The following is a 72,089-nucleotide window of genomic DNA, read 5'->3' as shown; positions in this document are numbered from 1 at the left end:
ATAGATATAGATAGATATAGATAGATATAGATAGATAGATAGATAGATAGATAGATAGATATAGATAGATATAGATATAGTCAGAGTACTTTTTTGGTTTTTTGCTCATATTTAAAAGTTTGAGGTCTGCTTTTAGGGCAAAGGGAAGTTTTTTCAAGCTTCCTCTACAAGTGATAGTGGCTGTTCTTACTTATTGCTGTTAATTTCTGGTGCTGGGAAGGCGTGGCCAAGTCCCACATAATTCTAGGGTTCAGAGGCTAACTATTTGCCTCTTGTATTTGTATTGGATGTCTCACAGCTAATCTGCTGATTCATTGGCTTGCAACCAGGACAGAGTAGCCAACACTGTTGTAGATTCCTATTGGTAGATTTTCCTAGCATGCAGAACCCACACACTCTGCTTCTCTGCACTGTCTGTGGTTGTGCACCTCTCCCTGCCCTGTGCCTGATTGAAACACACATTTTTCTTCCAAAATATCTTTTTTTTTTTTTACTGTAGTACTTTATTTTTCCCTTTTTTAAATTAATTTTATAATTATAATTTTTGACAGTACATAAGCATGGGTATTTTTTTTATAACTTTATCCCTTGTATTCATTTTTCCAAAGTTTCCCCTCCCTCCCTCTACTCCCTCCCCTAGATGACAGACAATCCCATACATGTTAAATGTGTTACAGTATATCCTAGATACAGCATATATGTGTAAAACCAAATTTCTTGTTACATAATAAGAATTGGATTCTGAAGGTATAAGTAACCTGGGTAGAAAGACAATAGTGCAAACATTTTGCACGCAATTCCCAGTGTTCTTTCTCTGGGTGTAACTTTTTCTGTCCATCATTGATCAACTGGAACTGAATTAGAACTTCTTTATGTTGAAGATATTCACTTCAATTAGAATATATCTTCATACAGTATTGTTGTTGAAGTGTATAGTGATCTCCTGGTTCTGCTCATTTCATTCAGCATCAGTTCATATAAGTCTCTCCAAGCCTCTCTGTATTCATCCTGCTGGTCATTTCTTACAGAGCAATATTATTCCATAACTTTCATATACCATAATTTACCTAACCATTCTCCAATTGATGGGCATCTATTTATTTTCCAGTTTCTAGCTGCTACAAAAAGAGCTGCCACAAACATTTTGGCACATACAGGTCCCTTTCCCTTCCAAAATATCTTCTGCTCGATATTTGTTACACTCCAAATATTTGTGGGTTCTGTTACTCAAAAAACAGTTAAGTGGTTTGCTTTGATGTTGATCTGAGGGACATCAGGGAAAGATCATAATGAGATGTGTCTTCTCTCTGCCATTTTGCTCTTCTCACCTTAAATTTATATGTTTACAAATATAAGAATTTATATTTTGGCTTACATATCTTTTTAGAGCAATACTAGGAAGTTTTTACAGACAATGACAATAGTAGGTGGGAGTAGTAATGAATTTAGCGGAAATTTTGTTCCAGTTAACAAGGCAGCTAGCTAAACATGTACTAATGACAGAACTATGAACTACTCTAACTATTGTAGAGGACAATATGAAGCTATGTCTAAAAACCTATAAAATTCTAGCTATTGTGAGACCTATAAATAATATCAGTATTTCTTTATTTCAAAAAGATAAAAGAAAAATGGCAAAGATCTACTACATATTGATGTGTATCAATAACTATAATTATATATATATATATACTATATATATATATGTATATATATATATATATATAGTATATATATATATATATATATATGTATATATATATATAGTAGCTCTTATTTTGATGGCAAATTTTTGGAAAATTAAAATATATTAAATACTTTGAATGACTATACATATTAAGATATGTGATTAGAATAGAATACTTAGTTGCTGTAAGAAATTATGAGAAGCATGATTTCACAGGGGAAAAAACACACACACACACACAAAACAGTTCAAATGAGACAAAAAGAAGTGAATAGAAGCAGAAGAAATAATGTGTTTGGAAACAGCAATATTGAAATGATGACAACTGTGAATATCAAATAATTCAAGTACTCACAAAGAGAAGGGAAAAAACAATATTTACCTGTAAAGAAACCCTAAGTTTGAATCATATTTTTATCATTTTTTTCTTTTCCTGGAAAAAAAGATTGATATTGGAATGTGTTTTGCATGAATTTATATATATATATATATGTATATATATATATATATGGAGCATTATATTTCTTGCCAGCTCAATAAAGTTGTGTGAGAGAGAAACTTTAAAGAAGAAAAGAAACCAAAAAAGAATAAGTAAGCACTAATTGTGAAAAAGGCATTGTGTTAGATGCTAGAAATGGGAAGAATGGTAAAAATAATTCCTATTTTATGCAAAACTGATTTCCATATTAGTCATGATATTAAAAAAAAGGAAAGAAAAGTTAAAAAAAAAGTTTAAAAATGCACTCATACATAAGTTCTCTCTCAAAGTTGATTGTGCTTTTCATTGTGACTAGTATAAAATTGTGTTGGATCATTTTACTGATTAGAGTAACTAAAGTAAAAAAAAAAACTAAATTAAACAATAATAAAAACAAAGCAAAACACACAGATTAACTATGTTTTTTTAACAGCTTATTAATATTAAAATATTGCTCTTATTGTATACAGTATTATCATTCTCCACACTTTACTGTGTCTCAACTCATCTACATCTTTCTAGTTGTTGTTGGTGTTGGTTTTCCTGGAACCAAACCCCTCATTATTTCTTACATCATAAAAGTGTTTCATCACAAACTTATTTAGTTATTTTGAAATGATTGAATACCTTGAATTTCCAATTTTTGCCCCTACCAAAAGATCTGTTATCGATACTTTTTTGCACATATAAAGCCTTTTCCCTGTCCTTTAATCTACTTGGAATATGTCCTAGTAGAGCCAGACTATGTGTAATTATATAATTTTGGGGGAATAATTACAAATTGTTCTTTAGAAAATTGGGACAGTTCACAAATTCAGAAACAGTACATTAGTGTCCAATATTTTTTACATGCTTTCCAGCACTTGTGCACTTGTCATTTTCTTTTACTGTTATGTTAAGCAACCTGAAAAGTTGAAGGTGGTACTTTATAGTAATTTTACTTTGCATTGCTCTAATCAATAATGATTTGGAGAATTTTTCTATAATTATGGATAATTTTAATTCCTTCTCCTGAAAAATTATCTATTCATAAATTTTAACCATTTTAATATGAATTTGGTTCAGTTACTTATATATTTAAGCAAAAAGAAATTTCAGAGAAGCTTGCTACAATTTTTTTCTCAGTTTCCTGCTTTCCTTTTAATTTTGGTTGCATTGGTTTTGCTTGTGCAATATATACATATATATATATATATATATATATATATATATATATATATATATATATATGATCATAATTATATCTTGTATTTACCATGGTCCCTATTTATCACTTCTTTGGTCACAAATGATTCTCTTGTTCATAGATCTGAAAGGTAAATGTTTTTATACTTCCCTAATTTGCTTATAACATAGGCATATAAGTATAAATTATGTACACATTTTGAGTTTAACTTGTCATGCAGTCTGGGATGTTGTTCTTTATCTAGTTTCTGCTTTAACTTCTTTCCATTTTTCCCCAGCAATTTTTGTTAGAAAGAACATAGAGAAGATAACATGAAAACAAATATCAAATATAATATAGGTGATATTGAGTGCATAAAAGCTTAAAATAAAGAAAAAAAAAACATAAAGGGAAACTGGTAAAGGCTCCTTATGAAAAGTGTGGCTTGTCTTTGATACTTCTAGAAAGCCAGAGAAGGAAGGAAATAAAGATGGGGCAAGAAAGAATTCCACACATAGATGACAGCAAAGACAATTTATGTAGTTTGGAAATTACAAGTCTTATGGGAAGAAAAGTAAGGAGTACATTATCACTGGTTTGTAGAGATTGAATTAAGAGGAAAGTGTAAGGACATCCTAAAGGGAGAAAGGCAAAAAAAAATAATAATAATAAAAAGCCAAACAGAAAACTTTATATTTTACGTAATTTGTGTTTCTATCATTATTAGTTATTTAAATAATTTTATTTTTTACTTTGGATAGCTTCCATTGCTTAATTTTAGAACTGCTTATTTATATTATTTGACTACCTATTTATGGATCACTCAATATATATATATATATATATATATATATATATATATATATATATATATATATATATATATAAAACATAAATATATAACATATTTGTATGCAAATATGCTATATATTTTCTATAGAGTTTACTTTCAAAAATATTTTTTAAAATTAAGGATTAAACATAAGAAAAAAGTCACAAATGCTTATTACTTTTTTCCAACTATTACTATTCACCTAGAGTATCCTAAAAATTCAACTTTTAAAGTTTGAAATTATATTTCTATTAAAATAGTAAATTTAAAGAAATCTAAGAAATATTTATAATTTATAGAAGTTCAAAAATCCAGTAGAAATAGAAAATGAAAAGGCATTCATGATAATTACAAAATATACCAAATTTCTAAGAGTCAGCCAATCAAAATATATTTAGAATTTATATGAATACTAATATTTTTTTCAGAAATAACAAAAGGAATATTCATTGTTCCTGGCTAGTTTATGACAATATAATATAACTGGTTAAAATATTTAGTACTATAGCAATTAAACTACCAAAATTTTATTTTAATGATACAGGCAAAATAATAATGAATTTCATTTAAACAAACTTGATTAAGAATTTCAAGGAATAAAATAGGTATGAGTTAGTAATAGAGAAGTTTAACTAGTACTGTCACTAGAGTACCAGAATTACAATCATAGTATAAAATGAGAATCTCATGCTAGAAAGTAGCATGGTATTCATCAAAATAATTTGGCAATACAAAATGTTTTTATATACATATACATACATAAATATAAGCATAAATGATGTTTACAAACATATACATAAAAGCACACATACAATCCATACATGCACACACATACATACATATATATATATATATGTGTGTGTGTGTGTGTGTATGTATATATATATTCTTTACCTTTCTTCATTATGCTTAGATTATGTAACTTTGAATATATTTATATATAAAATATTTATACACTTCATATATAGGTCATTTATTCATTTATACTTTATTGTAGTAGAAGAGGTAAAATTAGTCTAGCCCTAATTTTTGTCAGACAATATGTAGAGTTTTTTATTAAATAGTACATCCTTTCCCCTGTAGTTGGAATCCTTACGCCAGAGAGAACTGCATAGTTCATAATCCTGGAAATGTTCTTTATTTGTTCAGTTAATATACCCATAGAGAAAAAGAAGAGACTTAGACCTTTCTCTTCACAAACATACATGTGTCACAATATGTACTCATAATATGCAGATCTCAAGAAAGCAAGTCAGTACTATTTTGATTACAGGTAATGTGGGAGATAATACTGAATCAAGTAGGAGTGGTATTTTAATTCTTTGTCATCAGAGATATGAAGCTTTAGCCTTTATTATTTTTCATCAGATAAATCTAATTGTTATTCAATGTGTTAGGATTCAAATCCTGATAATCTCCTGTGTGAGAGTAAATATGGGCCAATTGCATGATAGCTGGCAAATCTTCAGTTCAAACTGGAACCCAATCCGTAAAAAAAAAAAAAAAAAAAAAAAAAAAAAAAAAAAAAAAAAAAAATTAAAGCTTCGGCTGTAAAGCACAGGTTACATAAAGGAACTTTATTTTAATTTAGCAGCTTTATTAGTTATTGTATTGTAATCTCTTCACCACCCCCATTCCCAACTTTTGCTATTTTCAACCTGTGAAACCCCATTCTTGGATAAGTCCTACTCTGATATTTTAAAGTAATGATCCAAGCCTGCTGAGAAATATTGAAAAACTTCTATTTCATATAATTTCACACACTATTAAAATTATTTTTTTAATAAGCATTTCTTTAAGGGTCTTCCATGTGCCTCTCAAGGTTAGGTGAGGGTTAAACCAAGGCAAAAATGCAAACTGTTTGCCCTCCAGATTACATTCTATTCTTTCGTCATTATTATTCTTTCCTATTTCCAACAATGATTACTTCTATTTCTTCTCTTACCATGATATATACTATTATCACCATATTACCACTTACTTACAATAAAGGACTTAGATTCGTATTTTACAGATTGAGGTTATTTGATGTGAACTCACACTCACTTCAGCTCTCTTACATATTTCTCAAATATTCTCAGTATTCTTATTCTCATTATCTTATTTTCCTCTTGACATAAATATACACACACATATATATATGTACATATATATGTATATATAAGTATATATATGTATATATACTTCTCAATAATAATAATAATCTACTTTTCAATAAGTTTTCTATCTGCCCCCATGGTACCTTCTCTTATTATTTCCTAGGTTGCCAAAGCACTTATCCTTCTTCTTTAATGTACCTTCAATTTTTCTCCCCTAATCTGCTAGGCCAAATTTCATAAACAAAATATATTTATATTTTCTCTTTTAACATGAGCTTCATTTCTTAATTCAACTGTCATATCTTCCCACCTTAAACATGCTTTTTAATTTGAAGAAAAAATAATTTGAACTTTCTATCTTATTCATCTACTATTCTTTTCTCTGTTTCCTCCTTTAAAGTATTCTTAGCTTTACACTTCTTAGCTTTCTTACTGCTATCTTTCTCTTCAGTTTACTTTTTATAAAATTTTATTTTCTTGCCTCAAAGTTGTCCTAGGAAGTCTTTCATAACAACTTTTGTTGTGTCATGGAATTTGTCAGTGTGGCAAAACCTTTTTCACTTTTTTTTTTCAGATTAATATTTTTAAATAATTGAAGGAAATATTACATTTTAATTAGAGATCAGTGATCATAAAGATGTATTTTTCATCTTTCAGATTCATAGACTCCTAAATATTTTTGTATTTATCCATAGATCTATCTTCATTCTTCAGGTCTTTACAGTTTTGACATTATTGAAAATTATTTGAATAGCTCACCATTCTTGACTTATGAAATACACTTTCCTTGTTCTTATTGCTTTTTAATTACTCTGAATATAACTCCTCATTCTTTTTTTTTCAGATTCTTTAAAGAGAATTGATCCTCATTGATCTAGTCTTTCCTTCTTTATGCACTTTACTCCTTCTCAAAAATTCAGGAACTCACATGGATTCAAACTGTTAATTTTATGAAGATTTCAACTACATTTATATTTTCAGCAACAGCATGTATTTGGAATCCACATCCTTATTTCAACTATCCACAAAACATTTCTAAGTGAATGTTCTACCAGTATTTCAAGGATTTCTAGCATTAAGTTTATTTTTAACCATGCGCCTTCTTTTGACATTAGTCTGTAAACTATGAGTAATTTTTGACATTTCTCTTTTCTTCTGCAAAAAAGAGGTATTTAGTCTATTTCCTCAATATATCTCAATTCTTTTTCTTTCATTGCAATATTAAACAAAGACTTAATTACCCCTTATTTAGGCAACTTAAATTGGTTCCAAACATTCCATCATGTTTACATTATGACCTAGTAAACATGACATAATAAGATTTTCTTCATAAGTCTATAGGTTTAGATCTGAAAGAAGTTTTTACACTTAACTATTTGCCTCTTTAAGTTTTAGATAGAAAAAAATAAGTTTCAGAAATATTAAAAGATTTGTTCAAGTTTGAATAAACTATAATTGGAAAAAATATGCTTCAAACTCAAGGTCTTCTGATACAATCAAATTATCATTTCCCTGAAACATAACACACTCATCTCCATAGAACATTTATGTATTTTCTTATTTCATATTTCATAAAGTCCATGCTCCTATAGCTAAGATTATTCAAGATCTTCCATAATCTAGTTCTGCATCATGTCTCATATTGTTTATTTCTTTTCTCCAAGACCTTTAGGCTCTAGACTAAGTAGACAGCTTTTCCACAAAATAAACTCTGTGCTTTCATTCCTCTGGACTTTTGATTACATGACTGGGGAAGAGGAAAGGGAATACACATTTATATCATACCTAATATATGTCAGGTGCTTTTTTTTTTTTTTCCCATTACAAATGTTATCTTATCTGACCCTCACAAGAACCTTGAGAAATAGGAAGTAGGATAATTTTCATTCTACAGTTGAGGAAATGGCACCAAACAGAGCTTAAATAACTTCTTAAGTGATTCAGGTCACCCAGACAGTAAAAATTTGAATCAGTTCTTCCTGATTCACCACCCCATATTCTATCTTCTCCACTCCCTAGAAATATCTAGCATAGTATTTTGTTTATTTCTCTCTTGTTGAACCAAAGCTACTGTCCTATCTACATCTTACATATTTCAGCACTTAACTTTGTGTTATGTAAATGATGGTTTCTAATATGGGCATTCTATTTCACACATACACACTAATATAAATAGTTATGATGTCATATTATTAGATGATGCAAAATGCTTTTTCTTTCAGTGCTATTCTTTTTAAAGTATATTTAAGGCTTTCTAGATGCCCTTACCCTCTATATAGATGCCCTCTATTTAAGAATAGATATAACCTATACCATTAAACAAAGCAACTCCCCTATAACCCAGTTGTGTTCACTTGTTTGTCCAGCTACTCTATCCAAGGGTAAAAGAACATCCAATTCCAAGAGAAGGAAGCTTTTCTTAAATGTTTGCCGAGAGTGAAGTGTCACCTTTTTGACCAGAAAGTATCAGAGCTAGTGCCCCCAGAGGCTTAAAGAATATTCATGTCCTATATTCCTCACAATTCTTTTATTTTATTGTGCCTTAACACTGACACCTAGTGGATTTTTAAAGAAAGGAATGAAATAAAGAAATAAATGTTAAACATTTGATTTATAGTTTATTTGTGTGTACATCCAACTCAGATACTAAAAAAAATATTTGTGGTTGTATAAAGTAAAATGTTTTACTGGAATATCATATTTTTCTTCTGAATATGACTTTTTATATGAAATACAATAACTTACTGTAAGTGGGATAAGGTTAAGACCTATTATTTCATTGATATGGTAACTGTACTATTCCAAAATCCTCACCAGAGAAAGTATGTGCCTTCTCTGCAATTTTTTTTTGCTTAGGCACTGAAAGTTTGAGTGATTTGTCCAGAATAGCATATCTCTGAGTTTAGATTAGAATTCAGCTCTTTCTGGTTATAAGACCACCTTACAATCCTTTGCAGTAAGCTTTTTTAACAGAAGAAAATAAATAAAATTAATTGTGACTTCTATGTAAAATAAGTTTTTATTTCCCCTGTCATTAGGGAAATGATGATACTTGAAAGAAATTGTAAGAAGAAACATCATTATGAAAAATAATGAAAGAATGTCGTAGTCATCTAAAGTGTAAGTAACAAAACTGGATTCCAGTGGCCTAGCACAATCTTAGCATTACAAATCTTACACTTTCTAATATTCATATTCCTTTATTAGAATGAATTTAATGATTACAGTAATATGTAGCATCATATTCTCTCATGTTAAAATTAAAAGAACCCATTGTATTACCTCTAGTAAAAAGAAATAATAACAGAAGTCTGCAGGAGCTAATTTTGTGCTCAGTGAAATTATAGGGATGCTATGTAATTATGGTTTGCAAAGAACTCTATATGATTATAATTTGAGGACTTCAGAAAGATTGGTTTGCTTTTGTTACATTTGGGGACACAATCTTTGTCATATGAAATATGATTCTCTTCTTTTTTTTCAAATGAACACCACAATTATATGGTTAGAAATACTATTAGTACAATATTGATTAAAAGAGAACGTCCCTTAAATATCCTTTATTAGCTATGCATTTCTTCATTATCTTAGGCAGAATGGCTTAAAAAAAGCAATTGTCTTAACATTTATCTTGAACAGCATCTTTATTTGAATATAATTAAAATTGCTTTTTCCTATTTAGATCCACAAGAGACCAATATTTTCAAAATGTATATTACTCATTTCTAAGACACTTCCTTTTTAATATTATGTATTTAGAGTCAATGGTATTGTGTAGAAAAGAAACCAAACATATCCATGAGAACTATAAATTTCAATTCATTATTAAAATAATTGTAATTTCCTGGGTATGACACCTTAAATTGGTGGTTGGGGGGAAATCAATATATTAGAATTTGTTTTCATAGTTTTCATTTGGATTTCATATCATCGGAACAAAAGCATAGAGAAGATTTAAAAAAAACACAATATGAAAGCAGTGCACTGATATTTGATAATTAGCAATCTTTATGTCATAAAGCCAAAAAGACTACATTAGAAATATATGTTAAATGAATAGAAAGAGTTATTCCTACCTTATCCAAAACAAAGTAAAAAAAACAAAACAAAACAAAGCATTATCTTAAAAGTAAAATGATTGTAAAAAATAAATAAAAGAAAAAGCAAAATGATTGTACGTGTATAAATATAATCTTTATTTTTGGGGGGAGTTAGGGGGAGTTTAAGCAGATCATAGATCATAGCTGATTGATTTTGTTATTATTGTTTTCAATTGACTTGCTATTTTGATGCAGTATAAGCATACTCACAGAATTCATGATTTTTTAAAAGAAAAAACTAAAGATTTTTAGAGATGATCAAATTCAACTTTTCTCATTTAGCTCAGGTCATGTTAACTTTCCAATATGTACTTAATCATTTTTATTAAGTTGTTACATTAATAGATAAACTAATTGAGGTGTTGCATACTTAACCAGTGATAAAATTGGCAATAAATCCCATAACTACTAATATTCTTGCTTTCCTTCTATTCCATCACAATATTATGTATATGTACAATAAATGAAACTTCCCCTTGCTTGTAGCTTCAAAGACAGTCTTAACTAGCCTTCCTACACACATTTTGTCTGAGTGCTCAGTCATTTGCCTTCCTTGATTTAATTTCTTCAAAGACTTCTTGAGAAATAATTCAATGACATTGACCTCTTAATTTTACTTTATCAGTAAAAGCTCAGAGACTTACAAAATAGCAACAGAAACAAACAAAATTTTCATCTAATAAAATTATTTGATCTTTCATAAATTAAAATATATTTTCAGCCCAGCCAAAAAGTTCTGGTATCTAGTTTTCTAGATATCTAAACATAGCAAGGAAAGAGTTAAACCTGGAATAATGGAGACATAGAGTAAATTTGTCCCTGATATACTAATGAACTCAGATATTGGGGAAGTCACCTATACTATGTGCACCTCAACTTCTTCAAATATAAAATAAAAGTAATCATAGCATATACCTTCTATGGATGCTATGAAGATGTGATGAGATATTTGTTAAGTGTTTTGGCAACCTTGAGGAATCATAACTGCTAACCATCATAACTATTTGTGTAAAATTAAAAAAAAATAATGTATAATAGAATGGTTAGAGAACTAGGATTAAGAAGGCTGTTTTGGTCTTTTAGTATCAAAAAAAAATTATGTGAATTTAGTGAAATTGCTTACCCTCTGTCTTGGTATCTAAATTAATGAAATTCAAATGATGAAGACTTACTTTTAATATAGAGTTATGAAGATTGAAAAAGGCAAAAATCATGACAGTACTTAAAATGTTGGAAAAAAAGGGAAGTAGTAAAGGGAAGGGGAGGGGAAGGAGAGATAAAAAGAGGGAAACTACATCCAAGGAAGAGACATTGAAAATCTACCACATCTGAGGGAATTTAGAGAGGGGGAGAAACATTGTGGGAATCTTACTCTCATCAGAGTAGGCTCAAAGAGTAAATAATTGACATATTTGTTTTTCAGAGAATTCTCTCTCACCTCATTAAAAGGGGGGAGAGGAAAAGGGAAAAGGAAAAGGGTAGTAAGGGAAGGGTACAAGAAAGGGTAAGGGAATTAAAAGGATGGGGGAGGGATACTAAAAAGGGAGGGCTGTGCATCACAAGTGGGGTCTGTAAATTAAATATTGGGTAAGGGGTTTAGGGGTTCAAGGGATAAAAAAAGCATAATCAGGAGATAATATGATGACAGGAAATACAGAATGAGTAATTTTAACTTTAAATGTGAATTGAATGAACTCTCCCATTAAGAGGAGGCAGATAGCAGACTGGATCAAAAGTCAGAACCCTACAATATGTTGTTTACAGGAAACACACTTAAAGCAGGGAGATACATACAGAGTAAAGGTAAAAAGTTGGAGTAAAATCTATTACACTTCAGGTAAAGCCAAAAAAGCAGGGGTTGCCATCCTTATCTCAGATCAAGCAAAAGCAGAAATTGATCTAATTAAAAGATATAAATAAGGAAACTATATCCTCCTAAAAGGTAGCATAGACAATGAAGCCATATCAATACTAAACATATATGCACCAAGTGGTATAGCATCTAACTTCCTAAAGGAAAAGTTTAGAGAGTTGCAAGAAGAAATAGACAGCAAAACTATAATAGTGAGAGATCTCAACCTTGCACTCACACAATTAGATAAATCAAACCACAAAACAAATAAGAAAGAAATTAAAGAGGTAAATAGAACATTAGAAAAACTATGTATGATAGACCTTTGGAGAAAACTGAATGGTGATAGAAAGGAGTATACATTCTTCACAGCAGTTCATGAAACCTATACAAAAATTGATCATATATCAGAACATAAAGATCTCAAAATTAGATGCAGGAAGGCAGAAATAGTAAATGCCTTCTTCTCAGATAACAATGCAATAAAAAAACTACATTCTATAAGAAGTTAGGGGTAAGTAGACCAAAAAGTAATTAGCAACTGAATGATCTCATCTTAAAGAATAACTGGGTAAAACAGCAAATTATAGAAACAATTAAACAATTATAATTTCACCCAAGATAATGACAATGATGAGACATCATACAAAAATTTTTGGGATGCAGCTAAAGCAGTAGTAAGGGGAAATTATATATAGTTAGAAGCTTATATGAACAAAATAGAGAAAGAGAAGATTAATGAAATGGGCCTGCAACTTAAAAAGCTAGAAAAAGATCAAATTAAAAACCCCAAATCAAAAACCAAACTTGAAATACTAAAATTAAAAGGAGAAATCAATAATATTGAAAGTAAAAAAAAAAAAAAACTATTGAATTAATAAATAAAACCAAGAGTTGGTTTTATGAAAAAGAGGATAGAATAGATAAACCTTTGGTAAGTCTGATCAGAAACAGGAAAGAGGAAAATCAAATTGTTAGTCTTAGAAATGAAAAGGGGGATCGTTCCACCAATGAAAAGGTAATTAGAGAAATTATAAGGAATTACTCTGCCCAACTTTATGCCAATAAATTTGATAACTTAAGTGAAATGGATGACTACCTCCAATAATATAGGCTTCCAAGATTAACAGAGCAGGAGATAAGTTGCTTAAATAGTCCTATTTCAGAAACGGAAATAGAACAAGCTATTAATCAACTCCCCAGGAAAAAATTCCCAGGACCAGATGGATTTACATGTGAATTCTAACAAACATTTAAAGAACAATTAGCCCCAATGTTATATAAACTATTTGAAAAAATAGGGGATGAAGGAGTCCCACCAAACTCCTTTTATGACACAGACATGGTACTGATACCTAAACGAGGTAGATGGAAAACTGAGAAAGAAAACTATAGACCAATTTCCTTAATGAATATTGATGCTAAAATCTTAAATAAGATATTAGCAAAAAGACTTCAGAAAATCATCCCCAAGATAATACACTATGATCAAGTACGATATATATACCAGGAATGCAGGGCTGGTTTAATATTAGGAAAACTATTATTAATAATTAATAACAAACATATGATCATCTCAATAGATGCAGAAAATCATTTGATAAAATCCAACATCCATTCCTACTAAAAACGCTTGAGAGTATAGGAATAAATGAACTATTCCTTAAAATAGTCAGGAGCATATATTTAAGACGATTAGTAAGCATGATATGTAATGGAGATAAACTGGAACCTTTCCTAGTAATATCAGGAGTGAAACAAGATTGCCCACTATTACCATTACTATTAAATATTGTATTAGAAATGCTAGCCTCGGCAATAAGAGTCGAGAAAGAAATTAAAGGAATAAGAGTAGGTAATGAGGAAATCAAACTGTCACTCTTTGAAGATGATATGATGGTATACTTAGAGAACCTGAGAGATTTTTTTAAAAAGTTCTTAGAAATAATTCAGAACTATAGCAAAGTTGCTGGATACAAAATAAATCCACAGCATTTTTATACATCACCAACAAAATGCAAAAGCAAGAGATACAAAGAGAAATTTCATTCAAAACAAATGTCAAGAGCATAAAATATTTGGGAATCCATCTACCAAAGAAAAGTCAGGAATTATATGAGAAAAATTACAAAAAACTTGCCACAAAAATAAAGTCAGATTTAAATAATTCGAAAGACATTCTGCTCTCTTGGATAGGCCGAGCAAATATAATAAAGATGACAATACTCCCCAAACTAATCTATCTATTTAATCTATACTAATCAGACTCCTAAGAAACTATTTTACTGACCTAAAAAAATAACAACAAAATTCATATGGAAGAATAAAAGGTCCAGAATTTCAAGGGAATTAATGGGGAAAAAAGTCAGATGAAGGTGGTCTAGATGTGCCTTATCTAAAGTTATATAATATAGCAGCAGTCACCAAAACCATTTGGTATTGGCTAAGAAATAGGCCAGTCGATCAGTGGAACAGATTAGGTACAAAGGACAAAAAAGGGTACAACTATAGCAATCTAGTGTTTGTCAAACCCAAAGATACCAACACTTGGGATAAAAATTCATTATTTGAAAAAAAACTGTTGGGAAAACTGGAAATTAGTATGACAGAAATTAGATATGGATCCACACTTAACACCATATACCAAGATAAGATCAAAATGGGTCCATGATTTAGGCATGAAGAATGAGACCATAAATAGATTAGAGGAACAGAGGATAGTCTACCTCTCAGACCTGTGGAGGAAGGAATTTATGACCAGAGGAGAACTAGAAATGATTATCAATCACAAAATAGAAGATTTTGATTACAGCAACCTAAAAAAGTTTTTGTACAAACAATACTAATGCAAACAAGATTAGAAAGGAAGTAACAAATTGGGAGAATATTTTTATAGTTAAGCGTTTTGATAAAGGCTTCATTTCCAAAATATATAGAGAACTGATCCTAATTCATAAGAAATCAAACCATTCTCCAATTGATAAATGGTCAAGGGATATGAACAGACAATTCTCAGATGATGAAATTGAAACTATATCAATTCATATGAGTGTTCCAAATCACTACTGATCAGAGAAATGCAAATTAATACAACTCTCAGATATCACTATACACCTGTCAGATTGGCTAAGATGACAGGAAAAAATAATGATGAAAGTTGGAGGGGATGTGGGAAAACTGGGACACTAATACATTGTTGGTGGAGTTGTGAAAGAATCCGGCCATTCTGGAGAGCAATTTGGAACTATCCCCCAAAAGTTATCAAACTGTGCATAACCTTTGATCCAGCAGTGCTACTACTGGGCTTATATCCCAAAGAAATACTAAAGAGGGGAAAGGGACCTGTGTGTGCTAAAATGTTTGTGTCAGCTCTTTTCATAGTGGCTAGAAACTGGAAAATGAATGGATGTCCATCAATTGGAGAATGGGTGGGTAAATTATGGTATATGAAGGTTATGGAATATTATTGCTTTGTAAGAAATGACCAGCAGGAGGAATACAGAGAGGTTTGGAGGGACTTACATGAACTGATGCTGAGTGAAATGATCAGACCCAGAAGATCACTATACACTTCAACAACAATACTGTATAATGATATATTCTGAAGAAGTGGTTAACTTCAACATAAAGAAGATCCAACTCACTTCCAGTTGATTAATGATGGACAGAAACAACTACACTGAAAGAAGGAACACTGGGAATTGAATGTAAACTCTTAGCACTTCTGTCTATCTACCCAGGCTACTTATACCTTCAGAATCCATTTCTTAACGTGCAACAAGAAAATTGGATTTACACACATATATTGTATCCAGGTTATACTGTAACACATGTAACATGTATGGGATTGCCTTTCATCTAGGGGAGGAAGTAGAGGAGTAGAGGGAGGGAGGGGAAAATTTGGAAAAATGTATACAAGGGATAATGTTATTAAAAAAATTACTCATGCATATGTACTGTCAATTTTTTAACTTATAAAATTAATTTAAAAATGTTGAAAGTATCAACAGATGTGAGAAATAATTATCATAGTAATGATAGTGATTAAATGTTTTCCATATAGTAATTAACATTTATATTTTGTTTTGAAGTTACCAAAGCAATGCATATGTATGTCATTTTAAATTCCCAACAAAATGTTGATGTAATTACCACAAATATTATTATATACATTTTATAAATAATAATATTATACATTGAATTGAAGGACACATTTTTAAAAGTTGTAGGATATCTCTCTTTTTATAGGAGAAGGAATTGAGGACCATTGATTGATTACTAATGACAATATGATATAGTGAATAGAGCGATGGGCCTAGAGTTAGAAAGATCTCAGTTAAGATCTGATCTCAGATACCTATTAGTGTATGACCCTGAACAAGTCACCTAACCCTATTTGGTTCAGTTCATTAAAATTATTTTGAGAAGGAAATGGCAAATCATTCCAATATCTTTGCCAAGAAAATACAAAATGGGATCAGAGAGTTAGATATTAGTGAACATAACAGCATAAAAACAATAACAACAACAGCTATGGCAATGCAAGTAGCAATTGTTAGAGGCATAACTTTAAGTTAATTGTTCTTAAATATATGTTCAAACTATTACTGTAAAACCATATCACAATACCTCTATATAATTCTATGAATTTCCTAAATATCATAGAATTGCATATTTCAAGACAGAATGCACATACATAATCTAATCCAACTATTTGTTTTTACAGAGAATGAAATGGGCTCAAGTATAGTGAGTGATTTGTCAAAGCCATGCTGCGTAGTAAACTTCAGGAGGATTTGAACCTAGGTCTTTTATTCCAGCCTGTATTCTTTGTAATATACTGCTTCACTTTGCATATTATTTACAAGAAATATATAAAATTAGTGTTCTATAATCTGACTCAGATTAAAGAAAAATAAGACAAAGGATTATTTTTTGGAATTATATATTAACCCCTTATTCAAATAAACCCTGCCCAATTTAAAAAAAAAAAAAAAAAAACAATTCATCTCTCCTGCTGGGTCTGAGGATTGAAAACCAGTTCACCCAGACAAAAGTAATTTCCTGGAAGATTAGTTTTAATGTTTTTCCTGTCATTTGGGGGTGGCTTTATTTCATTAGATTTAGTAAACAAGTATTTAGCATTTCAATAGGTCATGGCCAATATTATAGAACAATAATCACTAAAACTTTGCATTTGTAGAAGAATAGCATTATATTGTAAAGTCTGGAAAAGATCTAAAAAATAACCCAATCAGAACTGAGAGTAAAGTATTATTTTAAAATAACTATCTTGAATGACATTAGCCAACTGTATTATTAAATGGAAAAGGACCTCCTCTTTGAACCTCAATTTTCTCTTATTTAAAATAAGGTATCTAAAATATTTTATCTAACATGATTATTAATATCAATTTAGATCATGAATTGAGATTAATTTCAAAAAATTAAATTGCTATATAAATATCCATTTATACCAATGTTAGACATTTTCTGTTACTGTTTATATAGTTGCTTCTTTTCTCCTGATATTTAGATTATCAGATACTGTAATTTGCCAGGTGCCTCACTACAAAACATTAAAGGATCCTAAGTGATAGTTATAAGTTATTTAGTAAAGACTACACAAGATGTAGTATTTGTGAAAGAATGGAAACTGCAGTGTAACTAGATTTGTTTATTTATTTTCTCTTACAGAGAAAGTACCAGAAATGTTCCTTGAGGTTACAAGTGCTAAGCATATTGATACAGGAGGTTTTGTTTTTTTTGTTTTTTGTTTTTTTTTCATATTATATCTGTTGTGAAACATATACATCTAACTGCGTATAGGGAATACCAGATACATATCCTTTCTATTTAATCTGGAGATTGATAAAATCATTTCTTTTTTTTTTCTCTCTCATATTTTACTTCCTTTCCCCCCACATATTCCATTACACTCTGCCTTCTTCCCTAATATGAACCTATTAAGAAGCATCCTTAAAAGCTCATAGGAGGCCATAAACAACACCTATGATGGCCCTTTGTCCACAGAACTTCATATACAATCATAGCATGATAGCAGTTACAAGTCAATCCAATTTGGTTTATTCATTTCTTTGGATCTCTATAAGAGGAGCAATATCTGAAGTTGTTATATCTCCCTGGTTTTTTAACTACAAATGTCAGACCATTTGTAGGTATGTCAAGGTATCCTTTCTCCAGCTTCACTAGAATACAAGTTCATATTATATAGTTGAAAAGGATGTTATGCTTTAACAAATTAGTTGTGAATTCTTGTTGAATATTTTACATGCTAAGCCTAAGAAAATATTTATCTTAACTTTTAGCGAGTCTACAAATATCCCATCATTTTTCAATTTTTAAATTGAAGCATGACAGGCTTGAATCAGTATTATTCTAAATTGTGACTACCAAGTACTGATAAATAAAAATCTTATTACCAAATGTGACTAGAATCTAAGCACCCATACCAACTCTACCTTGAACCCTGCTTCTCCATTTGTCAATCATAATATTTATTCTTTTTCATTTATTTTTATTGTAGTAAATTTATTTATTTTAATACACATTGCTTTGTGAATCATGTTGGGAATGAAAAATCAGAGCAAAAGGGGGAAAAAAACATGGAAGAGATAAAAAAAGAAAGACAAAAGGAAGTGAACATGCCATATGTTGATTTATATTCAGCTTCCTTAGTTTTTTTCTGGATGCAGATTGTCTTTCCAAAGTCTATTCAGATTTCTTTGGATCACTGAACCAGTGAGAAGAACCATGTCTTTTCTAGTTGATCATCACACACTCTGGCTATTATTGTGTACAACATATTCCTTATTCTGCTTGTTTAGCTTAGCATCAGTTCATATAAATCTTTTTCAGGCCCTTCTAAAATCAATTATTTTATCATTTTTTAACAAAACAATAACATTGCTTTAACTTTATATACCACAGCTTGTCAGCCATTCCCCAAATGGTATTAATACGATGACCAGGAGAGATCATTGAAAACGTTAAACTATCTGAAAGCCATAATTTAACGAAAAGAGCTGAGACATCATCTTTTGAAAAACTATCAAAGAAAATCCTTGCTATCATAGAAACAGCCAGTTAAATCTAGTTGCCATAAAAAAAAGAAAAGAAAAAAGAAAAGAAATAAAAACAAATCTAGAAATACATGAATTAATGCAAAGTATAATAAACAGAAGGAGGAGAGCAGTGTTCACAGTAACAGCAATATTGCTGATGACCATATGTGAATGATTTAACTATACTCAGCAATACAATGCTCCAAAACAATATCAAAGGGCTCATGATAAGAAAGTAAAATCAACACACAAAGAAAGAATTTATGGAGTTTAAATGGAGATTAAAACTTACTATTTTTACTTTATTTTTTCATGTTATTTTTGTGGAGGGGGTCCTGTTTTTTTCTTTTTTATGTCATGACTAATAAGGAAATTTTTTGCATGAACAGCACATAAATCCTATGTCAATTTTTCAAGAGAGAGGAGATGGGAAAGAATTGATGAAAAAAATAAATGTAAAAATTATTTTGCATTCAATTGGCAAAAATAAATATTGCTAAAAATAAATAGGTAGGGTGAGGAGTCTGAGAAGATGGCAGAATAGGTCAGTAAATTGCTAGCTCTCCATATTTCCCTCAGAAACACATTAAATTTGCAACTCAAAGTGGAACATAGACTGGTGAAAAATCAAGAAGACTTGGAGCAGAGATCTCTTGATATAAACCAAGATGATTTGAAGAAAGAACCCAGGCTAGGCATTAACATGTGTGAAATGCAAACAATTCAAGGTTGTATCCTCAGAAACAGCAAGTGGAAACCTCTAAAACTAGGTATGTTTGTCTGGAGCATGAACAGGGATCACTGGAAATTTCTCTTCCTAAACTGCATGGGGAGTGAAAGATTTGAGTCCTAGGAGACTCAATGAATCTTAGCAGTTTAGAAATATGAGGCCCAGCTGTGCTGCAGAGATACAGCCCTAATGTAGAAGGAACTAGCACCCTCAGTGAGTGCAGAAACAGTGAAGCACAAACAGCTGGCAGTTGCTGGATGCTGGACCTTTTGGTGTAGGATTGCAGGTCAGAAGAGAGTGCTGAAGTAAAGCTAGATTCACCATATCCTGATAATAAGTAGTGCTTACAATAAAACTTCTCATTTAAAAATAACAACAACAAAAATCTTCTCAAATTAAAATGGCAAAGAAGAAAAACCTCAATCATAAAACTTACACTGGAAATAGGAAGACCAGGATACATCTTCAGAGGAGGACACTGAAGTAAAAAAAAAAAAAAAAAAAAAGTACCCCAAGGATTAATGTGAAATGGCTCCCTGCCACAAAGAATTTATAGAACTAAAAAAAAAAAAATTAAAAATCAAATGAGAGACATTGAGGAGAAACTTTAAAAATTAATTTAAATCAAAACTATTCAAGAAAAAGATTATGAAAAAAAAATCCAAATACAGAAGGAGATACAAATAATTGAAATTAACTCTTTGAAAATTATAATTTGGCAAGGGGAAGACAGTGAATCTATAAGAGATCAATAAAATAACAAAACAAACTATAATGAATGAAAAAAGCAAAACAGAATGTGAAACACCTAATAAGAAGCACAACATTTCTGAAGAATTGATCAAGAAAAGAAAATAAAAGAATAATTGGACTGCCTGAAAACTGTGACTAAAAAAAATAATGTGGGCATAATGATGCAAGAAATAAGACAAGAAAATTATCCTAGAATGATAGAACATGAGGGTAAAGATAGAAAAAAATCACCAATCACCACCTCAAAGAAATCATTTGAGAAAAACACATAGAAATATTATTGTGCAATTTTAAAATCCTCGGATGAAGGAGAAATTTTTGCAAGAAACAAGAAATTCAATATGCTGGAGCTGCACTGAGAATTATACAGAATTTATAAGGAATAAAATAAAAACTGTAGCTTCTGGAATCATATAATCCTGCAATCAAGAGAACTAGGCCTGTGCCTCACAATATATTCAGCAAAATGATCCATAATTAAAAAAAAATAAACATTCAACAAACTTGTAGATTTTCAGGATTTTCTTTCAACCAAACTCAAAATTAATACAAAATGTAACATGTAACGCATGTGAGCCTATATCCAAGATATTTTTTTTTTCCAAGTACAAAGAGAAAGCAATTATTTAGTCCCTTCAGGAAGAGACCCAGGCATGCCTGAGAAGCATCTCAATTCTCAACAAGTGCTTTACCTGACAACCCAGAAGCAGTAAAGCTGGTTAAATAGCAAAAGACCTAAGCCTTTTCATTGGATAGACTAAAAGGAAGTAGCCATCACTGCCTAATATTCACCAATGTTCTTTGCTTCTTGTAGGCCACATCACTTTCTGTCTCTTTCTGTCACTGACCATTGTCTTGGCCTCTAGAGACCTCTAGGCCTGGAGATCATGTGACTTCCTGCAACCTGGGCCCAAGATCTGATCTTCTTGCTCTGGGAATAGGGATCATTTGACTTAGGCCTAGTCTCATAGACTTCTTGAGAAAGCTTTATCTGTCTATCTCACTCCATCCTCAGTCCCAATGCATATTTTCTTCTACTAGGGAATCTCTGTGACCTAGGCCTTCAGGCTTGTCCTTGTTCAGTACTAACTGTAATCACCCCTTAACATTTAGAACCAACCCCAGCATATCAGTGGAAGCTTTCAGAAACCACTTTTAGCTACTCCTGAACTTGACTAAATATTGAACTATTCTAAAGATTAAGTGCATAAGCAAGCGGGTGACAGAATATTGTTGCTTGTTGTGATGCGGAAGCCACCCGCCAGTGGCTGCTGGAGGTCTAACTCAAGACCTGTAGAATGGATCTTCTTCATGAAAGAGGATGATGATGATGATGATGATGATGATGATGATGATGATGATAAAGATGATGATACAAGGAGACTGAGAGGCAATTGCATTCTCTGATCTCTCTCCTCTTCCTTCTTGCCTCTAATTTATTTAATTCTAAATTTATAAGGAACATCTGCAAAGACTGCTTTGCAACTCCTTCAAGTTTACGAAACATAGCTGTGGAGGCTCTTGGAGAATTCACTTGTCCTTTCACCTAGGCAAGGTCCTTAACAGCTGCTTAAAACAATGAGCAGGAATCAGAGACCACCAACTCCCACTATCTGTTTTGGAAACCCAGTCATCAAATTGGCATTTGGCTGTTGAAGAACTATAGCCATTACAGGGCCATTGTTACATTATTCCCACCTCAAGTAGTTGGGACCCAGATTCATTTGCGACAAAAGGACAAAGGTCTCATCTTCTGGAGCTGCTTCAGGCTAACAAGGGGCAGTAGAGCTGGTCCTACCCTGTGGGGTTCATACTGAAGGGGGGAGACAAGTAACTTGTAGGCCAGCCTCTAGTGCTGAATGTCAGAATCAGGTATTAGATGATTTCAGGTTGACCAATTTTTGGAATTTTATGACTTGATGTCTGGAAGAAGCAATTTTCACAAGTATGTTAAAAATGCAAGGACTACATATGAGCAAAAGAAAAAGAATAAACAGAAGTGAGTTAATATGGAGGTTATTAGGACAGTGACTAGGAACCCAACCTAGATGAAAACTGGGGTAGGGGAATGAGGCTATTATGAATTCCTCTATTCCAAACAGCTTTTCCTAGGGTAAATCCCAAAGAATATCCCCCCCAAATTCATGTGTTTCCTTAAAGGAGTAGGGACAATGGATAAAACATTGGGCCCTTCAGTGAGTATGATCTCCCCTAGCAAAAATCCTAGAACTTTATAACAGAAGGCTTTTCCCCAGTACAACAAGTGTGTTAACAAAATCCAAAGCAGTTTGAAGCCCCTGAAAGAGGCACATGTGCAGGTCTTTGTAACAGTCCTTTCAGAATTTATTTGTCTGGGAGCTATATGAGGAAATACAATAATTTAAAACTCATATAGAATATCCTAATTTAACATAAAAGAACCTTTCAGAATTAACATTAATATTAAATAAAAATATTAATTTAACTTCTTCCAATTGAGGGGTTCTTATAAAGTTTTGGAAATATAAATAACATGTATACTAATTTTTATATAAAACAAAAATACCGCACAAATAATTTGCATACTCTATTAGATCAGGTTAAAATCTTGCTCTAGGTATTTCAAAAAAACTATACATCATCATATTTGTTATCAAAAACAAAGAGACCTTTATGCACTTAAATAAACATTAAATTATTTGCTGAAGACAGATAAAGATCTTAGTAGAAATAAATCACTTTCAAAAAACTTGCAATTTCAACAGACTTCTTAGAGCAGCTATAGATTTGAAAATTAAAAATGAAACATTCAGTCTTACCGCCATGAAAATGTAGGCTGCTCCTTTAAACAATAAAAACAATGTTTTAATCAGCAAGGGGGAGGGGGAGCTACTTATCACTTGACAAATCTTGTCCTTACCCCTTCCCTCACTCCACTTGGCAGACCTCCCAACTCCACCATTCTTCCTGACCCCACTTTTCTCAGATAACTTTTTCAGGGTACCAAGATCCCCAGAATCCAGCCCACAAGCTGGATCTCATGGGGTATCTTCTTTCACTTGGCAAATGGTAAGTTCCACTAGGAGCTTGCTCCTTTCTGTGTAGCCTAACTCTTCTCTCCTTTTCTAACATTCTGTGCTTTTCTCTCACTTTCTCTTTCTATTTTCAACATACCATGTTACTCTCTTTCTTTCTCCTTTTTTTCTCTCACCCCATTTCTTCCCCTGTAACACATCCAATCACTCTCTCTCTCCCTCTCTAACATACTCTTTCCCTTTCTCCAAAATGCTCCAAACCAATAATCTTTCAAACTAGATGCTCAATTCAAACTATGAATTGCTTTTGCAAATAAATCTTTCTTGTTCTTTGTAGTTAAATCACCTCCTAAAAAATCCCCACAAACAAAAAAAGCTTTAAGAATTGCAATTAAATAACTCTGGACCAGATTTCATAAAACTTATACAAATATCCTGCAGATCTGACAACATTTTAAGGCATAATTCATAATTTTATGAATTACCCAATATATGCTTTAGACAGCAAAATACTATCTAATTAGAAAAATGCAAATATGTGACTTCCCCTAAGTTAAATTGGCTTACCTTATTAAATTAAAAATTACAACTTTGTTTTAATTTCTTTCTCTCCCTCTAGTCCCATCTGTTCCTGCTACAACCAGGGAATCAGGGATGGGGAAGAAAAAGAAAAAAGACTCTCTTTACTCCATGCACTATCCTCCTCCAGGAGGCCCCAACACATACATAAAATTCATTTATCTCAACATTGCTATTGTGATTTGGTCACATCTAAAAACCCATATTAAGGTACCAAATATGAAGCAATTAAATCCAATAAAGAAATTCAAAGTCATATAGCATTTGTTTTATGCTTAGCACTTTGGAATCTTGACATAACTAATTGACAAATTTTTCAATCATTATTCTCAAAAAATAGTTAACTTTTCCTGCAGAACTCCAACTTTAGTCAGAGTTACAGTCTATGGGAAAGTCAGACCTTTTGCTCTTTTGACTAAATTCTACCTTACAGAAGACAAAGACATTCTGCACAAAGACACAAAGACAAAAATTAAATGAAAGAGGAAGATTCCTTCCCCACACACAACAAATATATCCCATCAGTGCATTTTTTTTTTTGCTCTGAATATTTGGAGTTGGACTGCTTCCTCTTATCAGAGTATCTAGTCTTATAGCTTGACCTACTCTAATATGAAGAGCTGACTTCTGGACTCAGACTATGAAGCTCAGAAATAGTTGCTTACCATCCTGGTCATCCACAGAGTGCCCCATTTCTTGTCCTTAATAGGACTTCTTTCCTGGCTCACTCCTTATGTTGGATGATCCCAGGGCTCACAGCCACCATAGACACTGCCCTAGTGGATTATACATGCATAAATTAACCTGGCTCACTCTTACCCTCAAGTCTTCTTCTTCAAAGTCTTTTGATACACTTTGCATCTGAATGTCACTCCTAGGCCCAAACTTCACAGAGAAGGAGGCTGAGAGTCTGAATTCAAGAATGGTCAGAGAAAACCCAAGCTGTCACCTGCCTTGAATCAGGCTCCCAGCCAAATCTCTGGGAAGTAACAGATGAGTCCATAAATTGTGAGACAGGTGCTAAAACCTCCTCCTCAAATTAACTAATCAGAGATATCTTTAGGTACAAAGAGGAAACATTTTAAGTATCTATAGGGAGAGGCCTAATCACACCTGGGAAGCATTTTAGCTCCCAACATGTGTTCTACCTACAAAGATTAATTTCAAGGCACTTAAGGTGGATAAATTCTTTATCTTCCTTTACATGAAAATAAATGTATATTATATGTTTAAGATTAACATCAGTAATCCGGTAGCTCTAAAGAAAGATTTATAAAAATGAGTTGTGAAGGAAAATAGACACAGAGGCATTAGAAGGGAGAAGAGGGTTCATAGTTCTGAAAACCTACTCAAATTGGGAATGAGCTATATAGACAACACTACATATATATCATGACAGGTATAATGCCCTCCAAAATCTATTAAAAAGTAATGGAGGAGAGATGGATAGAGCATGAAGCAAAGAGTGGGTGAAGAAGGCAATGGAAGTTTCAATGGGTGAGGAAGGTTAAGTAATAGCAAGCCAAGCTGAGGAGCAGAATTAAAGCCGAAGAGTTAGCAGGATTAGGAAAGAAGAAATATACATAGGCAATGCAACACAGGAGAGTCAAATTATTAGGAAAAGAAGAGTATGACTAGTAATTATTGATCTTAGACAAATTCAAACTTAAGATTTATTCAAGAAAAAATCTATATTATATGTCAGTCATACTAATATTGTTTTAGATGCATATTTACATATGAGTAAATATGTGTATATATAATATATCCGCACATATATAGGTCTGAGTGTGTGTAGATGTGTATATGTGTTTCTGTATCTATGTGCAGATATAGATATGTGGATATGTCTTTATGTGTGTGGATATATATATATATATATATATATATATATATATATATATATATATATGTACATGTATGCATTTACATATATATGTGTATGTAAATGTATGTACTTATATTTGTATACATGTGTATATGTGTATATATAATTATACCTGTGCTTCTTCGGGAAGGCACAGAAGGGAAAGAAAGAATTTTTTTTTTTTTTTTTTCCTGAGGTTGGGATTAAATGACTTGCCCAGAGTCACACAACTAGGAAGTGTTAAGTGTCTGAGACCACATTTGAACTCAGGTCCTCCTGAATTCAGGGTGGTGCTCTATCCACAGCGCCACCTAGCTGCCCCCAAGAAAGAAAATATTAGAGCTCGGATAAGTGAAGGTAAAAAATAAGGTATATAAGTGAAAAGCATATTCAAAAGCATTGGAGGAAATTTTGCTTTGATTGGAGGGCAGAATGCTAAGTTTAGAAATATGAAATAATAATTTTTGAAAGTTTTAAAAGATAGACATTTTAATTTAACTCAGAAAGCAGTAGAAAGCCAATTGAGATTTTTTTTCCCAAAAGAAGTTCCATGATCCTAACTCTATGTAAGAAATGTTATTTTGGGGCAACTCATTTGTGTAGTGGATAGAGCACCAGCCCTGAAGTCAGGAGGACCTGAGTTCAAATTTGGACTCACACATTTAATACTTCCTGGCTAGGTGACCCTGACCAAGTTATTTAACCCCAATTGCCTCAGAAAAAAAAAAAAAAAGAAAGAAAGAAAAGGAAAGAAAGAAAGAAAGAAAGAAAGAAAGAAAGAAAGAAAGAAAGAAAGAAAGAAAGAAAGAAAGAAAGAAAGAAAGAAAGAAAGAAAGAAAGAAAGAAAGAAAGAAAGAAAGAAAGAAAGAAAGAAAGAAAGAAAGAAAGAAAGAGAGAGAGAGAAAGAAAAGAAAGAAGAAATGTTATTTTACCAAGGATATGAATGATGGATTTGAACGCTAGGGGAATGGAATTAGGAAAACTTATTAGGATGATACTATGATGGTTATTTGAGTGATAAAAGTTATGGAAAAAAGAGAACAGAAAAATGAGAGATGCAATAGATATTTAATAGGTGTAATAGACAAGATTTATTTAAAACACTTAGCTTTTCTATCATTCTAAACTTTCACAATACTTTATATTTTAAGACTAACTTTCATAATAGTCCTGAGGTAGATCCTTCAGTAATTTTCATTAAGAAATTGAATCTCAGAGAAATAAAGTACTTGTATATTATCATTAAAGGCAACAGATATAAGGGGTAAGATTCAAAAATAAATACTTCTTACTTCTAATCCAATACTGAGCTATTGTGTAACATAACCTCTCAATTTAGTAATTTAACAAGTGAGTGAGTTATCTTATAAGTATCTTTGAACAGATCATATATTTCCCACGTATTGACTATTGATATCAATTGCTACTTATCATTAAATATGCCAAAAAGAATTATCACTGAATTCACTTTGATCATATATTTTACATGATGTAAATGCTAAACACTTTCTTGAAGCAATGTTCTTGGTAATCAATAAACAGTAAAAAAATGGACTATTTCCTTTCTATATACATTTTAATCAATTGTATTTCAAAATTAGTTTGCAAAGTAATGTCTTTTTATGTTTATCAAGGACATTTCAAAAATATATTGATGAATTTCATATTGAATTTTAAAAGATTATATAAGAAAATTACTGGTTTACAATTATTGCTGTTGTCATATATCATTCTGTTTTTATTGTATGTGTGTGTATGTGTAAAACCTTCTTCTTCAAGTTTTTATCTTACTTTGAGTGAAATAATTTGAAAAATGGTTACACAATGTCTTCAATTGTGGACAGGGATTTCCCCTATATTTGCTTGTGTATGTGTGTGTGTATATACATATATATACACACACACACACACAGAGAGAGAGAGAGAGAGAGAGGGAGAGAGAGAGAGAGAGAGAGAGAGAGAGAGAGAGAGAGAGAGAGAGAGAGAGAGAGAGCTGCTTTATCCAACTCCATCTTCTAAAGCAAGATTTTAAGTTCTTATTCTAGCACAATAAATAAAGAATTCTTGGATTTTTTTTTTTTCCTCAAGGAGCCAAGATGGTGGAATAAGCAGTAAATTAATATTAACCCTACCATGTTCACCTCCTGGCAACCATAAAATAGTTTTCTAAGACATTTCCTGGAGTAGCAGAACCCACAATACAAGGTAAAACAATATTTTAGCACAATAAGCTTGAAGGATTCGCAAGAAGTGTCTCTCTCACCTAGGTAATGATTGGCATAGTCTGAGACAGGAAGATCACCTATGAACCAGTAGAAGCCCCACCATAGCAAATTAGCAGGAGATCCTGACCCCCAGAGAGGTAGAGGGAAATTCCAACACAAAGATTCCCATGCTCTGGCTAAATTGAGGGACCCTGAAGATTCCAGCTCCTGAGATTCATCATAGTTTTTGTACATAGCCTAAAGTAATTAGTCATCCTACAGCAGCCAGATCTCTATTTGTCTCAATGTATCCCTGGGGAAATACAAAAACACTACACCTGGCCTCAAGATATGCTGAACATTAACACTATGACCTTAGCTTAGAAGTAAGCTGCCAGACCCCTGTTGCCACCACCCATCCCACAACTTCAATGCAGCACCCTTGGACTTAAAAACAAAACAAAACAAAACAAACAAACAAACAAACAAACAAACAAAAAAACATCAGGGCAGAACCCAGTAAATAGCCAAGACCTGCAGTCTGTGGCAAAAGAAGCCTGAAATAGTCCCTCTACCCCCCCAGAAACAGAGCTCAAACATAAAAGAAGGGGGGAATAAGAACAAAAATAAATCTAATCATAGAAAGTTGTTATGGTTACAGGAAAGATCAAGACACAAACATAAAATTGGACAACAATGTCAAAACACCTATAAGCAAACCACCACTTCTTCCCTCCACAAAAACCCCAAAATAAAAGGAAACAAAACAAGTAAGTGTTCTCAAGGTGAGAAAGAACTCATGAAAGGCTCAAAATGTAATATGAAAAAGGTAGAAGAAAAATGAGAAAAGAACTGAAACTAATGCACTCTAGGGACTAATAAAAACTGAGTATAATTCTTAAGAGAAATGGATATTCAATGAAATAAAATAATTTTAAGCATTCTTGATGAAAAGATTAAACTTGAACAGAAAATTTGACATTCAAATACAATACTCTAGGGAAACATAAAGGTAAACTTGAAAGGGAAATAAAAGGGAACTTAATAAGATTTAACTACTGACTTTCCTCCATGGGAAGATGATAATTCTAACTCATAAGAATGTTCTCATTGTGAGGAATGTACATATTGACAGAGGGAATAGATGTTAACTGAATATGATGAGATGATGCATAAAATACTAAAATTAAAGAGTGAGAGAGGAATGTACTGGGAGAAAGGGAAAGGTAAGTGAGGGTTAGAATGAAATAAACTATCATGCATAAAAGGTAAGAAAAAATGTATACAGTATTAGGGAAAGGGGATAGCTAAGGGGAATCTAAAGAATCTTTACTCTTATCAGAATTGGCTCAAAGCCAATCACCCTACCTGAAAGCAGGAGTGGAGGGGAATAAGGGGTGAGGAACTAATAATAATAGAAGGAGGACAGATTGGAAAAGGATATAGAAGCATAGCACTAGATGAGGGAGAGAGTGAAGGATTCAATAAAACAATTGGGGGAAAGATAGCAAAATAAATTGTGAGAAAAATATGAAGCAAGTTCCTTTGACAAAGATCTTATTTCTCAAGTATATAGAACATTGAGTAAAATTAATAAAAACAAGAGTCATTCTCCAATTAATAATCAAAAGATAGATAAGAACAGTTTTCAGATGAAGTAATCATATATATATATATATATATATATATATATATGTGTGTGTGTGTGTGTGTGTGTGTGTGTGTGTGTGTGTATAATATGAAAAAATTTTGACTCATTATTGAATGGAGAAATGTAAATTAGTACTACTACTACATATTTATTAGACTGGCTAATAAGACAGAAAAGAAAAATAACAAAATAACAAATTGTGGAGAGTATGTGGGGAAATGAAACATTAATGCACTATTTATGGAGCTGTGAATTGATTCAAAAATTCTGGAGAGCAATTTGAACTTATAGCTCATAGGGCTATCAAACCATTAGTTTGGAGGAGGAGGAAATAGTTGCACCTCATTCTCATCAGAATTAGCTTATAAAGGGAAAATATGGACATGCAGATTTTCATAGAAATATAACTTCATAAGTAGGAAAACTAGAGGGAAAGAATTAAAGTAAGGAAAGGAGATAATAAAAATTGGTTGCGTAAGGGAAGGCCATGCTACAATCAAGTAGACTTTTGATGAGGGACAGGAAAAAGAGAGAGAAGAAAATAAGATGGAGCAAAATACACAATAATCATAACTGAATGTTAATGGAATGAGCTCACCTACAATATAAAAGCATATAGCAGAATGTATTAAAAACCAGAATCCAACAGTGTAAAATTTATAGAAAACACACTTACAAAAGAAACACATAGAGTTAAAGTAAAGGGAATGATAAGATGAATAGATTATCATTCAACTAAAATGAAAAAGGCAAGGAGAGCAATCATGATTTCAGACAACATGAAAGATAAAACAAACCAAATTAAAAGAGCTAATAAGGGAAATATTTTTGCTAAAAAATTATGGTAGACAATGAAGTAAAAAAAATCAATCTTGGGGAATGGAAAGATATGTTGTGGCATGATAGTGATGGAAAACTGTTGTGCTGCAAAAAATTATACAATTATTTTTTTTAATTTTTTATTATATATATATATTTTTTTTTTCTTCCCCCCTGAGGCTGGGGTTAAGTGACTTGCCCAGGGTCACACAGCTAGTAAGTGTTAAGTGTCTGAGATTAGATTTGAACTAGGGTCCTCCTGAATTCAAAGCTGGTGCTCTATCCACTGCACCACATAGTTGCCCCACAATTATTTTTTTTAAAGAAAAAGCAAACAATATGACATGACATATATGAACTGATGCAACATAAAGTGAGAACTGGGAAATCATTGTGTGTAGTTATAACAATGTGATGATGATCAGATATGACAGATTTGGCTACTCTAACAATTCAGTTATTTAAGACATTAAAAATAATTCATAATCAGAAAAGCTATCTACTTCTATAAAGAACTGATGGATTCTGCATGAAAATTGAAGTATAATTTTCTTTATTTTAATCCTTTTAAAAATGCAGCTAATATAAAAATGTTTGCCATGATTTCATATCTTTATTTGATACACTGCTTCCCTTCTCAGTGGATATGGGAAGAAATAAGATGGAATGAGAGAATTTAAAAAGAAAAGACATTTTAAAAACAATTAAAATGCTAAAAAATAAAAGCAGGAAAAGAGGACAAATGCATCATTTCATTCATCACAGATAATTAAAAAAAAAAAAGTTTACCAGATGAAGATTACAATCCTTTCTTATTCTACACTTTTACTCTCACAGTTTCATATTTATGTTAATCACGGAATGATTTTGTTTGCCTGTTTTATGAAATGACATGAATTGTTCATTTTTCTAACATAATTTTACACAATATTAATGCAAGTTAATATATGTTCAAAGTGGAGATAAACCTTTGTTGTCGTGTTTCTTTGGCTGTTTAAAAGACCAAATATATGGTGGATCAGCCAATTTCAGTGATCCTCCAATTTCCTCATTTTGGAACATACTTTATGTGGAAGAAACTTGTTGTTGTTGTTGTTGCTGTTGTTGTTTTTAAAGGACAGTAGTAAATGAAATATGATACTTTAATGCCATGAAGAATGTGAGGAAAATAATTAATATTAGACAAATACATATAAGAAACAGCTAATTTAAAATATATTGCTTATCTTAAAAGAGTAAAACTATATCATCTGCTTTTGGATACAAAAGGACAATCTTCAAGCATCATTTAATATAAGAAAAGCTTTCTTTTAAAACATTAACAACTGAAGTCAGACTATTTCAAGACAAGTGTCCTATGGGATCCTCTGAAGGTAAAATTGTTAAAAATAGTAGCATAAGCACAAATTCTGAGATACCCACTTTCTTTTTGTAAAAAAGTTTATATTTAGTGCTCTCCAACTTAAAGTGTAGATAATGTGATTCATATATACATATATAGATAGATAGATAGATAGATACATAGATACATAGATACATAGATACATAGATACATAGATACATAGATATTTAAGATTCTTCTGCCCAATCTGGGAAACATCCAGAGACTTTCAATATGTTGCAGATTATTCAGTCACAGATATCTTTCTAGAAACTTCATTTCATGTCAGAAGGGGAAGGTTGCAGTCAAAAGTTGGTCATACTTCTGTGAGAGAAGAATAATGGGATAAAATTATATCTTCCTGCCCCCCTAAATTAAAAAAAAATCATTTTTCTGGTTCTAACCAAATTTGAAATTACTTGTTACTTTTAATCTTTTAATGGGAAAAGGAAGAACGTGTGTATGTGTGTGTGTATATGTACATATGTGTGTATGTATATACACATATATAAAGCTTTATCTCTTTTCCAAATTAATCCTGTTCTACAATGAATGTCCAGGGTAAATAAAAAAGAAAGCCACTAATCCAGTCAATAACAAAATAGAAGTTGGGAAAAGTGTACAGAGAATAAGTACTAGATAGTAAAGAAATATCTTATTTGGAGCAAGATAATATAACTCAGCCAAGACAGGGAGTCCAAAATATCAACAAAATAGAAGTTCCCTGAATTTTCTAATGTAACAAGCTGGAGGTAGAACCACAAAAGTGACTGCCAGTTCTCTTATGTTGGCTTCTGTTCAGTCTTTTTCATAAGCAACCAGAAGTGGGTTTGGCATTTTCCATCTTTTCATTCAAAGTTGGAAGCCAGATATGCCAGAAATGCCTGAAGTCCAAAGAGACTGGAAAACCCATACATACACAAACAGACTAAAAGAGACTGGCACTTTTGTTCTTCTGGAATTTCCAAATCTACCACTCACATAGGTGCAGTATCAATGAGCTTTGGGACTCATGTTATACTCATTGATAGTCTATCTGCTGAATTATTTTAATTTTCACTTGTAAAGCTATAAAATTTCATGGCTTGAAAAAAAGTCAGTACAATTTAATCTGTAAAAAAAATTTAAGTAACTATTTATATGCAATTTTTCTTTCTACCAAACTCCACTTGACGTTTTCTGTAATTGTGGAAAAACAACAGCAACAACAAAACTTTTGTGAGATACACTTTTCTGTTTTGTTCATCAATTTTCTCTTGTTCATTCATCTTTTCAGTTGTATTTGACTTCAAGAACCAATTGTTTTGTAAACGATGTGGAGTATTTACCATTTCCTTCTTCAATTTATTTGGTAGATGAAGAACTGAGACAAACAAAGTTAAATGACTTGCCCAGAGTTATACAAGTAATACACGTCTGAGGGAAAATTTAAGCTCAAATATTCCTGATTTCAAGCCCAGAATTCTATCCATTTTGCCTCCTAGTTGCCCATTTATTATATAGCTCAATATTAATAATCAGAAATTATCTATCTAAGTTAGCTTCCTGGGACTTCCAGCCAAGATGGTGGTGAGGAGGCAGGCAGCTACTTGAGCTCCCTGTTTTCTCTCAGAACTTATTTCATGACAAGCCTCAGAATTAATGCTTTACCAGAAAAGAAATCCACAAATAATCACCAACAGAAGACATCCTTGAAATTCACCAGAGAATGTCTGTGTTTGCTCAGGGGAGGGGACAAACAAATTGGGCACAGACTGAGGGCAGGCAGCCAGAGCTAGACAGGCAGCTCATACAGCATTGGACCAGAGGGGGGAGGGGTGCAATCTCTTCCCATTTTGCAAAACGACCTTTACACCAGAGTGGATACTCCATCTTGGCAGCAAGCCAGAAGCAGCAGAGAAGGTGTAAAAACTGGAAGTAAAGAATAAAACCACGGTTCTCGGGACCCAGGCACCCCTACCCCCACCCGGAGTAACTCAGTGCATTCCTAGAGCCTCAGAGCACAGACACAGCCATCACTGTCCTGCTAGTGCCTCTCTGCTGTCCCCCATAGTCTGTAGAGGAAGCCCGGTGACACCATCAAGCTCCATCCTCCCCAGAAATAGAACAATTGTTTCTCTTGTCAATTTGAGAATAATTGGACTCCCTGAAAAATGTGAGGAAAAAAAGAGCCTGGACACTATTTTCCAGGAAATTATCAAAGAGAACTGCACAGACGTTTTAGAAACAGAAGGTAAAATAAATATTGAAAAAAATTCATCAATCACCTACTTAAAGGGAGGCTAAAATCAAAAAGCCAAGAAATATACTGGCCAAGTTCAAGAACCATCAGACAAAGGAAAAAATATTGGATGCTGCTAGAAAAAAACAATTCAGATATGTAGGAGCCACAATAAGAATAACCCAGGATCTAGCAGCATCCACATTAAAGGGACGAAGGGCCTGGAATATGATATTCTGAAAGGCTAAGGAACTTGGAATGCAGCCAAGAATAACTTACCCAGCAAAAATGAGCATCTTTTCCAGGGAAGAAGATGGACATTTAACAAAATAAATGAATTCCATATATTCTCAATGAAAAAACCAGATCTCCACAAAACGTTTGATCTTCAAATACAGAACTCAAGAGATTTCTTAAAAGGTAAAAATAAATCTTTAGAACTGTATTTCTGCCATAAAGATATTTAAATAACACATGTATAATTTTTCCTAGAAACCAGTGGTGGAAAGGAAATTATATCATAAAAAAGTGTAAAATGATGGTACTACATCTCATGAAGAGGCAAATAATATCCTATTATATCTGAGAGAAATAAAGGAGGGGGAAGAACATAGTGTGTATCAACTGAAATATTTGATTTATGGGGAAACTTCTTCCCCTTCACTGAAAGTGGGCAAGAAGGAATAAGCTAAGGGGAAGGGAATACAGAAATTGTGAGGAAAAGAAGTAAAATAGGGGAAGGAATTTTAAGGTGGGGGAGGAATACTAAAAAGGGAGGGCTGTGAAAAGCAAGCGGTGCTCACAAGTTTAATACTGTGGAGGAGGGTAAGAGGAAAGGAAAGGAGAAAAGCATAACTAGGGGTTAAAAGGATGGCAAGCAATATAGAATTACTCATTCTAACTATAAAGGTGAATGGGGTAAACTAACCCACAAAGAGGAAACAGTTAGCAGACTGGATTAAAAGCCAGAATCCTACTATATGTTGTTGACAGGAAACACACCTGAATCAGAGTGATACATTCAAACTAAAAGTAAAAGGATTGAGCAGAATCTACTATGCTTCAGGTGAAGACAAAAAGCAGGGGGAGCCATCATCATCTAAGATCAAGAAAAAACAAAAATTGATTTAATTAAAAGATATAAGAAAGGGCATTATATCTTTGGTGAAAGCAAAATGGAGACAGAAAGGCATACACTTTCTTCTCAGCAGTTCATGGAACCTATACAAAAATTGATCATATACTAGGACATAAAAACCTCAAAATCAAATGCAGTCAGGCAGAAATAGTAAATGCATCCTTTTCAGACCACAATGCAATGAAAATTACATTTAATAAAAAGCCAGGGTAAAGTAGACCAAAAAAAAAAAAAATGGAAACTAAATAATCTCATACTAAAGAATGATTGGGTGAAACAGCAAATCCTAGACATGATTAATAACTTTGCCCAAGAAAATGACAATAATGAGACATCATACCAAAATGTGTGGGATACAGCCAGAGAAGTAATAAGGGGAAGTTTTATACTTTAGAGGCCTTCTTGCATAAAATAGAGAAAGAGAAGGTCAAAGAATTGGGCTTAAAACTAAAAATGCTAGAAAAGGCACAAATTTTAAAAAAACCCAGATAAACACAAAACTTGAAATTCTAAAAATAAAAGGTGAGATTAATAAAATTGAAAGTAAAAAAAACACCAAAAAAAAAAAAAACAAACAAAAAAAAACTATTGAATTAATAAAATTAAGAGTTGATTCTATGAAAAAACCAACAAAACAGACAAACCCTTAGTAAATTTGATTTAAAAAAAGGAAAGAGGAAAAACAAATTGGTAGTCTTAAAAATGAAAAGGGAGAACTCACCACTAATGAAGAAATTAGAACAATAGTTAGGAGCTACTTTGCCCAGCTTTATGCCAATACATTTGATAACTTAAGTGAAATGGAAAAATACCTTCAAAAATATAGCTTGCCCAGATTAACAGAGGAAGAAGTAAATAGTGTAAATAGCCCCATTTCAGAAAAAGAAATAGAACAAGCTATTAGCCAACTCCCTAAGAAAAAATCCCCAGGACAAGATGGATTTACATGTGAATTCTACCAAACATTTAAAGAACAACTAACTCCAATGCTATATAAACTATTTCAAAATATAGGGATTGAAGGAGTCCTACCAAATTCCTTTTATGACACAGACATGGTTGGCTGAAAACAGAGAAAGAAAAGTATAGACCAATCTCCCTAATGAATATCGATGCTAAATTCTTAAATAAAATATTAGCAAAAAGACTACAGAAAATCATCCCCAGGATAATACAATATGACCAAGGCAGTTTATACCAGGAATGCAGGGCTGGTTCCATATTAGGAAAACTATTAGCATAATTGACCATATCAATAACCAAATTAACAAAAACCATATGATCATCTCAATAGATGCAGAAAAAGCATTTGATAAAATCCAACACCCATTCCTACTAAAAACACTTGAGAGTATAAGAATAAATGGACTATTCCTTAAAATAATAAGGAGCATATATTTAAAACTGTTGGTAAACATCATATGTAATGGCGATAAACTGGACCTTTCCCAGTAAGATCATGAGTGAAACAATAATGACCACTATCACATTACTATTCAATATTGTACTAGAAATGCTAGACTTGGCAATAAGAGCCAAGAAAGAGATTCAAGGAATTAGAGTAGGAAATGAGGAAATCAAACTATCATTCTTTGCAGATGACATGATGGTATAATTAGAGAATCTCAAAGACTCTGCTAAAAAGCTACTAGAAATAAGTCAGAACTTTAGCAATGTTACAAGATAGAAAATAAATCCACATAAATCCTCAGCATTTTTATACATTACCAACACAATCCAACAGCAAGAGGTACAAAGAGAAATTCCATTCAAAATAACTGTTGATAGTATAAAATATTTGGGAATATGTCTTCCAAAGGAAAGTCGGGAATTATATGAGTGAGCAAAATGATAAAACACTTGTCACAAAAATAAACTCAGATTTAAATAATTGGAAATAAATTAAGTGCTTTTGGATAGGGTAAGCGAATAGAATCAAGATGACAATACTCCCTAAACTAATCTATTTATTTAGTGCTATACCAATCAGACTCCTAAGACCTAGAAATAATAACAACAAAATTCATATGGAAGAACAAAAGGTCGAGAATTGCAAGGGAAATAATGAAAAAAAAAATCAAATTAAGGTGGCTTAGCTGTACTTCATCTAGAACTATATTATAATGCAGTAGTCACCAAAACCATTTGGTATTGGATAAGGAATAGACTAATTGATCAGTGGAATAAGTTAGGTTCACAGAGCAAGATAGTGAATAAAAATAGCAGTCTAGTGTTTGACAAACCCAAAGATCCCAATTTTTGGAATAAGAATTCCTTATTTGACAAAAACTGCTGGGAAAACTGGAAATTAGTATGGCAGAAACTAGGCATAGACCCACACTTAACACCACATATTAAGATAAGCTCAAAATGGTTCCATGATTTAGGCATAAAGAACGAGATCATAAATAAATTGGAGGAACATAGGATAGTTTACCTCTCAGACTTGTATAGGAGGAAGTAATTTGTGACCAAAGGAGAACTAGAGATCATTATTGATCACAAAATAGAAAATTTTGATTACATCAAATTACGAAACTTTTGTACAAATGAAACTAATGCAAACAAGATTAGAAGGGAAGTAAAAAATTGGGAAAAGATTTTTATAGTTAAAGGTTCTGATAAAGGCCTCATCTCCAAAATATACAAATTTTTAAGAAATCAAGACATTCTCCAATTGAGAAATGGTCAAAGGATATAAACAGACAATTTTCAGGTGATGAAATTGAAACTATTTCTGCTCATATGAAAGAGTGTTCCAAATCACTATTAATCAGAGAAATGCAAATTAAGATGACTCTGAGTTACCACTACACACTTGTCAGATTGGCTAAAATGACAGGAACAAATAATGATGAATGTTGGAAGGGATATGGGAAAACTGGGTCATTGATGCATTGTTGATGGAGTTGTGAAAGAATCCAACCATTCTGGAGAACAATCTGGAATTATGCCAAAAAAGTTATCAAACTGTGCATACCCTTTGATCCAGCAGTGCTACTACTGGGATTATATCCCAAGGAAATACCAAAGAAGGGAAAGGGACCTTTATGTGCCAAAATGTTTGTGGCAGCCCTTTTTGTAGTGGCTAGAACCTGGAAAATGAATGGATGCCCATCAATTGCAGAATGGTTGGGTAAATTTTGGTATATGAATGTTGTGGAATATTATTGTTCTGTAAGAAATGACCAACAGGATGAATACAGAGAGACTTGGAGAGACTTACATGAACTGATGCTGAGTGAAATGAGCAGAACTAGGAGATCATTATACACTTCAACAACACTACTAGATGATGATGTATTCTGATGGAAGTGGATATCTTCAATATAGAGAAGAGATAATCCAATTCCAATTGCTCAATGATGGACAGAATAAGCTACATCCAGAGTAGGGACACTGTGAAATGAGTGTAAACTGTTAGCATTTTTTGTTTTTCTCCCCAGGTTATGTTTACCTTCTGAATCCAATTCTTCCTGTGCAACAACAACAACAACAACAACAACAACAACAACAACAACAACAACAACAAAATTCGGTTCTGCACATATATATATACACATATATACATATATATATATATATATATATATATATATATATATATAGTACCTAGGATATACTATAACATATTTAATATGTATGGGGATGCCTGCCATCTAGGGGAGTGGGTGGAGGGAAGGAGGGGAAAAATTCAGAACAGGAGGGAGTACAAGTATAATGTAAAAAATTACCTACGTATATGTACTGTCAAAAATTTTTATAATTATAAAATTAAGTTAAAAATTTAGCTTCCTTATTTAATTTTACAAATACAATATTATTTTATTATATGCATGGGACATACCTTATTGCAGGACAAGCATTAAAGTGAAAGTTAGTTCTACTGAAATAGATGCTTTTTTTTTCCTAGTCAATAACAATAAAGACTTGGTGCCATATTCTTTGTAGTTTTCAGTAGTGGTCTCCTATATAATGTAAAATCTACATGTTCCTTTTCATATTGTCAGTGGAACTATACTATTTACACAACAAGAATGTTCTCATAAAATGATATAGGAATAAAAAAGCAATATAATGCAAGTTTTTTCGTGTTTGATATGGAGCCAAATATTTTAATACCTTACATAAAGCATTGTCTACTCAATCTCTAGAAAGATATTCTCTCCCCTCACATATTCAATGTGTTTCTAGAGAAGGAACACTACTTTGTAGTTACACAGAAAATTTTAAAGAGTCCTGGAGATAACTCTTTTCTGACCAATTCATTCTCTTTACTTATCACTGTAGTTCTCAATTCCTTACTACTGCAATTCCATTTATATAAAGCCAGTCACTAATAATAGATTAGCACCATTATTTCTTAAATATAATTTACTTACCATAAAACCGAAAGTAATTACTTTTAATATATCAAGCTATTCAATATATGCAAAAGCAATAATAATCAATATGTTACAGTTTAGACATAAATATGGACTACACTCTCTTGCCAATTCAGTCTCTATCTGAGGGGAGGGAAAAGTGGGTACACATTTATGCCAACCTAGCACAGAAACATATGGATAAAGAAATTTTATCTGTTCAGGATAGTTCATAATTCTGTCCCATGAGCTTTGATTCTACTTGCTTTCAATGGAAAACTCAGTCCTATGATTGGTCTGGTACAGTTCTTAAGTAGAAAACCAAAATAATCTTCCTCTGTTTACTTGAGGTGAGGAAAAATAAAAACCTTCTCGTTTGGATGCTGATTATACAAACAAAAGCTTTCTAATGGGGACAGTTTGAGTCTCCCCCCCCCCCCCCGGGGTGATAATTGAGAAAATGTACAGTATAAATCTCTGAGAATGGAAAGATATAGTAACAGTGGTAAGAATCACATCTTGCTTCCATTCCCTTACTTATATGAGTTAAATGAGGTTATGAGGAAATACCTTTGATATTGATTTTTTCTCCTCCTTATCCTCTTCTTCCTCCTCCTCTTCTCCTTTTCTTCTTCCTCTTCCATCTCCTCTTCTTCTTGCTTCTCCATTTCTGCTACCTCTTCTTCTTTCTTCTCCTTTTCTGCTTCCTCTTATTTCTCCTTCTCCTTTTCCTCCTCCATTTCATTCTCCTCCTCCCCTAATTTCCTTTTACTCCACCTCCTTCTTTTTTTTCATTATTCTTTGTGCAGTTTTGAACAACTTTGCCTCAGTGAAATTCAATCACTCAGGAGTCAAGATATTACCCTGTTTTTCTGGTGCTTTTCTTTATGAACAAAGAACAAACTATGACACTGAATTTAGAACCAGCTTGTGATATTCAAAAGGTCAAGATATTCAGTTATAAGAATGTTTCTAATGTATGTAAGAGTTTGTGGGCAACAAAGCCTGATGAGGAGCAAATTCCAAGGAATCTGTTTTGCCTAACACAACTGTGGATTAATATTGAGATTCTGATTTCTGTAAGCAAAGGAACATTTTTTTTGTGATAGATTAGAAATTTTCCAAATAAGTTTGGTGGGACAAATACTTTGTATAATTTTGAGCTTTAATTTCAGTATTTTAATCTCTACTTGATCTTTGTTCTTGTTGTTCTCATGGCATAAGATGATATGCAGAAGAATGTTATTTTGTGGTGATGTTTATATGTGTTATTACTATTGCTTTTCAATAAATATCCCATTTATAAATAATCAATAGTAATATAATCAACTTATTGATTATATGCTATTTGGATAATAAACATGAATCATTTAGTTTCTGAAAGCAGATATTATTATAAACAATAGTTAATATTATATAGAACACATCCAACTGGGATCTTTAATTAACAAAATTAAAAAGAGAGCCAATGATCTCTAGAAAAAATTAAAATAAGCAATATTCTTGCTCTGGATATCCAATCTGCTAATGCAAATGGGGACTGAGAAAGTAAGTCCAGAGCCTTAGTATTGCTTTATTTCCTCCCTTCTAAGATACATGAAGGCACTTCTTAGCTAACTGATCTAGTCCTCTCCTTTCTCATGCTGGGGAAATCTTATTCTCTTTTACTCTTACACTGATTAAACAGTGACAAGCTTTTTTAACTCACAATCACCTTTAAAAGGTAATTGAAGAAGCCTTATGTTATTGCACTGCTTAACCATTCCCCTCAGCCAGCAAATTGCAAGGCTCATTAAGATGGCTCTCCCTTAATAATGCAGACAATTACAGTCTGTTCTTCATTTATCAGGACTCTGATATCCAATCAGCTAGCATCCAGCAGATGTAACAACACATCAGCTAAAAAGCTTTTATTTCCCTTCTTCTATTCCTCTCACCAGAGAGTACAACAGAGCAATATACATATCTGAGAGAATTCACCACTCTCACAAAAGTATCTGGCACTAAAAAATCTCAATCATATTTCTATAAGAATTAATTTTTTTCTTGACAATTAAGAAGTAGCTGATGAAGTACTGTATACTGATTTCTCTCAGGTTTTCAGTTTCTTCACATACTTTATTAACTTGCTGAGTATTCACTATCCTATTCATTACCAAATTCATGTCTCAGAACAGTATTTCCTACCACTAAGTACTGCTTTCTTGTGAAGGAAAAAACCCTTACAACCTTCCTTTTCTGCTATATAAAAAATCCTTATTTAATAACCCTTTTGTTCAATATTTATATTGGATTTTAATCTATTAAAAACAGTAAAAAGAGGCAGAGCTAAGATGGCAGAATAACTGTAAGAACTATCCCAACTTCTCTCCCAATCCATTCCAAATTCTTTTAAACAATAATTCCAAATAAATTTTAGAAGTCAGGACATCTCGCAAAACGAACTAGAACATTTTTCAGCCAAAACAAATTCAGAAGGTCAGTAAAAAGCTCTGTCACATCAGGATGTGAGTCCAGTGTGTAGACCCAGTGTGGTGCAGTACCAAATCTAGCCACAACCACATCCCAGCCTTAGCCCAGGCCCTGGTCCCAGTTCAGCCTCTGAATGAGCAGCAGTGATGGAGGCTTCAGGAATTCTGAGACTGAGACAACAAATTGGATCTGGAAGGTCAGCAGGAAAGATCTGTGAAACCAGAGTGGGAGCCTAAAATGTGCAGACTGAACCATTGCAACCCTGGCCCTGGCCGTAGCCTGATCCCAACCTCATCCCACCTCACTCTGCACTGGGCCCAGCCATGACTGAACCCCAGTGTCAGTGAGATGGAACCTTTGAAACATAAGTAGTGCTCAAGGCTTCTGGACTTCTGAGTCCCAGTAACTCTAGGAAAGACCTGGAAAGTTAGAGAAAAGAGTTTGTGGAAATAGTGTGGGAATCTGGTAGGCAATCCCAGTGCAGTCCGACTGTAACTTGTTCCAATGCAGCTCCAGCCCCAGTTCCAGAACACAAGCATCAGCAAAGCAGAGCTCTTTTGATTCTAGATATTACAACTACAATGGGGTTGGGATACCTAAGTTCCAGAGAAGAAAAGAGTGCTTGTGGTCAGGTTTATAGAATGATCTCTGAAAACAACTGCGCAAAACCACTGATGCTTGGGACAGTGCACCCTCTGCCATGGAAACTGAGCTCTTCTTTAACAAAGAGTTAAAAGTCAAGCAATAGATTAGGAAAATGAGTAGAAAACATAAAACATTTCTGAATATTGAAAATTATTATGGTAACAAGGAAGATCAAAACACACTTTCAGAAGATGATAACAAAGTCAAAACTTCTGCATGCAATGGCTCCAAGAGAAAAAAAAAAAAAAAAAAAAAAAAAAAAGAATTGGACTCAAGCTAAAAAATTCCAAAAGAATTGGAAGAACAAAGAAGAGATTTTCGTAATCAAGTAAGAAAGATGGGTGGAAAGTTAGAGGAATAATTGAGAGTGGTACAAAAAAAATGCAAAAAGTGAATAAAAAGGAGAATGTCTAAAAAGTAAAACTGGCCAATTGGAAAAAAGTTACAAAAGCTCATTGAGGAAAACAATTCCTTAAAAATAGATATGAGCAAAAAGAATCTAATAACTTCATGAGAAGCGATAACATACACTTAGTAATAGTAAATTGTTAAAAAAAAATGTAATTGTAAAAAAAAATGAAGCAATTTTCTCTGATTAGAACTCATGGCTCAAACATAGAGGGACTTGAGACAATTTTATAAAAAAAAAAATTAAGAGCAATACCCCAATTAATGAAAGATCAAAAGTTATGATCTGTGCCCAAATGGTTGCAAATTCATGCATTTCCTTTGACCTAACACACTACCACTAGGAATGAATAACAAAAGACATTTCCACAAAACCAGAAAAGAATAAAAAAGGAAAATGGCCTATATGTACAAAAATATTCATAGCAGTTCTCTTTTCAGAACACATAAAATTTATAAATTAAGGGGATTCCCTTCATTTGGGAGTTGGTTCAATAAATTGTGGTATGTGTTTGTGATAGAATATTATTGCTCTCTAGGAAGTGATGAGCAGTATACTCTCAGGCAAAACAAACAAACAAACAAAAACAAAAACAAAACAAAACAAAAATCAAAATCCTGGAAAGTTCTTTATGAACGTGAAAAAATATTGTTTATAAATTAATACCAATGTTCTGGAATGACCAGCTGAAAATGACTTTGATATTCTCAGTAGTGATATATTATAGAGGATGTGGGGATAAAAAAGAGAACTTAGATGTCAAAAATCTTAAAAATTACTCTTTAGAGAGGGGAGCTAAGATGGCAGAGAGGACACACATCTACCTAAGTTCTTCCTTAACCTCAGACTACTTCTTTTATGAAACGTCCTCATGCTTGACTGTCATAACCCATAGACATTGGGAGTACAACATATTACCAATAGATTCTATTCTCGAAATTTGCCAAAAAGGTCTGTTTTTGCTTGTGGGTGGAGTTAGTTATGTTAGGCATAGTGTAAGGCAAGTTGGCAAAGAGAGTAGAAAAGGCAGCTCATGCTGAGCAGACCAGAGGAAGGCAGGTGTGGACTCAGCCAGCAGATAATTTGGGAGGAGAACTTTGCCACCTTGTGGCTACTTTGCTCTGGCAGCAAGCCAGTACATCAGCAGAAACGTTATAAACACAGGAGATAAAGACTATAATCTCTCAGGACTTGGCCACACCCTCTCAGCACCAGGAGGATCTTAGCACAAATCTCAATGGCAATCACAGATCCCAGCACAGACACTAATACTAGGGTAGATGCTGATCACTGCACAGCCATTGTTGTCCCACTGCTGCTTCACTGCCACTTCCTGTTGTCTGTAGAGGAAGCTTGGAAATACCACACTGCCCCAAAAGCAGATTGAAGTTATTCTTTCTTTCTTTTTGTTTTGTTTTTGTTTTGTTTTTTTGTTTTAATAAAAATGAGTAAAAAGATAAAGCAGGCTCTAACTATAAATAGCTTCTATACTGATAGAGAGCAGACTTCAAACCCTGAGGAGACTAAAAGCAGATTGTCTCTAGATGAATCCCAAAGAGGCATATGATCTGGGCCCCATCACACAAGGCTCTCACAGAAGTAATTTAAAAAGGTTCTTACAAGAGAGCTAGAAGAAATATGGGAAAAGGAAAGGGAAGCTTAGCAAGAGGGTCTGATAAGTCATCCTACTCATTAAAAGGTAGAGTGGATAAAGAAATCAGTTCCATGAAAAACAGAATTAGTGATTTGGAAAAAAATAGCTGTCTAAAAAATAAAATTTGTGAAATGGAAAAAAAAATCCATAGAACAAAATAACTCATTTAAAAACTCAATTAGACAATTACGAAAAGAAATTAAAAAGGAACTGAAGAAAATAATTGATTAAAAATCAGAATTGAACAAATGGAAATGAATGACTCAAGGAAACACCAAGAATCAGTGAAGCAAAACCAAAAAAATGAAAAAAAAATAGAAAAAATTTTAAATATCTACTTGGGAAAACAACAGACCTGAAAATTTGATCTAAGAGAGAGAATCTGAGGATTATTGGGCTTCTTGAAAATCTTGATGAAAAAAAAAATAAAGAGCCTAGACACTATATTTTTTCCCCTGAGGCTGGGGTTAAGTGACTTGCCTAAGGTCACACAGCAGCTAGGAATTGTTAAGTGTCTGAGATCAGATTTGAACTTGGGTCCTATTGAATCCAAGGCTGGTGCTCTATACACTGCACCACCTAGCTGCCCCTAACACTATTTTTTTTCAAAAAATCATCAAAGAAAACTGCCCAGGTGTTATAGAAAGAGAGGGTAAAATAAACATTGAAAGAATTCATAGATCACCTACTGAAAGAAATTCCAATATCAAAATTCCAAAATAATATTGTAGTTAAATTCCAGAACTATCAGAACAAGGGAAAAATATTACAAGCAGATAGAAAAAAAAAAAAAAAAAACACAATTCAAATACAGAGGAGCCACGATAAGGATTACTCAGGATCTAGCAGCATCCACATGAAAGGATCTAAGGGCTTGAAATCTGATATTCCTAAAGATTAAGGAACTTGCTATGGAGCCAAGAACAACTTACCCAACTAAAATGAGCATTTATTCCAGGGAAGAAGATCAACATTCAATGAAATTGGTGAATTCTATCTATTTCTGAAAAAAAAAAAATGAAACTAAACAAAAACATTGACCTCCAAATATAAGACACAAGAGAAGCATAAAAAGGTAAAAATAAATCTTGGGAACTATATTTCTGTTATGAGTATACAGAAAGAATACATGTATAATTTAGTTTTACTGCTATAATATAAAAAAAAGAAGCTAGGAGTGGAAAGGAAATTGCACCAGAAAAAGAGAAAAGTGGAGATACTACATCTCACGAAAAGGCAAAGGAAACTTACTATATCTGAGGGAAAGAAGGGAGGGGGATGAACATAGTGTGTATCTTTCATCAAAATTGGCTCAAAGAGAAAAATATTAGACATATTCAATTTTCAGAAAACCTTCTCCCACCTCATTGAAAAATGAGGCCCACATCAACTCCACCTTCAGGGGTGGAGCAAGAAGGAGAAGGGGAAGAGGCAGAAACACAAACAGAATTGCCTGTGAAGCAGCCTAAGCCTATGACAAGATTAGAAAAAGCATTGGTTAAAGCTAAGAGAGAAGGGCAGGATATAAGTGATTTTATACATGCATATCCTGTGATTGAAGAGATTGATTCTGTAGGTCAAAAAATGAGAAGATATGCACCTTTAGATTTGAATAAAATTAAGGATTTGAAAAAAGGTTATACTTTTTATGGGGCTACATCAGCTTATGTTAAAATGTTACTAGATGGTTTGTCTTATGAAGTCCTAATCCGGAATGATTGGAAATCCATAGCAAGGACATGCCTGCAACCTGGAGAAAATTTATTATGGCTTGCAGAGTTTCATGAATTATGTAAAATCCAAGTCAGATGCAATTTGGAAATAGGAGTTAACACAAAATTCACTTTTGAGCACTTAGCTGGTGAAGGTCAGTAGGGAGAGAATTCAGAACAGATTAATTATACCATGACAATATATGAGCAAATTGCTAAGGCTGCAATAAAAGCTTGGGGTGTCCTCCCTGGACAGAAAGATCGGGGAGAGGCTTTCACTAAAATAGAGCATGGTCCCAATGAACCTTTTGCAGATTTTGTGGGACGTTTGCAAACTGCTGTCAAAAGAACTAGTGGAGAAAATGCAGCTACAGAAATAATGACCAGACATCTGGCTAAGGAAAATGCCAATGAGATTTGCAAAAGAATTATATGGGGATTAGACAAAGATGCTCCTTTAGAGGAGATCATAAGACGATGTTCCACAGTGGGAACAAATGCTTTTTACACCCGGACAATGATGAACGTGGAAAGACAGGGTCCCTCCTGGCAAGGGACTTCTAGAGAAATTCGTCGATGTTTCCAATGTGGAAAAATTGGGCATCTAAGAGCTCAGTGTAGATATGGAGATAGAGTGAGAAGACAGGGTGAGAGAAGACCTAAAACCCCATGTCCAAAATGCAACAGAGGACTCCATTGGGCATCAGAGTGTAGAATAATTCAGGGAAACAAGATGAGGGGCCCAGGTCCAGGGCCCCAGACAAAAAAGACTTGGGGCATGATGGCAGCTGATGTTACACCCAAAGAGCCTTTAGAAGGTCAGGACTCTGATTTGATCAACCAGCAGAAAAGCAATCACATGGCAGAAAGAGATTACCTTATAAGTCAGCCAAAAGGCAATCAGATTGCAAAAATGGATTATATTTGGGGAGAATACAGGCCTTTTAAAGCAACAGGGCTGTGTCCAGTGCAAACAACTTCAATGTAATTGCCAGATGATGAGAAGAGATTTAGAAAGTGATAAATAGAAGAAAATTAGATTGGTTAACTGCCTGGGAGAGAGGGTTTGCTTGTATTTTAACAGACAGAAGAAAACAGATGAAGAAGGAAATAGATGGGTGGCATTAAGCACTTGGAGAGAGACAGAAAAAGAGAAAAACCTCAAAAAAAAAAGGATAAAATCTAAGAAACATCTCACACCGAAAGAGCATGGCTAACAAAAAGACTGTTAAAGAACCTTAAAACCAGCAGGAATCATTGGACTTCCTAACACAAGATGAGACTAATGGACAATGGACTTATGGACATTTATAAATTTTCAATTTATGATTATTTGATCATGTTATTTGTTATATACTTCTAGCACATATTATGTTACTATGTTACTATGTGCTAATGCAATTTATGTAATTATGTGTAATACCTCCTATATTGATGGATTTATGTTTCAAGGTCATGACTATGCTATGTTCTAAATCAAAAGAAAGAGGGAGATGTTAGGATTACTAGGTGAGAACTCAGTTTGTCTGGATAGTGACAAGGTGAGAATTCAGGTTGTCTGGACAATTACAAGGTGAGAACTCAGGTTGACTTAACAGTTCTCTGGCTCAGACCTTTGGTTTGGGGCTTTAAAGGGAGTTTACACCTTAGGAATTCTAAGAGGAGCTAGACTGAACCATAGCATAAGAGGGTTTATACCATTCACATTCACTGTTAAAATGATTAATTCTGTATTTCGTGTCACAATATTTACTCTAAATTAGGCTTTTCTCTTTCCTTTTTCCATTTCTCTCCTCCCCAGTACTTTGTTTCTGACCATCACCTCCCTCAAACAGCTCTCCCTCTTTATAGCCCCTGCACCATTCTTATTTCTTTCCCCTACTACTTCTTTTTCCCCTTATATTAAATTTTCCTTTTCCTTTCTCCTTTCTTCTCCCACTTCCTTTTAAGGTAAGACAAATTTCTCTGTGAAACCAAACATGTCCAGCATTCTCTCTTTGTGTCATTACTCATGAAAGTAAGATTCACACAATGTTTATCCCCTTCCCTTCTTTCCCTCAGTTATAATGGGTTTTCTTTGTCTCTTCATGAGATGTAGCTTCCTCCATTGTATCTTCATTTTCTTCTTTTTTTCCAGTACAATCCCCTTTCCACCTCTAGTTTCTTTTTTATATTATCATGGTAAAATCCAATTATTCCTGCAATTGCTAAGTATACCCATAACAAAGATATAATTATCAGGAGTCTTTTTTTTTTTTTTACCTTTTTATGCTTCTCTTTGAGTACTATATTTGGATTTTAATTTTTTTGTTGTTGTTGTTGTTCAGCTCTGGTCTTTTCCTCGGAAATAGATGAAATTCAGCTGTATCATTGAACGTCCATCTTTTTTCCTGAAAGATAATGCTCATTTTAGCTGGATAGTTGATTCTTGGCTGCAATCCAAGTTGCTTTGCCTCTCAGAATATCAGACTCCAGGCCCTTTGATCCTTTAAAGTGCAAGCTTCTGGGTCCTGGGTTATCCTGTTTGTGCTCCTTGGTATTTAATTTTTTTTTCCTGGCTGCTTGCAGCATTTTTTCCAAAGTCCAGTAGTTCTGAAATCCAGCAACAATATTCCTTGGAGTTTTCATTTTGTGGTCTCATTCAGGAGATAATCAATGAATTCTTTCAATGGCTATATCACCTTGTGATTCTAGGACATCAAGACAGTTTTCCTTGATGATTTCCTGAAATACAATGTCTAGGCTCTTTTTTCATCATGATATTCAGGAACTTCAATAATCCCTAGATCATCTATTCTAGACCTATATTTCAGATCAGTTAATTTTCCAATGAGGTATTTTACATTTTATTCTATTTTTCCTTTTTCTTTTTTTTTTCTTTCTTTTTTTTTTTGTTTGTTTGACTAATTCTTGTGTCTTGTTGAGTCATTCTTTTCAATTTCTTCAATTCTAATTTATACTGAATTAGTTTCTTCAGTTGCCTTTTTTAAGCTCTTTTTGTATTTGACTAATAGCATTTTAAACTATTTTGGTTTGTTCTATGGATTTTCTTGTCTATTTCATACATTCTATTTTTCAGGGAGTTGTTTTCTTTTTTCTATTTTGTTAAATCTATTTTATAAGGAGTTATACAGTTTTCCCATAGTTATAAATCTATATGTAAAATGTTTTTTTTCAAATAATGTATTTGTTTCCTTTTCCAAAATGTTCTTCAAATGTTCTCATTTCCTTTTCCCATTTTTCTTCTAATTTTATTTTAAAATCATTTTGGAATTCATCCAAGAGAGCCTTGTGAGATGGGGACCAACTTATGTCACATTTTGGGGATTCATCTGGAGAATATCTGATTTTTGTGTCTTCAGGATTTGAAATCTCTTCTTCTCTTTTTTCCATAAAAACTATCTAGGGTCAGAGTTCTTCCCCCCCTCATTTTCAAAAGGTTGAGGTCTACTTTTAGGGCAAAGGGGAGATTGTCCAAGCTTCCTCTACAGGTGACAGTGGCTGAGCTGTGTGTATGTGTGTGTGTGTATGTATAAATCTTAGTTGTAGAAATTTGACTTATTAATTATCTATTTTAAAACCATATCAATATTTGTTGATTATAGCAAAACTATTTTGTTTCAGTTCTATGCTCATACCATAGCAGAGTACTGCAAATATTTGAAATAAAATTACCTTGGTGACAATCCTAGAGTATTTGATTTCATCATGTAAAACAGCTCTCTACTCAAAGCACCTCACAAACATAATACTATCAAAAATTGAAACCAAAAGTAATTTCTTCTAGTGAGACATTTACTATGTTTCTACAGAATACTGAATCAGTCACTATCATTTCAAAACAGAAATGAATCTGGATTTTAATCAGAAAGAGAGTCATAAGAACATACTGTGTTAATTACTCAATATACATGGAAAAAATCAAGTTGATGATTCAGATCACAATTTGAATGACTATTTCAATTTCTGGAAAATTTTCCAAGGTCATAAAATTATTTTCAACCTGATAGAAAGCTTTGCCTAATAATTCTCAGACAGAACATTAACATATTTTTAAAACAACTTTTTAAAATATGCAGTAGTTATACTAAATATCTATAAATTCTATGGTGTGTGTAATCAAAAGCATTTAGTAAGACAAAATTAAAAATATCTTAGAATCATTCATGTTATGCTATCTTCTGTTGAATTTTGTCCAAAGATACTTTAAGATTTATGACAAAATATGAATTTATGTCCAAAATTATATTAGTTATAAAAATAACTTATTGATTTGCTGATTAGTCAGTAGAGTATGAAATATGATACAATGTCACTGTAACAACTCTCTTGGGATCTTTTCAATCTGAAATCCATGAAGAAACTGTTCAACTTACTAAATGCAATTTAATTCACTTGTGCTTTTCCCTATCATGTATTAATTTTGATCTCAAGTCAATTGCCACTCTGCTATGCATCACAAATACATTAATAGAAGTACTCAAATTGCTTATCATATGATTAGGTGCAGCATTTTGATTGATTAAATGATACTTAAATCATTCTGATTTCTTCTTGTTGTTTTATTTTCTTATTGTATCTTAAATGATAATATAACTTGAAACATTTTCCAAGGGACTTGCATATAAACACTAAAAATCTTTTCATTTCCATAGATGACTATCAATTGGAAAATAGCTAAATAAGCTATGGTATAGAAGGTAATGGGATATTATTATTCTGTTAAAAAAATGAGGAACAAGATGATTTTTATAAAGGCCTAGAAAGATTTACACAAACTGATGCTGACCTAAACAAGCAGAGCCAGAAATACACATTGTATACAATAATAGCAAGAATGTCCATTGATCAATTATGAAAGAATTGGTTCTTCTCCTTGATTCAGTGATCCAAAGCAATCCCAGTAGATTTTGGACAGAAAATTCTATCTGCAACCAGAAAAAGAACTATGGAGATTGAATATAAAACAACATATGTTATCTCATCCCCCCCCCCCCTCCATTGGCTTTTTTCTGTTCTTTTTTTGTGGTTGTGTTTCTGATTTTTTTTTCTCAGGGTGATTCATTAAGCAATGAATATTAAAATAAATTAATTTTAAAAAATAAAAAATGAAAGCATTCATTTGGATGAATCATTTAGTCATACCTCTCTCTACTAAAAGTCCTCTTCTGGTGCCTAGTAATTTACTTCATTTTTTTTTCTTGCAAGAAATGTAAGAAATAATATATATATATATATACATATATATATATATATATATATATATATATATATATATATATATATATATATAATATATATATATAGAATGTAAGAAATAATATATATAAGAAATAATATATATAAGAAATGTAAGAAATAATATATATAAGAATGTAAGAAATAATATATATATGTATATATATATAATATGTATATATATATACATATTATATATATATAAAATGATAAAAATACATTTCTCATTACCCCAAATACTCCTTATCAGAGAACCTTCCAGTCAAGTAAGGATTGTTACCATAAAACTAATGATTAAAGAGATCACTATGTCAATTATGCAGACAATTGAATTTTTGCAAATAATATGCTACAAAATATTAAATCTCAAATGTGTAAGATTCATATGCCTTTTCCTTCTTAAAACAATAATAAACTTCTTAAGCTAATATGAATGGATTTTCCTGTTTTAGATATTTAATAGAAATTCTTAAAAGAAAGTTCATTTGAAATAGTGTTGAAAGAGGATCCCTTGGACTTTTTTTTTCTTGTGCTAGAATTAATGATAAAGGAATCTATTTTAAGTTATATTTCATGATACAAGCTCTGATACCCCATAAGTCATCTAATAGGAAAAATAAATAAGAAAAGTCATCATAGGAATTGAATGGATTTTAAAACTACAACAACATATTAAGCAAAAAGTAACATCTCATTCAAATATCAGTTATTTTTATTGAATAAATTCAAATTCATTGTCACCAATACCTGTTGACTTTAGTCTTATAGTATTCAAGTCTTGCACAATACCAACTCAACCCTTTTCCAAACTCTTCCTCTCTGCAATTTTTGCCTTTAGAAATTTATGTCCTATATGAAACATAATGCACTGTGATAGGGCTAACCTTGTTTTCTTGAATACTTTTCTATTAAGTGATATCAAAACTGTTTTCATGAATAAAATGTCTCATGGAAGCCAAGCTTGGTCTATTTCTAGTGACCTTTCTAGTGACTTAATTACAAAAGCAAACTTCAGGGAAGGAGGTTTTACTCTACTTTAGGTTTGACTGGAATGTTATTGAGCACCACACAGAAGAAATAACATTCAGGCATTTTATTTTATTTCTTAGTTAGGTATCCTTTCTACAGTTTACTACATAAACCCTCTTTGTTAACTATTAATTACTCTCTCAGTGATTTGTCATCATATATTTGAAGTACCATAAAAGCCTGAACTGAATTTAGAATATAACATTCTCCATACTTTATAACTTTGTTTCCTTAATTTAACTGTTTTGTAAAGATATTTTGTTCTTGATAGTCCTTATAATGATAATAACTCTATCTTCCAACCCTGCTGCTCATAAGAACTGATCAAATGGCATATCCCTTACTCTCTATTCCCATTTCCTGACTATCCCACAATTTAATTTATCCCACAATGTAATTTTGGGATACCTGGAAATTCATGAGCTCATATCATGCTTATAGAAGTCTCTTACCAAAGGAGAAAAATGCTATAAAATAATGAGATTTAAGTTCTGATTCTAGGTTTTTTAAATACCTATTTCTTTGACCTTGGATAAATCACTCCACCTTAACCTTCAGGGACTTGGATATTTCATATGTTTCATGAATCATTATGTATGAGCAGTTTGAATTAGAATGTTCTCTCGGAAAGAATCCATCTCTCTAGTTCTATCTATTGGAGTTCATCTTTATATACTCTCTTCTCTATTTGATTTCATCATCTTCCAGTGCAAGAAGGCCTTATCATTTCAAAATTCCTTTTATCTGTAATCCTTCTATCATGTTCTATTTTCCATTTACCATTACAATATGTTTTGGGACTTAGAAACTAAATGTGTGTGTAGATAGGTACATATACATGTAGAACATGTGAGTATTTTATACACATACAAGTACATATATGTGTGTAAATATGCATATATGTATATATGTTATACTTAAATAATTGGTCTTTAGGAAAACATAGCATCTACTTATAAATATTAAAAATTATAATTCCATAAGCATTCATTAAGCACTACTCTATGCCAGGCCATGAACATACCAAAAGTGGCAAAAGGTAGTCCTAGTCAAAAGCCCTCACTTGACAAAATAAGATCAGAGAAATGAAATATCTGTCCAGGATCCTATAGAAAGCAAATAGCAGAACTTAAACACAAAAGCAAATGATCTTTCTATCACATTCCACTGCTTCAAATCAGTCATTTCTTGTGATTCTTTCCTAAAGTTACTGAGGGGTTACTACTCCAAAGCTTAAATTTGTGGTGCTGAACTTAACATAACTTACATGGTTGGAATCTGACCAAATTTGTCATCCCTTTCTAATTTTGTGCTGTTTATATGCAATAGCCAAATTCTAAGCTGTCCAGATAATTGTGAGTTTTCAAATTTATCCTCTTTGCCTTTATTATTTTCTTTTGACATATATCTATAAAAAAATCCTAATAAATTTCTTGAATTTGCTCTATATGTGCAAAGAAACTGTTTTCTTTCTTGGTATTTTAACTGGAGGAGTGCATTTCACAGAATTACATGTGAAATAATTTTGGTTTGATTTTTAATACTTCTGTTCCTCATTTTTTCACAGGGTTTTTAACTTTTCTTTTTGTGGTCTTTGAAATTGTCTTTCTTTTTGAGGTCAGAATTTTAGCAGTTTATGCTAAAGGCCAGCTCCAGGCTGAGCAACTCGGTTTACATATCAATTATTGTTACCTGAGGATATGTAAAACTACTACCCTTCTTAGTGCTTCTCTCAAATATATGTTCTTTCTGCTGGAAGGATGAGCATCTTTCACAACTCTAATCAGTACTGCAACTCAGGTTAAAGAGGTGAAGAGGCCTTTTGCAGCCAAAGCAGAAACTGCCATTTCCTGAGGCTGTTAATCTTCCCTTGATTACCTTGAGTCATCTACATTAAGACCAAGTAAAAGGATTCATTACCAGATTTCTCACACCAATATAAAAGAGTTCTTTTTACTCCTAATCTTGTCATATTTCTGTGCAATTTTTAAATTTTTGTTGTGACTAATCCAAAACAATATTTTTGATTGAAATGCAATCATTGATTATTGCTAAAGAACACTCCCATATTTGTGACTATTTTAATATTTTTCCTTGGAGAATTCCTATTTAAGGATCCCACTAAAACTGGGGGGATTTTCCTCAACTTTTCTGTTCTTCAAAAGAAATTCTACCTTGTTTTACTTTAAGTCACCAATAGCAACCAAACAGAAACTTGAAGAGGATCATAAAATATTCTAGGGCTTTATAAAAACGTTTATTTCCTAGTGCCTTATCTGACCTAGCTGGCTAATGTGCCTAAGAATTGTAAAGGACATAATTTTTATGAGACTTTATTTTGTTATTTTCCACAAAAGACAAGTTAGAGGCAATTTTTTTGTGCAGTGCATATCTTCTTTTAAAAATTCATAATCGATCTCAGTGTACAAGCATTAATTTGAACACACAAAGCAATGTAATCACTGCCAAAGAGACTGCTTAGATAGTGGGTGATATGGAAGAATTTCTCAGGAGTATAATGATACCAAATGAGTTCCAAAAATCATAAGGAGATAGCAGTACAGCTAATCTGCATCTGGGAAGAGATTACTTAGTGTAAAAGGGAAATCAGGAGAGTAAAATTTTTTGTAAAAAAATAAGAAGGTTCATTCTAATTTTTTTTTTCTTTTGAGATACATGTGCAAGTGATGCACATGTTTGGAATGCTTGTTTATTGCTTGAACAGGATTGATATCACTTTGAATTTGGAATTTGCAAAACACAATTGCACTGGAAGATCAACTTTTGTGTTTGTGTTAGATTGACCATTTATTTCTAAGAAAAAAATACTAATATATAATTTATGCTCCCTTTTAATTTTTCCCTGCTTTTTCCATTTTCTGATTTTCCCATGCATTTTTATATCTAAATTTCCAATTAGTATTTGTTTTTGAGTTTATGATCATAGTACTCATACATTAATGTAACATGTCTTTGATTTCACCTCCAAACTAATTATACATGTGCTAGAACAAAATATGATACTTATATTAGGGATAATTATGTATCACAGATGGCATTAGGCATAACAGTTGAAGTGGAAAAGGTTTTTCCTTTTTTTTTTTTTTGTCAGTGAAGATGCCCCATGCTTTCCCCAGCCTGAGACACCTACTGATATGCCATTTCTAACTGACACATCATTTTTTAAAAATTAATTTTATACTTATAACATTTTTGACAGTACATATGCATGGGTAATTTTTTACCTTTTTTTTTTTTTTTTACCCTTGCACTCCCTTCTGTTCCGAATTTTTACCTCCTTCTCTCACCCCTTCCCTAGGTGGCAGGCATTCCCATACATGTTAAATATGTTATAGTTTATTCTAGATACAATATATGTGTGCAGAACCGATTTTTTTTTTTTTGCACAGGAAGAATTGGATTCAGAAGGTAAAATTAGCCTGAGAAGAAAAATTAAAATGCAAATAGTGTACACTCATTTCCCAGTGTTCCTTCTCTGGGTGTAGCTGATTCTGTCCATCATTGATCAATTGGATCTTCCTCAGGTAACATCTTCTCTTTGTTGAAGATATCCATTTCCATCAGAATATATCCTCATACAATATTGTTGTTGAAGTGTATAATGATCTCCTTGTTCTGCTCATTTCACTCAGCATCAGTTCATGTAAGTCTATCCAAGCCTCTCTGTATTTATCCTGCTGGTCATTTCTTACATAATGATAATATTCCATAACATTAATATACCATAATTACTCAACTATTCTCCAATTGATGGGCATCCATTCATTTTCCAGTTTCTAGCCACTTCAAAAAGGGCTGCCACAAACATTTTGGCACATACAGGTCCTTTCCCTTCTTTAGTATTTCTTTGGGATATAATCCCAGTAGTAGCACTGCTGGATCAAAGGGTATGCACAGTTTGATAACTTTTTGGGCATAATTCCATGTTGCTCTCAAGAATTGTTGGGTTCTTTCACAACTCCACCAACAATGCATCAGTGTCCCAGATTTGCCACATCCCCTCCAACATTCATCATTATTTTTCCTGTCATCTTAGCCAATCTGACAGGTGTATAGTGGTATTTCAGAGTTGTCTTAATTTGCATTTCTCTGATCAATAGTGATTTGGAACACTCATATGAGTGAAAATATTTCAATTTCATCATCTGAAAATTGTCTGTTCATATCCTTTGACCATTTATCAATTAGAGAATGACTTGATTTCTTACAAATTAGAGTCAGTTCTCTACATATTTTGGAGATGAGGCCTTTATCAGAATCTTTAACTGAAAAATGTAAAAATTTAGCTTTAATCCTACACTAGGATTTTTTCATTTCAACCATATAGACAGATATTTATATATAGTTATATATAGATACGAGATATATTTGTATAAATATGGATGTGCATACATCAATACATATATGTATGCTTATATGTATATGTACATAAATATGATGTGTGTATGTGGGAGTGAATTTGGGGATCTCATACTTAATGAACAATACATAGGGAATGAAAGGAAGAAAGGTCATATGCAAAAATATATAATTAATACATGAAAGAAAAAAAAAGCAAATGCATGTGATTTTCTATTGTTAAGCTAAATTAGCTAAATTAATAATATGGCCAAACCTGTATTCCAATTATCTTTTAAACTTTATGTATTAAAAAACTTAATTTGGGGGAATGTGGTTTTAATATGGTAGAAAAAGAGTTTGAGAAGTTGAATCAAATCTAAATTTGATTTAAAATAACTCAGTCAAGTGAATTTCAGTTATTTTTATCTAAACAGAACCAAAACATCTAAATAAAAAATTGAAAATAATATTTGAAACTCTGAAAATCATTTGAATTTTAGTGTACTTTAAGATAAAATATTTTTTGCCTATTACCTATATAAGATTTCATTAGGTAAACTTCCTGCATAGTTAGCTATTTCCATGAATCTAGGCCAAAAAAATCCATCTGTACCAAGACTATTCTCTTTGGATTTCCTTTTCATAAGCAGGGTTATCACAGAGTGGGATCACAAGAAAAGTCAATAGAAGAGGAGAAAGACTAGCTAGTGAATTTGCCATAAATTTTATAGTTTTCACAGATGCATTTACTCCTCTCACAAGATAACTTTCTCCCTCCATTTTTAGTCCCATTTCTAACCTACTTTGTTAAGCCTGTTTCCTTAGCCTGTTTATGAATGAAGGGTTATTGAAAAGTTTTTAGTGATTTATCGCAGGTTAAAAAACAATTTCAAAGTCATAATTACTGTTGATATTGTTGTCTCTACCATTGTTGTTGTTTTTTATTCATTTTATTCACATCTCTACTTCATGATTACATCTGGGATTTTATTTGTAAAAATAATGGAGTATTTTGCCTTTTAATTGTCCATCACATTTTACAAATGAGAAATTGAGTCAATCCACCTATCATCTCCTAAAAGTGATTCCAAAATGAAATGATATTACAGAAGACATTAGAGCTAAGGTTATAACTAAGAATAACCTGATCAGCAAAATCAAATGTAGCATGGAAGGAAAAGCAAAAAAGGATGGCTATTAAATGAATAGAATGCTTGTTACCATTTCTGATGAGGGTGTGTAGAGTGAGAACATAGTTAAATATAAAATTTGGCATACAAAACAAGATTCAAAAGGAACATAAAAAAGATAAAGTATAAAAAGATAAATGTATTTATAAAAAGATATAAGGGCTTCAACGAGGTTTAACTGCTTGCTTTTCTGTATAGGAATATGAAATGTAACTTTTATCATTATCACGGCAGTTTAAAATGATTTTATGGAGAAAGAAAGTTTGAAGTGGACTGTATTATCATGAAATATTGTTTTGTTTTGTTTTTAACTGAAGAGGTGAGAAAGAGAGGTAAGACTGGGAAAAAGAATAAATGAGAGGAAAAATGGAAAATTATTTAACATAAAAGGGACAACCAAGAAAAAAGCTTTTATAATAGATGTAAAACTAGGCTATGGCAAACAATTCTTGAATTTCCTCACTGCTGTTGTTAAAAGAGAGAAATATTTGTGTATATACACATGCATACATATTTGCATACACAAACAACTATGGAGAGAGAGAGAGAAAGATTGAGAGAGGTGGATTATATATGTAATAAATTAAAAGTCTCAGAGACATAATTTTTGGATAATTAAAATTAAATTTATTAATTAGCTAGCTAAAATTTAGTAAATGAGATCAATGTCATTTTTGGAAACTAAAGACTTTTTTTGGAGTACACTTAAATATTTAATTACTTGAGGAAAAGAGGATGTCCCTGAGAGATATTAAGTGCTTTGTTAATAATCAATGAGGGGTAAATATATAATTGAGGAGGAGCTGGTTTTTAGCTTCTCTAGAAGATAATGTAATGCAATCCTAGACTCAGCTATTTCTATCAATTTGGACCAAAAAATCCACCTGTACCAAAACTATTCTCTTTGGATTTTCTTTTCACAAGAAGAGTCACTCTAAATTCTATTGGAAGTTTCCTTGAACTGGGAGTTGTTTACTAAGGGTAAGATTAAAAAAGGGACCCTGAAACTCTAAAACTCCTCGAAGGAGAAATCTCCTTCAACTCTGCCTCAATGAGAGACCCCGCTCTAGAGAAACAAGACAATTTCATTCTGTGATATAGATGGGGTTGGTTCAGTCCTGAGCAAAAGAATTCCAACCTTATTGAATTAAAAAAAAATCATTCAATTCTATTCAAATTCCAGCTCAAGTTGAAACCCAATTAGTAGAAGAGCCAACTTGGGACTTCATCCACTAGCCCTCTTCAGATTGTAGCCACAGCTCCTATTATAAAAGAGCCAATTTAAATCCTCTCTTTGCACAGGTTCCAAACATACCATGCTATGCCATGCTAGGCTATGCCATGTTATGCCAAGGAAGCCTCTACCCACTGGAATAGTATGTTTTTCCAGTGTTATCCCCTCTTTATCCTCACCTATTTCCCTAATGAGAATTTATGCCTCTGTCAGGATTTCTAACCTTATTTCACAGTTCCTATAATAAACCTCCTTTATCTAGGTTTTTGGGTTTATAAATTCCTTTACAGAGAATCTCTGTGCCACCAGGAGGGGTGTTTCCCAAAACTCCCTACCCTTGTGCCAAATACCAAGGAGGTGTAGGGGTGGCAAAACTCCATTTGGTTCCCTGAACCCCAAACCTGCCACTAGACCTTATCATTTAGCAACCTGACCACCAAAAACCCTAATCTCATTTTAGTTCCATAAATCTAGACTTTATTATTTGGTTCCCTATGAAAAGGAACCCCAAAACCTAAACCTTCTCATATTTTTGGTTCCCTTACTGGGAGCCCTGAAAATTAGATTTCGCTTCATCAAGATGTTACCTAGACTGAATTCTGTTTGCAAGGCCTTACTCAAGATCTAAAACTATTTATTAGTTTTGGGTAATCCCATCTATCAGTAATGTTCTTTATAAACTGAAGATATATAACTGGTTAAAGAACTGGTTAAATAACCTACTATGGTAGATTTCCAAAAAAAGTGCATAGGAAGGGAAAAATGAAACCTGTTTTCCCTCAGTTTCCTTATCTGTAAAATGAGCTGGAGAAGAAAATGATAAACTACTCAGTATTTTGTCAGGAAAACTCCAAAATATGGTCATAAACAGTTGCAAACAACTGAAATCCCTAAATAAAAAAACATAAAAAATAAGCATCATACACCAAGAGCAAGACAGTTTTTGAAAAATGTAGGACAATATAAAGAACTCATGCAAAATAAAATGAGCCGAACCAGGAGAACATTGTACACAATAATAACAAAATTGTAAGGATGATCAATCTAGCTATTCTGATCAGCACAGTGCACCAAGACAATTTCAAAGAACTCAAAAAAAAAAAATTCTGTCCACCTCAAGAGAAAGAACTAATGAGCTCTGAATTCAGAATAACCTCTCTTTTTTTTTTTTTTTTTTGGAAGGGGGGAGGGAGAGGGCAGGGTGGAGAAAGTGAGGCACTCTGACTTAACTTCCCCAGGATTGCAGGTCATTTGAACTCATTTGAACTCAGGTTCTTCTGACTCAGGGGGCCAGTGTTTCATCTCACTGTTTCACTTAGATGACCGTAATTATATCAAAAACAAACAACAACAACAAAAAAAATTAAATTAAAAAAAAATCCTTTATTTTTTCTTTCTTCTCTTTTTTTCTGAAGTAGAATGAATTCTTTTACTATTTAAATAGTAGTTGTAATTTAATAATTGGCAATTTCTATTAAATCTGAATACATTGTTTTAGTATTATTATGTAGTTGGCAATTAGTTATTAAAATAAATGCCTTAATAATTTATGATAATTATTAATGTATTATCTTAAAATATTGATAATATGGTTATGAAATAGTACTGTTACTAATCAAACTAATAAACAAATGATTATATTATATAAAGGGAAGACATCAGTAGTATAACTAAAATAGCAAATCATTACATGTTTTATTAAATGTTTATAGTAACATTATTTATTACATTATTTTAAAGTTTTAAATAGATATGTACTGAAGATCTATGTATTCTGCATAACAAGTATCCATCTCCTTCATTAATCTATCATAAGTTTACCCATTTAATATTATGGGATCATCTTCTAATTCTGATATTGCATTGATACAAATGGAGCACAGGAACTATATATCCTTTTTTCTTAGTTTGCCTACATGTACAATATCACTATCTTTTTTTTTTTTTCTGATCATTTCTTGATATAATCTTTTATTCTGTATGATTCTTCATTTATAATTGATTATATTTTTAAAATTCCAATACTTCTCTCATTTGCACTCTTTGTGATCCTAAACTTCATTTTTACAAGAAATGTTATTATTTGACTTAAAATCATATGACATCACTAGATACATATACTATAAGTATAGTACTTTCCTTTAAATCAGGTACGGCTAAAGAATTATTTTACTTTAAAGTAATATAATAATATTATTCCATAATAAATAATAGGTGAATGGAGGAAATCAAAAAGGAATAGGAAGATTTATATGATTTACATTTAGACTTTAATTATAATGACAAATTTGGAGATGGAAGAAAAACTACTTTAGTGATTGAAGAATGAACTGGATTTAAGAGGCAGGTGGACTCAAAAGCGGCTATTGCAATAATCTAAGAGTTTATGTTGATAAATATTATATTTTAAAGGCTTTGACAACAGATTGGATTTGGAGGATGAAAGGTAGAGAAAAGCTGAAGATGACTCCCAGGTTATGAGCCTGAGGGATTGATTGGATGAGTGTGATCTTTAAAATATGAGGTAGGAGTGTGTGTGTGTCTGTGTGTGTCTGTGTGTTGGAGTGTGTGTGTGTAGATGGTTAAGAGAAAAATATTGAGTAAATCAGCACATCCAGAATCTGGAAGACAGCATCATCTGTTGATCAGTTGAAAAAGTCACATTTTTTTTTAGTCCTGTGGTAGCTTTGTTTATTTATTTCAAAAACCTTATGAATTCACCTCTCAAAATTCTCACATTGTGCTACCTACAACAAAAATAATCTCCAAATACAATCACTCTATTCTACCTCCCTTTTCATTTTTCATTTCATTTCAACAAATGCTGAATGATGTGAGTAGAACCAAGAGAATGTTGTTCAAAATAACAACAAGATTATGTGATGTTTTACTGTGATGGACCTGACTCTTCTCAACAATGTGTTCATTCAAGACATTTCCAATATACAGGATAAAAAATGTCATCCACATCTAGTGAGAGAACTATGAAAACTTAATGAGGATCGAAGAATACAATTTTTACCTTTTTTGTTTGTTTGATTGTGTTTTTTTCTCATGTTTTCCTCTTTTGATCTGATTTTTCTTGCATTACATGACATAAAAAAAAAAAAAAAAAAAAAAAAAAAACAAAAAAAAAAAAACGTTTAAAAGGATTGCACATATTTAGCCTGTATCAGATTGTTTACTTTCTTGTGAACTGGGGAAATAAGGGAGGCAGAGAGAAAAATGTCAGAACACAAAGTCTTAGCAAAATGAATGTTGAAAATTCTTTATATTTATTAAAAAATATATTGAATTTCTTAAAGAAACTGGACTGTTTGAGAAGTATCAAAATATCTGGTAACTGGGATGTGTAAAGAACCTCATAATCTACAGTAAAACACTCTTAAAATTTTTGGCTAATGTAAAATATGCTCCATGTCTATGGTGACTTTTCATATATCTTATTTTCTTATAATTATTCTTATGGCCTTTTATTATAACTAGAGCATGAATAACCAATATTATCACTATTATTTCAAATAACAGGGAATATTTTGTGATTTTAATATAGGAATAGAAATAATCTTATTTGAGTAGAGTCATTGAAGCTGTATCTTAGTCTACTAAATAAGATTTTTAAAAAAAAATTTGTCAGCAATAGAAAACACAGGATGATTTTGAATTCTATGTATTTAATCAAGTATATTATGATTACAAGTGGATTGCTGTGGACAATTTTCTGTGAAAAACTACCAGATACTTTATCATAATTTCATAAAGAGTATTCATTGATATTAAGAAATTTGCAGGCATTGCTAGTAATATTTGCTAATATTTTCTTTGTCATTTTAATGCATAGTAATATTCCCTAATATTTTCTTTTATCATTTTAATGGATACTTTAGTGTTATGGGAGCCACCTGCCAGTGGCTGCTGGGGATCCAACTCAGACCAGCAGAATGGATCCCTTCTTGTGAGAGGATCATCAGGATACAAGGAGACTTGCATTCTGTGACCTTTCTCCTCTTCCCTCTTTCCTCCAATTTATTTCATTCCCAATCCACAAGCAAAATCTATGTCAGTAAAGGCTGATTTGCAATTCCTTCAGAGTTGTTATGATTCACAGCTATGGGGGCTTTTGGAGTAGAGACCTCCCCCTTCACACTTAGGTGTGGTTCTTAACACTTTAGCACTCCAGTAAAGCACCCTTTATAGATACCATAGAAATCAATCTCTTTAAAAATGGCTAAGATTTATCATAGATTACTTATGTATGTTTATAGGAAGTTACTATTTTATAAATGTATATCTATCTTTATATATATATATATATATGTATATGTATATGTGTGTATATACATATATATATATACATATATGTATATACATATATATGTTTTACTTCTAGTTTTTTATATGGTGCATGGAAATCCCACATATCAAAGTAGTGTTGCCTTGGGTTAAAGCACCATGCCAAGTTCCTCAAATAATTTCTTAATCTTCTGAAATAAATTTTGTTGAATAAATTTTTATTATCTCCATATTGATCCATATATTTATTGTCATCATCTTTTCTCAAAACCAAATAACAACAACAACAACAAAACCCACTGTGATTCTTAGTACCCTGTGCCTATTTGCTAACTACTCTGCTTCTGTCTAAAAAAAAAAAAAAAACTGTAAAATGGTCACATGGGGCTGAGAACTATGTTGAATTATTTATTTATTTCATGGATTGCTCATTTTAAAGAATTCATCCCTATTGCCAATATATTTGTAATAACCATCAGCAAATTTATTTGCTTTAGTCCTAACACAGAAAAAAGGTGTTGGGATAACCATGGATAATTTATGTCCTGCTGAACAACTTTCTGAAAACTTGGGCCCATTTGCAAAGAATAATGAGGCATTGAAAGTTGACCTTTTCTTAAACACTTGTGGATCACTTACACAAATGATTTCCTGGGTATAAGTGAGGTTATTTAAATCTCTACCATAAAATCACCAAAATCTTATTTTGTTCATTGAGAGTCAGAAGATAAATGACAAAAGCTCAATGAATACACTGGTTAAAAAAGACTAAAGGAAAATTTTTCAGGCAAGAAATTATTAGTACTATATATTTTCTTCAAGGTAATAAATATGCCACCTTTCTTAAGCAATATATTCATTTCATTTTGGTGATCCTTGGTTTCTTATCACTTGGTCTGGGAAACAATGACTAGTATCTTGTATCTTAGGAGGCAAGAAAATAATCCATATTATCTCATGGTAGGTGGACAATTCCCATAGGTCATTAATAAATCTCTGCTTTCAAAAGGTATCATTTTTCATAAGGCAGAATAAGATAAAGTACAGCAAATTAAGAAAAGAGAAATTGACGTGATCAGAATAGTAGAATTTGTTACTAGGAAAAATGGAGTTTACTTTTTCTGACTTAACAAAACATAAAGGGAATTTCAAAGATATTAGATGTAATTAAAAAGTTAAACACCATCCAGCAGCACACATGTCAATGTAATCACAAAATGAATTTATTCAGTTCATTGTATAGTATATCAATGATACAATTCCAAATCAAACAATGCATATAAACATACAGTGGTCCTAATCAATATATCATGAGCCATTTATTGTCAGTTACAAATCGGTATTTATGTCAGATATTGATTACAATATAAGCCACTTGGCTTCTCCCATATCCTATGGGAATGTATTTATGTAAAAGAAAAAAAAAACTGAAAATAAAAAGGTATGGGTCATAACATCTGCTATAAATCTATTTTTGAAGGAAACATATAGCACTCCCATAATAATAGCATGAATTCATTGATTTCTGGAGACTTATGTAATGGTCATAGTCCTGAAGACAAGTTTAAATGTTGGCAATGGTATTTATAATTGCAAGACCATTGTTGGGGGTAGAGCCAAGATGGTGGAGAAGATACACACTACTCTGTGAACGTCCTTACTCCCTCCCAACCAATTAGATAAACCAGCCTCAGAAATAGCGCTGGACTGATAGATACCACAAGGACTAGAAGCAAGACTTACCAGCTAAAGAGAATCTGGAGTTTCAACAGAAAAGGTTAGTTCTCAGGGGAGGAAGAAGAGAGGCCAGCACAGACAGCTAGGTGCTAGCACACTGCACTGATAGCGCTGGGAAGGGCTCTGGGATCAGAGAAGCCAATGAGATAAAGAAATCTGGCACAGGCTGTTAGCTCTTCTCTGCTTATAATACAGCAGTTCAGAAGAGAAATCTAAAGCACTTTAAAAATTCAAAGATAGATTAGATCTTCCCGGATCCTGGGGGTGACTCAGCAGATCCCAGCACTGTGGGTGTGGCCCCTAGCTCTCACCTGTGACTAGTTAAGAGATTGAGAAGTGGGCTGATACGGCCCAAGGCAACACACACTGCCTGGCTCAGCTGAAGGCTGTGGAACTCAGCCCCAGAAGCCCCAGAGAAGCAGAACCTTTGAACTAGGGACCGCGGGAGACTTCCGGCCAAGATGGCGGCGTGGAGGCAGACAGCTGCTTGAGCTCCTCGTTTTCTCTCAGAACTTACTTCATGACAAGCCTCTGACTTAATGCTTGACCCAGAAAGAAATCCACAAATAATCACCAAGAGAAGACATCCTTGAAAGTCGCCAGAAAAGGTCTGTGTTTGCTCGGGGGAGGGTCAATCAGACTGGGCGCAGACTGAGGGCAGGCAGCCAGAGCAAGACAGGCAGCTCACAAAATTCAGACTGGAGGGGGAGAGGTGTGATCTCTGCCATTTCTGTGAAAGGGCTTTTGCCCCAGTGTGGATGCTCCATCTTGGCAGCAAGCCAGGAGCAGTGGAGAGGGTGTAAACACCAGAGGTGAAGATTAAAACCCCAGAAAGCCAGCGTCTCTCAGAGCCCGGCCACCCCCAACCCCCACCTGGACTGACTCGGTGCGTTCTCGGAGCCTCAGAGCGCAGACTCAGTACAGTCATTGCTGTTCTGTTAGTGGCTCTCTGCTGCCCTACCCCCAGTCTGTAGAGGAAGCCCATTAATACCATCCAGCCCCTTCCCCTGCAAAATAGACCAATTGTTTCTCTTGTCAGTTTGTTTTCTTTGATTCCTGCTCTGACAAAATGAACAAAAAATGCAAAAGGGCTCTAACCATTGACAGCTTCTGTGTGGAGAGGGAGCAGACTTCAAATGCTGAGGAGACTAGGAACAGACTGTCCCCAGATGTATCCCCTGGGAGGGATATAAGCTGCTCCTCAATACAAAAGAACCTCATAGAGGAAATCAAAAAGGCTCTCACAAGAGAGCTGGAAGAGAAATGGGAAAAGGAAAGGGAAGCTTGGCAAGAGAGCCTGGAGAAGTCATCCCATGCATTCAAAGACAGAGTGGATAAAGAAATCAAATAATTGAGAAACAAGATTAGTGAGCTGGAAAAGGTAAACAACTCCAAGGAAAACAGGATTAGTGAGCTGGAAAAATAAATCAGCTCTCTAAAAAATAAAATGGATAAAATGGAAAAAAATTCCATAGAAGATAAAAACTCAATTGGACAATTACAAAGAGATATAAAGAAAGTGAGTGAAGAAAATACATCATTGAAAATTAGACTGGAACAAGTAGAAATGAATGATTCAAGGAGAAACCAAGAGGTAGTCAAGCAAAACCAGAGAAATGAAACAATTGAAAAGAATGTCAAGTACCTTACTATAAAGAAAACAGACCTGGAAAACAGATCAAGGAGAGACAATTTGAGAATAATAGGACTCCCTGAAAAATGTGAGGAAAAAAAGATCTTGGAAAACCATTTTTGAGGAAATTATCAAAGAGAACTGCCCAGACGTTCTGGAAACAGAGGGTAAAATAGACATTGAAAAAATTCATAAATCACCTACTGAAAGGGACCCTAAAATCAAAACGTCAAGAAATATAGTGGCCAAGGTCAAGAACCATCAGACAAAGGAAAAGATATTGGAAGCTGCTAGAAAAAAGCAATTCAGATATGGAGGATCCACAATAAGGATAACCCAGGATCTAGCAGTGTCCACATTGAAAGAATGCAGGGCCTGGAACATGATATTCCGAAAGGCTAAGGAACTTGGTATGCAGGCAAGAATAACTTACCCAGCAAGAATGAGCATCATTTTCCAGGGAAGAAGATGGACATTTAACGAATAAATGAATTCCATCTATTTTTGATGAAAAAACCAGACCTACATAAAAGGTTTGATCTTGAAATACAGAACTCAAGAGATTTCTAAAAAGGTAAAAAGAAATCTTGAGACCTATACTTCTGTCAAAAAAATATGTAAAGAACATATGTACAATTTGTCTTAGAAACTAGAGGTGGAAAGGAGATTATATCATAAAAAAGTCTAAAGTGGTGGTACGACATCTCATGAAGAGGCAAAGGTAACCTATTATATCTGAGAGAAAGAAAGGAGGGAGGTGAACATAGTGTGTATCAATAGACATATTCGATTTATGGTGAAACTTCTTCCACTTCATTGAAAAGTGAAAGGAAAGGAGTAAGCTAAGGGGAAGGGAATACAGTAATTTCGAGGAAAAGGGGTAAAATAAGGGGAGGATCTTTAAGGTGGGGGAGGGATCCTAAAAAGGGAGGGCTGTGAAAAGCAAGTGATGTTCACCAGTTTAATACTGGATAGGAGGGTAAAAGGGAAGGAAAGGGGAAAAGCATAAGCAGGGGTTAATAGGATGGCAAGCAATATAGAATTAGTCCTTCTAACCATAAATGTGAATGGGGCAAACTGCCTCATAAAGAGTAAGCAATTAGCAGACTGGATTAAAAGTCAGAATCCTACTATATGTTGTTTACAGGAAACACACCTGAAACAGGGTGAGACATTCAAACTAAAAGTAAAAGGGTTGAGCAGAATCTATTATGCTTCAGGCAAAACCAAAAAAGCAGGAGTAGCCATCCTCATCTCAGATCAAGCAAAAACAAAAATTGATCTATTTAAAAGAGATAAGGAAGGGCATTATATCCTGCTAAAGGGCAGCATCAATAATGAAGCAGTATCAATATTAAACATATATGCACCAAGTGGTGCAGCATCTAAATTCTTAAAAGAGAAATTAAGAGAGCTCCAAGAGGAAATAGATAGCAAAACTATAATAGTGGGATATCTCAACCTTGTACTCTCAGAATTAGATAAATCAAACCACAAAATAAATAAGAAAGAAGTCAAAGAGGTAAATAGAATACGAGAAAATTTGATATGATAGATCTTTGTTGAAAGCTAAATGGAGACAGTATATTCCTTTCTTCTCAGCAGTTCATGGAACCTATACAAAAATTGATCATATACTAGGGCATAAAAAACTCAAAATCAAATGCATTAAGGCAGAAATAGTAGATGCATCCTTTTCAGACCATAATGCAATCAAAATAACATTTAATAAAAAGCCAGGGGAAAATAGACCAAAAAATAATTGGAAACTAACTAATCTTATACTAAAGAATGATTGGGTAAAACAGCAAATCATAGACATAATTAGTAACTTCACCCAAGAAAATGACAATAATGAGACATCAAACCAAAATGTGTGGGATACAGCCAAAGCAGTAATAAGGGGAAATTTTATATCTCTACAGGCCTACTTGCATAAAATAGAGAAAGAGAGGGCCAACGAATTGGGCTTACAACTAAAATTGCTAGAAAAGGAACAAATTAAAAACCCCCAGACAAACACAAAACTTGAAATTCAAAAAATAAAAGGTGAGATTAATAAAATTGAAAGTAAAAAAAAAAAAAAACTATTGAATTAATTAATAAAACTAAGAGTTGGTTTTATGAAAAAACCAACAAAATAGACAAACCCTTAGTAAACCTGATTAAAAAAAGGAAAGAGAAAAAGCAAATTGTTAGGCTTAAAAATGAAAAGGGAGACCTCACCACTAATGAAGAGGAAATTAGAACAAAAGTTAGGAGTTTCTTTGCCCAACTTTATGCCAATATATTCGATAACTTAAATGAAATGGAAGAATACCTTCAAAAATATAGCTTGCCCAGATTAACAGAGGAAGAAGTAAGTAGTCTAAATAGTCCCATCTCAGAAAAAGAAATAGACCAAGCTATTAACCAACTTCCTAAGAAAAAGTCCCCAGGACCAGATGGATTTACAGGTGAATTCTACCAAACATTTAAAGAACAACTAACTCCAATATATGTAAACTATTTGAAAAATTAGGGATTGAAGGAGTCCTACCAAATTCCTTCTATGACACAGAAATGGTACTGATATCTAAACCAGGTAGATCGAAAACTGAGAAAGAAAACTATAGACCAATTTCCTTAATGAATATTGATGCTAAAATCTTAAATATAGATATTAGCAAATAGACTTCAGAAAATCATCCCCAGGATAATACACTATGATCAAGTGGAATTTATACCAGGAATGCAGGGCTGGTTTAATATTAGGAAAACTATTAGTATAATTGACCATATTAATAATCAAATTAATAAAAACCATATGATCATCTCAATAGATGCAGAAAAAGCATTTGATAATATCCAACATCCATTCCTACTAAAAACACTTGAGAGTATAGGAATAAATGGACTATTCCTTAAAATAATAAGGAGCATATATTTAAAACCTTCAGTAAACATCATATGTAATGGTGATAAACTAGAACCTTTCCCTGTAAGATCAGGAGTGAAAGAAGGTTGTCCACCGTCACCATTACTATTCAATATAATACTAGAAATTCTAGCCTCGGCAATAAGAGCCGAGAAAGAGATTCAAGGAATTAGAGTAGGAAATGAAGAAATCAAATTGTCACTTTTTGCAGATGACATGATGGTATACTTAGAGAACCCCAAAGACTCTGCTAAAAAGCTATTAGAAATAATACAGAATTTTAGCAAAGTTGCAGGATAGAAAATAAATCCACATAAATCCTCAGGATTTTTATACATTACCAACACAATCCAACAGCAAGAGATACAAAGAGAAATTCCATTCAAAATAACAGTCGATAGTATAAAATATTTGGGAATATATCTACCAAAGGAGAGTCAGGAATTATATGAGCAAAATTACAAAACACTTGCCACAAAAATAATGTCAGATTTAAATAATTGGAAAGACATTCAGTGTTCTTGGATAGGCCGAGCGAATATAATAAAGATGACAATACTCCCCAAACTAATCTATTTATTTAGTGCTATATCAATCAGACTCCCAAGAAACTATTTTAATGACCTAGAAAAAATGACAACAAAATTCATATGGAATAATAAAAGGTCGAGAATTGCAAGGGAACTAATGAAAAAAAAGTCAGAGGAAGGTGGTCTAAGTGTACCTGATTTAAAGCTATATTATAAAGCAACAGTCACCAAAACCATTTGGTATTGGCTAAGAAATAGACTATTTCATCAGTGGCATAGGTTAGGTTCACAGGGCAAGATAGTGAATAAAAATAGCAATCTAATCTTTGACAAACCCAAAGATCCCAAATTTTGGGATAAGAATTCTTTATTTGACAAAAACTGCTGGGAAAACTGGAAATTAGTATGGCAGAAACTAGGCATGGACCCACATTTAACACCACATACTAAGATTAGATCAAAATGGGTCCAAGATTTAGGCATAAAGAACGAAATCATAAATAAATTGGAGGAACATGGGATGGTTTACCTCTCAGACTTGTGGAGGAGGAAGGAGTTTGTGTCCAAGGGAGAACTAGAGACCATTATTGATCACAAAATAGAAAATTTTGATTACACCAATTTAAAAAGTTTCTGCACAAACAAAACTAATGCAAACAAGATTAGAAGGGAAGTAACAAATTGGGAAAAAAATTTTACAGTTAAAGGTTCTGATAAAGGCCTCATCTCCAAAATATACAGAGAATTGACTTTAATTTATAAGAAATCAAGCCATTCTCCAATTGATAAATGGGCAAAGGATATGAACAGACAATTTTCAGATGATGAAATTAAAACTATTTCCACTCATATGAAAGAGTGTTCCAAATCACTATTGATCAGAGAAATGCAAATTAAGACAACTCTGAGGTATCATTACACACCTGTCAGATTGGCTAAGATGACAAGAACAAATAATGATGAATGTTGGAGGGGATGTGGGTAAACTGGGACACTGATGCATTGTTGGTGGAGT

Source organism: Sminthopsis crassicaudata, chromosome 3, assembly GCF_048593235.1.
Source record: "Sminthopsis crassicaudata isolate SCR6 chromosome 3, ASM4859323v1, whole genome shotgun sequence".
In the NCBI taxonomy this organism is placed as follows: domain Eukaryota; kingdom Metazoa; phylum Chordata; class Mammalia; order Dasyuromorphia; family Dasyuridae; genus Sminthopsis; species Sminthopsis crassicaudata.
Note: the sequence above shows the minus strand (reverse complement) of the source record.